This window comes from Sinohyriopsis cumingii, chromosome 3 (genome assembly GCF_028554795.1).
Source record: "Sinohyriopsis cumingii isolate HCF-2022 chromosome 3, ASM2855479v2, whole genome shotgun sequence".
Lineage (NCBI taxonomy): Eukaryota > Metazoa > Mollusca > Bivalvia > Unionida > Unionidae > Sinohyriopsis > Sinohyriopsis cumingii.
The window spans coordinates 124,482,470-124,554,558 of NC_142963.1; the positions used below are offsets into that span (position 1 = coordinate 124,482,470).

Genomic DNA, 72,089 nt, shown 5'->3' on the forward strand with positions numbered 1-72,089 from the left:
GCACAGGTGTCTTCACACCGTAGTGTTCATCTATTCAAACCATGGTGGTCACTTATTTTATGGTGGCAGGGTACAGTTTCATAAATTGTCCCCTGGCAAATTTCTTAACATAAGGCTATGGTGTGACTTTTTCAGCTATTATTGTTTGCTATTTAAAGATATGGATATATTTGTGAACAAGGTGTTTCGGGCTTGAGTTGTTATTGAAAATGATGTCAGGCATGTACACCTTCCATAGCTACTCTGCAGTATGTTGATAGTGAAATACCAGTAGTCGGCTAGGAAGAAGAGCTAGCCTAACATAGCAGTAAACGCGTGGGTTTGGGGGAAGTAGAATATCTCAAAAACAGCTTGGATCACAACTATTTTCAGTTGCATCAGCCTGTTTAGTACACACTGTTTGGCAGAACTGTCATCTAGGAAAAGGGCTCGCGTTTGCACTGTGAGCATCACATGGTGTCAAAAATTACCTTCGGACATGAACATTGTAGGTATAAATTTGGGGTTGGAGTGCATAAACTTCTTCTGCTATGAACTGCCATTGACTTCTCTGGTCAAGTGGATAATATTCGTATGCTTTGTTTTAATATAGGTATCTAAATAAATGGACCTTTTTTTACCTCAATTGTGTATTTGATTTTTTATGATTTAATAGGTCGCTGATTGCGGCATTAAATTTGTACATAAAAACTGGCCCCTGCCCCCTTATGGATGAGTAACAGTTAACTCTACAACTGCGCACTAAGGGAGTTAATTCTAAAACAAAATCTAGTGGCAGTTGATTAATCATTTATACAAATTTATAATTTCGTTGACGCAATCTAGGTACTCCTTAATTACATTGACGTAATCTAGGTACTCCTATCAGTCAGAATTAATTACGATGTATAGTTTCTGCTGTGACCATTTTAAATCATATCACTCATATGGTCAAAATACACGATGTAATGACCAACAAGGGCACATAAACCATAAACCATCCAAAGTGAACACGAAGTACCAAAAAATCCATCATCAGTAGAGCATTCTTTCACAACATTAAAACATGAAGTGATTAAGGGCTGTAAAGTCGGAGTGGGTATGTGATATTATCCCTTACCTCTATTGTGCTTTTGGTTATAGTTATCTTGGAAATGATCGACCACGGAATTATTGCCTTGATCGAGCAAACAATAAAATAAAATATGGAATTAATGGTTGGAATAACAGAGATTTGAGCAAAGATATAAAATAGAACAACACGAACCCCCGTATGTAAAATGTAACAATTCAATTAATTACATAAACAGAATGAAGTTGAACATGACATTTGGATTATACACTTTCTCTTACAAATAGAATTACAAAATTTACTCGAAATGCAATTAGCCGTTCTGTTATAATAATAATAATAATAATAATGAGGACTTTGTATAGCGCCTAATCTTTAGAAGCTCAAAGAGCTTTACAACATTAGACAACACCTACAAGATAAAAAACTTATAATGATATGATTACAAAAACAAACACCATGAAATTTGAAAACATAAAAAAAAACATGCTGAGAATATTTCAGGTAGGAAACATTATTAGGTCTTTAAGTTTGTTCTTGCTCTCGAAATAAGTGAGTTTTGAGAGCACTCTTGAATGTGATCACTGTGTCTTTGTGTCTAAGTTCAGTGGGCAATTCATTCCACGTTGCTGGGCCCTGGTATGCAAAAGAACGTTGTCCATATGACTTTGTTTTCATAGTGGGAATAATGAGTATACAACTGTCAGAATAGGAGCGTAAGTATCTTGTTGGTGTGTACACATGGGTGAGGTCAGATAGGTATGTTGGACTAGAGTCCGACAGTGAAACGTAGCACAGAGAACAAATGTAAGTGTTTGATTCTGGATCGAATGGATAGGCAGTGTAGGGTACAGAGCAGCGGGGAGGTGTGCTCTGATCGTGGTACTCTAAGTATGATCCGAGCAGCTGTGTTTTGAACTTTTTGAAGTTTCTGGAGCAGATATTGAGATGAACCAGACAGAATTGAGTTACAATAGTCCAGTCTTGAAAGTACTAATGAACACACAAGTGTTTTAGTGGCATCAACTGAAAGATATTTGCGAATTCAGCTGATGCGTCTCACTTCAAGATATGTAGCCTTGCATATGTTCATGACATGTTGGTGCAATGTGAGAGTACTGTCCAGAGTAACACCTAGGTTTCGTACTGATTGTGTGAATTTAATGTTGGTGTTGCTGATATTTATTGTTTGAGGTAAAGGATGTGAATGAGAAAGTCTTTGTTGTAATCAGAATGGCCTCAGTTTTGTCATCATTCATCTGCAGCTTGTTACATGTCATCCATGATTTCACATCAGAAATGCACCTCTCTACACCTTGGATGGTAGCATCAAATTCAGCTGGGTGGCTAGATTTGTATATTTGGGTGTCATCAGCGTACAATTGGTGAGACACTGCATGATGATATATGACACTTGAGAGCGACTGAGTGTACAGAATTAAGAGAACAGGTCCAAGAACAGACCCCTGCGGAACACTACAACATAGATCAACTGGGCTGGAGTGTATTCCATTTGCAGATACAATTTGTGTCCTGTTGACCAAGCAGAACTTGAACCACAGTAAGGCCGTATCATGAATGCCAAATACATGCTGGAGACGGTAAAGTAATATATCATGGTCTATTGTGTCAAATGCTGCAGAAAAATCAAGGAGGGTGAGGACTGTAATCTTTCCGCTATCCAACGCAGAGAGAATGTCATTAACTACTTTTAGAAGAGTAGTTTCAGTACTGTGGCAAGAGCGATATGCAGATTGTACGTCGCTAAAAAGACTGTTTGAATTTAGATGAGATACAAGCTGGGATAGAACAACCTTTTCTAAGATTTTTGATATGAATTGGAGATTAGAAACTGGGCGGTAGTTCTTTAAATCGTTATGGTCTAGTGTTGGTTTCTTCAGTAAAGGCTTTACAATGGCAGTTTTGAAAAATGATGGGAATTCCCCGGACTACTTTTCCCAATATCTAGCAGATGAACTGCTTGGATCATCTACCCTAACGATAAAGACTGCCTCGTTTTCGAATTTAACGCTCTCTAGTTACATTGTCAACGTTGATTGGAGTACAAGTGAGATAATAAAAGTTAGCACATCGATTCACACGATATTCCTACATCTACTTTGCATTCTTAAATGGTCACTGTAGATGGAATCGGTTCACAATTAATACTTCCAGTTCAGCACCCAAAAACGAATGTAGTTCTAGTCTATTTTTAGAACATTTTTTCCTCTCTCATTTTGGTGGTGATAGAAGAGTTTTATTTATGCATTTTTGGTAGGGATTTAAAGGCAACTGTTTATTCTTGCTAATATGAGCTCAGGGTGTTGTTGTCTGTGTGTATTTCGGCGACAGTGCACACTGAGTAATAAGGCCTTGGTGATGATCAGGAAGTGAAATTTGTGTGTGTTCTGTTTACATGCTGCTATGTTGACAGTCCAGTATCTAAAAAAAGAGCAGGTCAACCTTTGACAAGAACTTCACCGTGAAGTCATCTTTGAAGGTATTTTAGATTAACATATGATTTGTATTGATTGTCACACAGTGGAAAGGTCAGTACTGAGAAACAAATGTAGAGAACATATAGTAAAATTAATTGTGTCCTATGTCCAGATACCAGCCAGTGACCGCTTAAGCCAGAGAGAAAAAAAAATTGTGCGTGTCTGAAGGGGCAAATTTCTGGCGATCTAACAAGAATACATTAGCTGAGACCAGAGAACTATTAATTAGATTTATGGAGACCGGCGCGTATCATGTCGCAATGTCCTTTCCTAATTATGCAATTGTTTATACAGCAGCCAGACGGACTATTAGGGACACGGTAAACTTCATTTTCATGGTAAAGTTGTCACAATTGAGAAATCGCAGAAACTCTGTTACTCAAACTACCAGGTCAAGCTGACCCCGACTTTGGCGCCTCTGAAAAAGGCGGCAGAGATATTTGATCTGATTGGTTACGTTAAATAAGGGGCGTGTTTCCCACACAAAATTCTCATCGGAAATTTTAATCAGTCTAAGCTTTTCTGCGAGAGAAACCAGAGTAGGCTCCAGGGATTTGCAAGAAATTCCTCTTAAAAGAACTGTTGTCCAAAGGGGACTGTTGTCGAAAGAAACCGACGAATTAATTTGGCGATTAGAGGGAGGGGGACTGTTGTCGAAAGAAACCGACGAACTAATTTGGCGATTAGAGGGAGGAACGTTGAAAGCAAAGATAGTGTGACAATTCCATGTAATTTGTTGCTGTCATATATAATGCTCTGCTGAATTTGTTTTCTTGTATTTGCATGAATCTTTTTTCTACATTCGTATAATAATTTGCTTTATGAAGTATAACTGTGTTGAGTTTATGCATAGGAAGTCGTACATTATTCTTCTTTAGATAAGTTTGACGAATTGTTTGAATTTGTCGTCTTGTTTGCATAAGAAATAGGTTCTAAGAATTTAATGCGTTACATTAGTTAATATGATTACGAGAATCCGTGTGAATTCACCGAATTTAGAAGATTTCACGTATGATTAAGAGTAAGTGTGTATTGACTGAAATGATGTAGTAATTGATGTAATGTATCCCATTTATTCGCTGTGTAAATTGAGGCTGGCTCAGGACCCCAGGCCTCGTATGGTGCGTTAATGTGTAATGTCAAGGCGTAACGAATTAGCCATTTGACTAACTAGGGTCATTATAGGACATGTGGAGTCGATTGATAGCCTTAGCATCTGTCTAGCACTGATAGTAAAATCTGATAACGTGGGAGAATAATACAAAATCCCCTGTATCATAAATAACAGGAAATTTAGGTTGTCTCTATTTATGTTTATTTAAAAGGGAGAAAATAGCTCCTGAGACGTATAATCCTGTGACGCAATCCTGCGACGTATCAATTCTGAGACGTATACGGAGAAGTTTAGAGAGAAGTGCAGTGGGACGTACAATCCTGTGACGTAATCCTGTGACAAATTAATTTCTGAAACGTATTCTGAGAGTATCCTGAGACGGATGGTGGAAAGTATCATCCTGCGATCCAAGGGTCTGAACAGCTACAGTGGAAGCAGAACAAACTGAGGACGACCAGGTTATGCAATCGTACAAGACGTTGACTCCGATTGTTCACTCGATCCTGTGATGAACTAAATCTATCAGTAAATAGATCGGCTATTCTATTTAAATCTATTTGTGTTTCTTTGTAATTCGTTGAAAGTTTAATTTCTAAAAGCAGAGTATATTCCCGATGTAATGAATTCTCACGGTTTTGTTTTATGTAATTGATTAAATTGTTTGTTTACATGTACGGGGGGGGGGCTCGTGTTGGTTTTTTCTATATATCTACTCAGATCTCTCTCTATTCCACCTATAAGTTTCACCACTTATGTTTATATTTACTCGAACCGGGCAATAACATCGAGGGCGGTCAACCCCTAGATAACGAGAACCAAATTAAGCGGGACACCCACCAGAAAACAAAAACCCCTTACAGCGTGTGTATATATATATATATATATATATATATATATATATATATATATATATATATATATATATATATATATATATATATATATATATATATATATATATATTTATTTTAATGGTTGTGAATTACTAGTATGGATTTTGGTATTCATTTTTGTTTATTTCAGCATCCAAGCGTGAATCTTTTACCTTCGCAAGCTCAAAGTCTACTTCGGTAACAGACACTGCACCGAAATTTTCGTTTGTCAGCTAATTTAGGTTTGGAAAAAAAAACTCTCATCAATTCATACTTTCTCCATCATTTTCAGACATGATTATGATTGTTATGAGATTGAAAATCGCTACTGTAAAAGGTTTGCTACTATACTTAATCAACGGTTTGTATTGTTTTGTTTGTTTTCTTTCTTTCTTAAATGTGTCCTGGCGTCTTAGTAAGATTGCTTTTAAAACATTATAATATGGCCTTTTGTTAAACATCAATATTTTGCTTCGTAAAGTGAAATTACTTGCTTCTTTATTCAAAGTTTTTCAATGTACCCAATAAAGTTTTGAACAAAGGAAGTAGAATTATATCACATAAATACACCAATAAAATCAGGCCCAAATCAAAGTTACACGGTCGCTTTTGCGTGTGGCTGTTCGTTTTTTTATATATTAGAGAATCGAAATAATCCCGGTTTAGTTCGTAATATCAGAGAGCTTGATTATTTAAAATGACGTCAAACACTAATGATGTAGGACCAAACGACGAACACGGAACTCATTGTCTCATACGGTAGCACCCAATTTTTTTCTTCTTATACTAATATGAAAATTATCAGATAATGCAGATAATGCAAGAACTATTTTTTAGATCACAGATCTTGCTCTTCATAGACCCGTACATACAATTATATTATCATTCCTGGCTTTGCACATATAAATCATACTAAACCGCAAGTCAAGTTTTTCGAGTGTCATGCTATGGCATGCTTAATTGGATGTCAGTTCTATCATCCGTTCTGGAAGTGATGTGACGACTGTTTATTTTATGAAAAGGATTGTTTCACATATAGACAACAACCAAACTGCACGGTCTTTCATTAGGGAAGGTCCAGCTTATTTTTTGACATTATTGTTTAAAATTTTTACGACATTTACCTTCCTATGTATATTGCATTATGAAGGTGGATGACATTTAATGCATTTACATGATTTTTTTTTTTTTATGACACCGTATCTATGGGGTCCCTAAAACCATTGGTGATAAAAATTGATCCAAACCGGTGGTATAAGTAGGTTTTAGCTCTTACCGGTAATCGCAAGAAAATAGAAGTTGAATATAATGATCAAAACGTACAACGCAACACGAAAATGTCCATGAAATTTCACTTGAGGAACGCTGTGTTTCACACTTATAGAAATGTGTTGTACTTCATTAAAATGTGCGAGTAATAAGCGTGTCAAAGAGGACAAAATAAAAGTAAGACACTATTAGTATTTGACGAGAAAATGCATTTATTTTCCATACGATTTCAGCCGAATGCCCAGACTGCTGGGTCCTGTCTCGGGTTGTGTACATCTTCCGGAGGTAGCCCACTCGAACATTATCAGCTTGACACACTGATAATTATTAGGTTTTAAGTATTTCTTTGTTTTGTCCACTGAACCGAAGGTTCTACAAGCTCGTATAACACAAGGTATTTTTTTGTGTGTGGAGAACTACAACAGCAAAAAAACCTAGGCGTCATTGATGGGTGATCCCTATTTGCTTGGATTCCAGACCCCATAGTCACGAACAGCGCTAAACAATTTCGATGCTTGGTCAATTGCTCGATATACGAACATCGCAGGATTTATCTTTCTGTTTGTTGGTTTATATTTTCGTTTGCTTGTTTGACGGTACTAAACACACGTTATTGCATTTATTAATGCATCTAAATGGGAGCTAAGTGTTTTTCCTAACAACACACCAAGGCAGTCGACCCAGGCTGGCATGGACGGGTATAGAACCCGAGAACCTTGGATGACGAGTACGACCGTGGCTCCCCTATGCATCTTGATCCACCTGCCTGCTGTCTGTAATATTAAATCTTACTTAATTTTATGCTCAAACAGATCAAAATGATATTTAACACTGATCGATACAGTCTAAAAATGTACTCAAATTTGATAAATGAAATGCAACATGATTTGACTTTTTATTTTATGTCCCGTTTTACAGTCGTGGATAATTGACTTGAAATTAAAGATGATGACAGAAACAGAAGTACACATATACGCGTATTTTATAATTAATAAAAGAAAGCAATTATATATTTTTATGCATTTTGTCATTTTAAAGCGTGATATGTAGTGCTTCATAAAAAGGGTTTCGAATTATTTACATTGTTAATATGAAAACAAAAACAAAACTATATAAGGATCACTCTAAGGGACTGAAACTTGTCTTGCCGAAAAGAATTGGTAGATATGCACGAGATGTCCGTCTCTTCCCTCCTTTATTTCTTTTCAAATTACCGAGTACTGAAATTATTATTCCCACAAATCATCAAAGAGAAAAACAAGAATCATGACATTTGACCGTGCAATCAGTGTCAGAGGGTTGACTATTTATACTCTTATTGGAAAAGAACGATATACAAAGTCTGGTGAAATTATTTGTTTATTTATTTTCTTTAAAAGGCAGATTACAGTTTCATTCAGGACATATTATATATTGTTTGAATGTTTTTCAGCATAAACTCCATACCATTCTTACAAGATGAGTAACCACAAAAAGATTTTCAAGATGACCACAATAGTTGCCATGCTTTAGGTTGGGTCAGCATCTTTTTCACGTATGACCTGCTACATACTGGTATTGAGCTTTAGTAAAATGTCCATACGGATATAATCAACCTTTCAGAAGAAGTGGCCCGATTAAGATTTTAAAGATGGCCGACAATGCATTGATTTTGTAGGTTAGATCAGCATAGTAATCTAGAAAAATAACCCTGTGCAAAATATAAAACTGGAACCTCATTCAGGTCTTGAAAAGAAAGCCCTATGTCAGTATGACTGTTCTTTGTGGAGAAGTAGCGATAACACGGTTTTTTATATGGGCGCTATGGCGGCACGTTATGGATGTTCGAAGGTCACCAATTCATTTGAGATGACCAAGAATTTGGGTATACAATTTAATAGCAATCCTTCTAATAGATAACATTGAGTAGGGATACCAACCCTGTGTTATAAGACGGGCGCTAGAAGAACTAACATTTGGTCTGAAAAGATTCCAACTCTCCTCATGTTTGTCACTATTTCCGCACAGTTTTTATTGCAAAAAAAGTTCCATCAATGATGATAACTATGTTTAATAAAATATATATTAATTACTCGATTTTTATGGTATTTATTGTTATTTGTGCAGTTTAAATTCTCGTGTTTTATACAGTATTTGTTTCAGTTAATGAAGGCCTTCGTTGATATCTGCGACACCAGTCTGTAAAAGTTCAACTAACGGACAGGGACTTAAGAAAGACTCCATCTGAACTTCAATGACTGGTAAGTCTAGGTACTGTATATGTCAACGAGCGTAATGTGTATAAGTATGTGCCACATTTTTATCATTATGTGGAGATTAATACTTAGAAACAACGATGATTTGAAAGTGAACAGATATTTCATAAAAATATTCGTCCAAATATGCGTTTGATTTATTAGATCGTAAACAAACCATCGAATCTAAATGGTGTTTGCACTTACCCATATTGCGTCTGCCTTGTTTTCTTCTATTCTTTCCACGGATTCCAAATAACGTGAGGCGAAAAACAAAGTCTTGATTCAGACTTTCCATGATCATCCAGGCGACATATGTTATGTCACTCGATATGAATGTTTCACGCGATATGTGATTTATAGCTTGATTACCGACACACAGGACTAAGACACAATTCACTAACATGAATGACTTGTAGGACGTGCTCTAAAATGAAAGTGGGTAGACGGCTTCGTTACGTGCATGATATAGTTACTTAGTGACCTTTGCATAATAAGTGAGTCTGAAAATATGCAGCTTCTTTATTTCTTTCTTTTGTTTATTTGTTGTTGTTGTTTTTAACGGCACTTTTAACACATTCTTGACTGTACCATGCAGAAGAAATGGGAGCTAAATGCCTTACCCAGCCGATCTGGGCGAGCTTGTGCAGGTATTAAACCCACAGATAACTGAAAGAAATAAACTCTTTAATATTGAGACTGACCACGTTGTAGTGGGTTTTTATTGTGGAGGGAGGCACAAAAACGATATGCAATATAAAACCACAATTAAAGTTAGGTCCGGGATGACATATTAAAATTTACGGAAAACCATATGAACAAAATTGTTATCTAGAACATAGAAGAAAAACAAGATGTTACTTATTGAGAGTCCTCATAACTGGAACTCAGCGAAGGGCAGGCTAATATTTCAGATAACTGAAGATCGGTTTTAATAATAAAAAGAGAAAGCTCGATTAGATCGCAGAGCTTGACTTACCATATTGCTACAGGTGTCTGAGACAGATGGCGATATGCCAAAATAGAATATCAAGAAAACAAAATGCCAGCAGTTCTCATGATATTTTAGCTCGTTCTACTGCTTCTACGGCAATGAAATATACTACTACTACTACTACCACACTGCATTCCGTCATAGTTTAATCACCTCTTCTAAGTTGTATTTTCCTGTCCTTAGGGTCTGTAGTGAACTTAAAGCAAAACAGCCAGTTTCTTCTGCATTGATTATAGCGTAGCATTTACGGTTTTCAGTCTATTAAATTATTTTTGACGATCAAACATTTAAACATTGCAGCTGTATGAAATCATCATCCTCATCATCGTGGTCAACAACAACAACAATAACAAAAAGTAATAATAACAGCAACTTTGTATGATGCATCCATATACAAAATCACCTTATCAACATTCTGTTTCTCTTTGCAATAGACTTGCTATTGTTGTTGACACAATAACTTACATACATTTATTTTTCCCAACAATATGTAATGAAAAAGTCCATCGTTTCAGCTACATTCAAGCCCAGCGTTTCTTCGTTTTGTTCAATTTAGGTTGAGCCATGGGTGGATCACCATTTGAGATATCAATAGCATTAGTTTATAATAAAAAAATTATACCAGCGCTTTAATAGCCATGCTATTTTTAATATATATATATATATATATATATATATATATATATATATATATATATATATATATATATATATATATATATATATATATATATATATATATATATATAAATGAGAGAAAGAGCGAGAACGAGAGATGCAACGGCCCTGACCCCACTTAAAAATCTCCATATGGAGCTCCCCGACTACGTATTATTATTAAGGAATTTCAGACTTCGTATTATTATTTAAGGAGTTACCATTACCATTACGTACAACGAAGATGCTACTGAGTTATGTAATTTCCATGTGTCTGACATAACATTAGGCATTAATGAAATTTCTAAAGGTGTTACTATCACTTATATATTTTCCTCTATCATGAAAAAATATCCAGGACCGATAGCAACCGTTTCCTTTCTGACAAATACGAAAACACAGTGGATCTACTTATATAAAAATATTCCAATTTCAGGATAACATAGTGGAGGTACAATTAATTGCGTATAGTCAGTTTGATTTTGTGTCGCTCGGTAAAATATATATTATAAAGTTACAAAAAGGAATGTCACAAAATATATTTTTCTTATTTCACTTTCATTATCTTTATCGCTCGTATTTTTTTTTTTATCAGACGCCTATTGTTATTTTCTGTCAGCAAGCTTGAGACCACCAATACCTGGAAGTGCTTTGCCATCTCCGGTGTCTGACCTGCGTACGTATGCTTGCCAGTATAAGCCTGCATCTAAATTTCATAAACTTTCACATAGACATTAACCTTGCTGACCACAGTGCTTTAAGTGGACAAGACCGGACATCCTTGCATATCGGCGTATAAACTTGCTGACCCACAGTGCTTTAAGTAGACAAGACAGCTAAGACAGGATATCCCTGCATATCGGTGTATGAACTTGCTGACCACAGTGCTTTCAGTACACAAGACGGGTGATAACAGGACATATTGCATAACGTCATCTAAACTTGCTGACCACTGTGCTTTCAGTAGACAAAACAGACATCCTTGCATATCGGAGTATTAACTCAATGACCACAGTGTTTTAAGTAAACAAGACATGCAAAAGGCAGGACATTCTTGCATATCGACGTATAAATTTGCTAACCACAGTGCTTTAATTAGACAAAAGTGGACATCCTTGCATATCGGCATATAAACTTTAGAACCTATATTAATAGTCTCCTAAATTTTAAATTCAATACAATAAAAGAAATTGAGGTTAAATTCTGTAAAAGATGCAGAGGATATGTGATTTTGAAAATTCTAAATACAAAACTGTAACATTCGCAACAATAAAGCATCAAAAAAAATTTGAATTTCTGCTGAAGCAGGCGAGAAAGGCAAAACAGGAACTCCAAGCATACCTGTGTATAAACTTCAGACCTATGGTAATACTATCTTAATGTTGTAGCTGAAGCCAGACATTGATGAAGAAGGTATGATTTTTAAATACATTTTGGGATTTTTTTTATATATTTCAAAATCAACTCCTGCGGAGAAACGATTATTTGAGACAAACCCATCTCCGGGAAACACGAGTGAGCATGAAAATTTGAAGTTCTTTAATAATTCATTCAATGCTCTTAATAGCGTACTCAATTTAAAGTCACAATTTTACGATATGCACATGGAAAAACTTAAGTGTAGACGATATACATCTAAACGTCCATTTGTTTGTTTCAGTTGAGGATAAGAAGTTGCTTTGCATCAGACATATCCTGACGTTGTATTGATATGCTGACGACATCGGATATTTTCGTGACAGAACACTCAGACAGAAAGAAAAATGACTGACTCATACCGCGTAGAAAATTTAGCAACATAGATATGTAATATTAGTCGTGTAATAATGACAAGATTGCTACAATTACGGAGTTAACCTTTGACTGGATGGAATCCCCTAAATCACCGACATATCAATCAACATCGCTTATCATCTCCATATCACATCACTAACAATCAATATGTGGGTTATTTAATATCTCAGGCCAGGTAATTGCTTAAATTTAAGTACCGAAGATAACTGATTAAATTTAGGTACGGAAGGTAATTGATTAAATGCACGTACTGAAAGTGGCTTGCTTCCATAATCTCGACTAAATAGTGGACATTATTGCCTGTTTGACATGCGGTTGAAACTACACGATGTGATATGCCTTTCTTATTATTGCCATCATTAGGGGAAGATATAATGATTTGTTTACATCATATTAACAAGAAATGCACATTATATAATGACGTTTTAACCGCGTGTATTCAAAACGGACACTTAAGACCGTGTTGGCATTGCACTGGAAATTCCGTATATACTAAATTTGAATTAAAATAACTCGCAAACTGTTTGTCTGATTTTCTGCAAAATTTGTAATTTGTTTTATTTGGTTCAAATCAATATGTACTTTCAAAAAATATTGTAATTTTATTTTAACAATTGAAAATCCTTTCTTATCCAAATGAGTATGGGCGGAGTTTTTAGCAAGTTTTGGGCATATCAGTTGCAAAGCAGACATGTCGGAAACGTATTGAATTATGTGTGTGTGAGTGTGATTTGGATTTTTAACGTAGCTTTAACAATTATTCAGTCATATCGCTACGATGTCTGCAGTGTGACAGTTTATAGTGATGTCTAGCACTGGGGCATCAAGCCGCAGATATTAAGCATGATGTCCCACCCAGTCACATTATCCTGACACCAGGCAGACCAGTCCTAACACTAACCTCTTAATGCTGAGCGCCAAGCGAGGCAGCTGTTAGTACCGTTTTTGTAAATCTTTGGTATGACTCGGCCGGGGATCGAACCCACGACCTCCCCCATTCGAGGCGGGCGCTCTAATCACTAGGCCACCGGAGCGGTTATTGAATTATGGGTTCAATGTAAAAACAGCGAGTTTGGTGATTCTGTATGTCAGTTTTGTTTTCACTTTCCATGTATTTTTTTGTTTCTAATCACATTGGATGTAATGAAGTAAACATTTTGAAATGCCCCCAACTCCGGTATTAGGTATCTATAGTCATCTTTCTTGTTCCTGTAACTTTAACTTTATCTATGTATAATGATTCCTTCAGTACTGATGTGAATTTGAAACATACGATACACAATATCGTTCAAGAGGGATAATTGAAAACCAAGGTCATTATTATCCACCTATCAATGAGCCAGGAAAGGGGCCCTGGAGCAATTTAAAAAATCGACGATCTCCTCATTTATCGTTTCACTGCGTCGCAGGACTCCCCACTGGATGGGACCTTGGAGCAACAGCTACGCCTTTACTGTGTGTGTGTGTGTGTGCGTGTGTGTGTGTGTCCTCTGCGCTTAAAGACGGTTTTTACAGTGTCAACACTATAAAAATATAAAATATAAAAAAACTTTTTATTCCTTGTTTCATTTTCAAAAGGGAATGGTATATTCTATGGAACAGGGCGGTTTGAAGACAACAGGTCGTATTGCCACCCATCATCAAACCAGGAAGCTCTTTGGCATAGGAAATATATTTCGAACTGATGATTTAAAAAAAAATCTATTAGTGCCATATTTTCTTTCTGGGTGTACGCTCGCATATGTGTGTGTGTGCCTCTACTTTTCAACAGTTCTACAGAACCATATTAGTAAAAGTTGGCATGACATCAACATTTTTATACTTTCGCATGCAATGTATGTTCTCTAAAATTGATTAACGACACCATAACAACTTGATTTGATTTATTGTTTAATTTTTCACTAAAACGGGATCTTTTATTCCATTGCCACTATTATATCCGGTGTCAGCAGTGGCTGGCGGAATGTGTCTTACTGGAGGTAAGCACGCATGCGTGTGACTGTTCCCAGCAGACAGTCTGGACTGAAGTTCTCCGCGCACATTACCTGGAATTAGTACAGCATACACACTTTTATTAAATCATAAAGTCTTCATATAGGTTTTATAGAAACTGAAGTTATATATAATGGGCAGTGCTTATAACTAAACGATACCGATGTTAAACAAAAAAAAAAAAACAAAAAAAAAATGATTTGGCGTGTTAAGACAAACATTGCCCACTTAGCAGCTTTATCCAAAGGCAACGTACTTCTTTCCACCGACATCATTAGATCAGTCAGTTAAACGATCATTTTATCTATCTGATTTTTGTTTGAGAAAAAGAAAGAGATCTAGGGCTATTTATTCTCTTTAAAAATACATTAACCCCCGCCGACCTGTTTAATATGCGTCCAGTCTTTGATGTCCATGCGTTTCCAACACGATTGCAATATTTCATCCCGTTGCTGTGACGAGTTTTCTCAACATCTTCTGAGTCTGCGTCATTTTCTTGATAGTAATTTTTATACCACAATGCACGAATTTGACATTGGAAAATAAACCAAACGATTAATTATAACCAAAACATTTTTAAGTCGTAAAGTGTAGATAAATGAATCTTTTTTTTCTCATTTGACTTAGGACATAATTTTAAACTAATTTTTCTTTAAATTACAAAGCAGAAGCAATATCCAATCTCACCTGCTGCTGAGGCGTAGTGTTGTTCGTAAATATTCGGCGGGTGAGGCTCTTGCTGATGTTGACTTCCTGTACATTCCTCTCGTTGACATTGAACATCATTCAATCTCGAAGTTTTCTCAGTTCTCCTTATTCTTCCTGGTACTTCCGTGTTTCTGACAGCTTGCTGACATCGAAGCACTGTTTTACTCTCGTTAGTTTCAACACTTTCGCCATCTTGGGGCTTGACATGACAATCGGGTCTTTGGTTTCTGTAAAGTAGCTTGTCGAAGAAGTACTTCACTGCTGCCTTGATTTCAAGTCTCAGTAGGTACACAACCAAGACCAAGAAAAACGCAAGCAAAACATTTATTCCGGTCGAAACATAGAGTAACTGGCGGACTGGAAGAGATGTTTTGGATATATAAATATGATAATCAAGGTGAAAATGATAGTTAATGGAGAAACGCGCTTATAAGCCTTTATCGCTCAAGACGAAATAGCGGATCCCATAAATGAACATTTGTTACCATTCATTTTAGATTTGTCAAAATACATGGAATTAGAATTTCGAAAGATCTACCAATTAACTTTTCATACAACAAAAGCCAAAAGAAGGTTTATCCGCATACTTAACGTAAACCGAATATCCAACATTTTGTTACTAAATGTGTATGACATTAGTGATCAGGTTTGTAAATATATTACTAGTTTCCAGACCTGTAAAGAGCGGACTACCTGACATGAGTAGAGTAACATGGCAAGAAAATAGTTCATACTTTCAGAATATCACATTATCAGATATATAACGTATCAATCATTCAAAAAGACTGGTCGATTCATTAACATACCATCATCACACCTTTCAATAGTTAACGTTTCTCCAGATCTGGTAATCTCTGAAGAGAAAAAAGTTGGTAAAATGGTAATAATTTCAGATTTACGGGCTGAAAGGGAAGCGAACGTTAGGAAATACGCTTTAGTATCAGATTCATATTACGTCAACCAAACTGTATAACAATTATACTTTAAGAGAGGGTCAACTGACAATTGTTAACTATCATAATAACGAAGCCCAAAACAATGAATGGAATATATAATAACATATATGAGAAAAATGAAAAGAACAAAAATATCACAACCAACTTGTAAATTTATCAACTGTTATGGAAGTAAATTATACCGATTATCATAGCATCAATAACGATTGATAGGTTAACCTGCATACTTGGATGTATAATGTCCCAACAATTAATGACATTGTTTTGTTTTGTTGTTGCTGTTTTATGTGTTCTTTTCTAAATCACATTTCCAGGAAAATCCCAAAAGGGGTTTAAGGGTTTGTCCCTATAGTGCGGTGCTTTTTGTATTGCTTCTTCCAAAATGACCCCTCCGTTTGTCCTTTCATTAATTATCTGTTTGGTCATTATCACTTGAGATGTATTCTTCCTGTGGAATTTTTATTGATGTGACCAGAAAGAAACGGATTGAACTTTGGGATTAAGGCGAACCAATGTTGCCAAAACATTTGTGAGGTGGTTTAGACCAAACCTTATTTCTGAGGATAGGAGTCAAAACAAACGTGTGTTGCTTGAGACCAACACTTATTTCTTATAATAAGGATAGTGGACATTCATGAATTGTAATTGCTGGATCACTGAAGATAATTAATCGAACTATGCTAACAAGATGATCAATGATTATTCTGCAAGTGAACGCAAGGTTCTCGTTGAATAAAAGCGAAGCTTACCATCACAGTAGAGAGTGCAGTTAAACTGTTGCCTGGGTGTGTGACACGCGCTACTAACTACGTCACATGCAATGCAACGACGAATAACTCTGTCACAGAACTGGTAGCCCCAGCGGCACGGATTTTCGTGACAATTGAAGTAGATAGGCTCGTGCTCTTTCACTATAACGAGAAATACATTATCATCCGAAAAAGAAGAAGAAAGACACCCAAAATTATTTTATATAACATTTTATAATGAATGTTAAAGTTTGCCTTTGAGTTCTTCCTTTACTATGAGAAAAACAGCTGCTTTGTATATTACCATCTCATTTTCAAATGTCTTTTTATTACATTCTTCTCTCTCCCTTCTCGATCCATTCCAAGCCTTTACCCCCTTAGGAAAACGCCAAAAAAAAAAATAAAAAAAATTGCTATTAAAAAACACTTGTCATTTTGTAATTTCAACTAAATAAAATGCTTTATGAAATTATGTTAAACCTTTTTTTTTTCTTTTTTTTTTAAAGCTTAAAATTCCACTCGCCCAATGGAGTACTTCCGTTCTCAAACCTTCAGTTTAGAATGTGCTTGATTTATACGCGTTGTCTAGAAGTCTGGTTCCTTGATAGTAGTTAAGTGGGATACTATAGGGACAATGGGACTTAGCATTAAAAAGACCCCTGGGACAATATAGGGACAATGGAAATTTAACATGGAGAAAAATCGTGGGTCACTTTAGGGACAATGGGAATTTAACATAGAGTTTGGGACTGTCTAGGGACAATGGGAATTTAACATGGGAATAGAGTTTGGGTTTGTCTAGGGACAAGGGGAATTGAATATGGGATTTTTTTTTTAAAAAAGTTTTTTTTAAATTTAAATTTAAATTTAAATTTAGAAAAGGGGTAGGCAATGGAAAGGCTATCTCTTTTCGAGAAATATGGTTGGCCCTGAAAAGGGCCTTTAGGTTTTTTCTTCTTTTAACTTCTTAACTTTTTCCACCATCCTCTTATTTTGTCCATCATTCCTTTCTTCTTTTTCTTTTCTGTTTCTGGTATCCAGTCCGGGTGACCCATGGCTCGGAACTTGGCCTGTATTTTCATCCAGTTGTTATTCAGTTGGTCGAATTCTAATTTCTTCTTCTTATTCTGTTCTTCCTTTCTTTCTTTAGTCCACCTTTCCTTTATGTTTTCTACTTCTTGTGTCATCACTTGTTTCATTATTTCTTCTCCTTTTTTCAACCTGTTCAGTCCCCTCTTCATATATGACAACTCCGTCCAATACACTATATGTTCTAGGAAGCACCGGACTTGGATGACATAATCCAGTGCTTCCTTCAAACTCCCCACTCTTACATAAGGTGGGTCAATAAATCCTCTTGATTTGTTGACTTCATCTTCTATCATTCCTTCTATTATATGTCTGGCGGCCTTTATACGTTCGACTTGACTGGTTACCAAGTGTTCTTTATCTTCATACTCCCATTCCTTTTGTATCCTTTCTATAGCATATTCTGCATCTATTATCCAGAAATAGATATGCCTCAATTGATTAAATAAATCAGTCACTTGCGTCATCTTGTCTAGATTATTCTTTGTAGAATGGTTTGAACGACGAATACTGTGGGTTCTTATACGAAAAGCGCGGACGTGAAGGAAAACATCCCCCACTTTTTCATTTCCTATAATAAAACCCAAACTATACTCTCCACATACGCTAAGAAACAATAAACAAATCCATAATCTACTATCCACACAATCGTACGTGAGCGGGTACAAACACAAACACACAAACACAAACACATACGCTAAGAAACAATAAACAAATCCATAATCTACTATCCACACAATCGTACGTGAGCGGGTACAAACACAAACACACAAACACAAACACATACGCTAAGAAACAATAAACAAATCCATAATCTACTATCCACACAATCGTACGTGAGCGGGTACAAACACAAACACACAAACACAAACACACAAACACATACCCTCACACTATCTTAAAAAAGAGTTAGTGTTTATATTCACACTACTCCACCTACACATTGGCAAATTGATGGTTATTTCTTTTCTAGAGTATTGGGTAGCCCTGAAAAGGGCTGTTTTTTTGGAACTTCATGGACACCTGGTTAATGGTGGCACCTTCCAGGCCTGGCGCCACATACACATCTTATCCCCCAGTTACTTTTTACTTTTTGGGGGGAGAGAGCAGAGGCAGGATATGTCGCTTCAGAATCCCAATTTTCGCTCTCTGGGATTCTGAAATTTATTCTTCTTCTCTTTTTTTCCTTCTCCTCCTCCTCCTCTTCTTTGTTTCTTCTCTCCTCCTCTTTGTATCTTCTTTCCTTTTCTTCTTTATATCTTCTCTCCTCCTCTTCTTTTTTTCTTCTTTCCTCCTCCTTTCTTATCCTTCCCTCCTCCACAATGGCTTCCGCGGCCAGTTCATTCAACAGGCGCCTGGCATATTCCAGATGCACATGAAGTTCCAACAGTTTAGACAGTCTCGTGTTCATTTTTGGTGTTGATCAATCAACAAGGGTAGCTAGACTGCCCAGCGAGTTTCAATTTATAGTGAAAGCGCGGACGTGAAGGAAAACATCCCCCTAAAAAAACATAAAATTGATGTTACCTACATCATGACCAAAAACAACAACGCGCGGACCTAAAAGAAACACTCACTCACTTTTTTATGCTACCCATCACTATTTTAAAATTTTTTATAAATCACTTCATTAGACTATCCACATACGCAAAGCAATCCAATCTAACTCCAAATATACACTTCAAACACCAAAAAAAAACATGATTTTAATCTACTATTCATACCAACTTACTTAAAGGAGACTAGAAATCAAAATTTTCCTTCTACGTATGTAATTCTCTACAGATTTTAATTCGACTGTCATGTTTATAAATTAAATATCGTAAGCGGGTAGTGATTTTATTGCATGGAAGATACCACGATTCCGTAAATTACCGAGTTTTTCCGAGTTTTAATGAGACGACAGATCACGTGGTACCATGACGCAATACTAGCCAGTCTTCGAATACAAACATAAACATTGGCGAGCGAGGCAGACGGAAGGAGACCACATTTGGGTTGCACATTCAAAACTTGAATCTGCAGTCTGATATAATAGTTTATGTACTGTACTTGTCAGTGCTAAAAGAAATTTTTTAGGCACAGGCCCCGGGCTGGTGACTTAAATAAACTCAAGCCCTGACTGAAATTCCACAAGCCCGGACAGTTCATACCTGTCAACTCTCAAGCCGGGAGAAAAACCTCCCGATTTTGGGGGTATTTCCTCATCTACATCCCGATCTCGTAATATCTCTAAATTTTTCGCAGCGAAGTCCCGATTATTACATTATGTCTGTCAATTTTCATTTGTCAGAAGAAAAAACCCCAACCCCAAACCATTTATAAATAGATATAACGTATGTAATCCACAGTCTAAACTGCCACACTGCAGACATCGTAGTGATATGCCTGAAAAATTGTTAAAGCTACGTTAAAAATTCAAATCACACGCACACACGTCTAAATCCGGTACTGGACAAAATAATTAAAATCACACAACAGTTTTTTTCTTCTTTAGTAAATAGAACGTGAAAATTAAACATTATTCAAGTAAATTTCAGATGTTTTTAAACAACTACGACAGTACTATAGTATAAAAAAATTAAAAGAATAAAATTGTCACCAATTAGCTTAAATGAATGATCACTGTGAAATTTTCTCTGCAAACAAAATCGCATCTCCATTTCCGCCATAGAAACTCGGCCAGTTAACACCTGACATTCCTCTACCGTATATGTAAAGTTTAATTACCATGATTAAATTACAAGGAATAAAACAAAATATACCATGCAGTATATTGTTCAGCAAACAGTGTTACATGCATTAAGACTTAAACCTGAAGTCCATGGCATCGTAAGTAACAACAAAATAGGCATCGTTTATTTTGGCAATCAATTGCTGGTGCTTAAACATACACACACTGTCGAACATGGTTTCTTTGAAGTATGTCCGAAGGGCAGTCCTTTTCACAAGATCAATGCAAGGATAAGGAGTTATGTTCATTAGTCACACCGGCTTTATTGTTTGCGTACTTAAATCGAAACTTTAGCTATTTTGCAATTTAGCCAGAGCTGACCAGAATATGCAAAATGGGCTTGTCCTGGGGGAATAATGAGGCGTATCACATGGAGAAAAGGTACGTCCCATGGGCGCTCGCACATTGGGTTGGGTCAATAGTCCCCCCCCCCCCCCAGTTTCTATTGTCAGCCATTTAATGTGAAACTTTGACCTCTTTTCTTTTAATCGCTGCTATTTAAACTGCCCAAGGAATAGTTTTATATCAGTTCCAATCATTTCAGATTACCGTTTATACATACTACATGTATACAATGACTTTTTTTTTAAATTTGTAATTTTTATAAGATTACTGAAAATTGTGTTTTCTCGAAACACGACAGCAGGTTTAGAATATTATTTTTGGCAAAGCCTCCATTTGATTAAAATCAAATCTAAATTTCACCTTGGACAGTAGTGATTTGATTTAGATTGTGCCGTGTTAAGGCATGTATGTCAACATCTTGAAAATACATTTACTAATTTCACCAGCGCGATCAAAGTTTCCTCAGGCAAACAATTTTTGTTTCGACAAGCCTGACGGGCACCTCACTTTGAATACAGGATGGGCCGAAACTAAAACTAGAGGGGCCCAGGGTGTCGGGCTATCAGATTTATTTTTAGCACTGCTGGTGTAGATAAAAGATCTGTGAATTGATTGTTGCATTTTGTGGTCACTTACTCGGCCTTCTGCCTATTTTCGTAACTCGCACGTTTAACACTTTTATTATTCAACGTTATGTCTGGAACAGCGCCAACTTTTAGTCTAGGCCTAGCATTTGCGTATCTTTGAGCTGCCATTTTTTCAGGATCCCTCTCATAACAGTCCTTTGAGAAATGTAACGAGCACATAGTGCTGTATGGTGTTGCTTTGAAATCGACTCGTTTGTAATAATGTATCCATTCTTTCATTATGCCTTTATCTTTCGGAAAAGAAAAAAAAATGTTGTCCACAGGCTTTTCTTAATGTTCTATTACACCCGTAAGCAACGCAAAACGGTATTGTCTTTTACTCTGGCAACTCCCACTTGGGCTGCTGGAGTCGCTACTATGACGTCACATCCCGAAAGGAACCGAATAGGCACGGAAATTTTGCATACGAGGTCACGGAAATTCAGCTTCTAGAAGATAGGCCAGTATTTTAATATTGGCATTACGGTCGCAGATGATACTTCAGAATAAGGTTTTCTGCATTAGTACTTTTATTATTATTCTATATTTCCATTGGTTTCTGGTCTCCTTTAAGCACTTACTAACACACAAACACATACCCTCACATTTTTTAAAAAAGAGTTAGTGTTTATTTTCACACTACTCTACCTACACACATTGGCAAATCGATCGTTATTTCTTTTCTAGAGTATTGGGGTAGCCCTGAAAAGGGCTGTTTTTTTGTTTGCTATGGCATTCTTTTTTAGTTTCTAAGAATGCGATGTCCTCTGAGGATAGACTTTCTGGCGATAGGTCTGCTTCTTCGGAAAGAAAAGAAGAACTCTTTGGTGTCGATACGGCAATCGACAAAGCCTCTGCCAGGTTCAGGTTGCTGCTGCTGCTGCTCTTGTTGTTGTTGTTGTTGCTGCTGTCTCTGAAGTCTGTACTTCTCTGTCCATTCTTCTTTTTCCCTGTTCATTTCTTCTCTGAAGAGCTCTTCTATCAGGTCTTCAGTGATTTTTAACATTCTCACATTCTCTATTTCTTCTGGCTTCGGTATCAGACTGTGTCTGACCCTATGCAAATTCACGTAGGCTTCGTTGAGTTTAGCTAGTTTGGAGCACATCTTCTTAGGAGGATGAGTCGACAATGGATGGTTAGACTGGAAACAACCCGGTTCTTAAAGTTAAAGCGCGGACGTGAAGGAAAACATCCCCCACACGGTTTTTGAGTCGCAACGTTTAGTGAGTGTCATAAGAGGGATAGTAAGAAATGAAAGAGCATCAATCCAACATTCTTATAGCTAAACAAAAGACAAAGGCATTTTTTTTTCAAAACACAACATTTTTTATTCAAAAATCACTTAACACTAAACAACAACTCTAACATTTTTAACAATAATCCAACAATATAACATCAAACAATTTTTTCAAAACACAACATTTTTTTATTCAAAAATCACTTAACACTAAACAACAAGAACTCTAACATTTTTTAACAATAATCCAACACTAAAAGTTTCTCCACTAGGTAAAGAGGGATAACAGTCTTCCATGGTTTCTAGTAATCTAGGATGACTTCTCTCAAACTGTTGATTTCTATGGTATTATCGAATTCTGTATACAGGATGACGTTCACCGTTTCATCAGGGTCTCGGTCTTTAAACTGAATTTCCACACGAATCTGGCCGGATTTTATAGGGTGGAAATGTCCCTCGTCGCTGCCTTGGTCTGGAGTGAAATCGAAAGCCCACAAAGCGTAGCCTCCTGCATAATCCTCGTACGTAATACCGTGACTGGCATTGGTTCCTAACTGTCCGGTGGCTTCGTACAGGGACAAGTACGATCTCAAGTAATTCTTCTTGGTAAAGTCAGGTTCGAAAGGTCGGGTACACAAGGTCTTGCCATCGCGACTGACTTCGATTTTGGACACGCCAAAGTGTTGAAAGTAGAAAGGATTTTTTTCGGCAGCTCCGTTGAAGGCTGTATTCTCGACGATACCAACGATCAAACGTTTGGGTAACTGTCCTTGGAACAGATGATCTTCGATCATGGATCGCTGTCCCTTGGGAATGGTGAAGGTTTTCACTTCCACGCGTCGTATGGGATACTTGGCGGTAGTTCTACTCAACGTCTGACTGATGTCGTTTCCCACTTTAGGTAACACTTCCACACGGCGTACGTAGAGTCTGGCTTCTAGGATTTTGGTTTTGTAACCGTCACTATCAGCCATCAAATGGAAAGCGGCACTGCTACGATTCAGTCTCAGGCGGACATCCACCCCGTTCAGCAAATACTTTTCTTGCAACCACATGTCCAAATGCAAACGATCCATCAGTTCTAAACTTGTGTCGGCTCCCGTGATTCTCTTTCTTCGTTCTACAAATCCATCATTGTTGTCTTTCTTTTCATCAGTTTCCAATATTTCAAACTTGGTAGGTTCGTCAGCTTCCCATACCACACAGGCATTGAGATGAGTGTTCTTGGCATCTATTCCGTACGTCAAGAGATTTTCCAGGTAGGCACGATAAGGGTAAGTATCCATGCTGCTACTGACCAGTTTGTTATTCAAGTACAAGTCCACTCCACTGAACAAGGAATGCATGAAATTGTTGACGGGAGCTACTGCTTCATCGTCTATAGCACCTCCAGTCTTATCTAGAATTTTGACTTTCAGGTACAAGTAACTGATATTCAGATCGATGTAATCTTCGGGCTGTCCTTTGATTTCAAACTCGATGGGAGCGGAATCGGTCAGTGAGGAGACGGGGTGAAATTCCACCCACTGGGATTCTTGCATGGTCATCATGGTAGGGGGCATGGCAAACAGATCCAGTTCCGTCTTGGAACAAGCGCAAGATTCTCGGTGCATCATTTTTTTTGTCTCTTTTCTCAATAATCGAAAACGTCTAAGTCTCGAACGGTTCTTCTTTTCTTGGCCTTTCTCGCTTGAAGTCTGGTGAAAGGGTGTTTTCTTCGTCGTCTCTTTCTGCCTTGTCCTTGCTGAATGCCTGACTCGGTAGCGTGCAGGGCATTTATAGGTGTTTCTCGTTGGCCTAAAATGTCTTTGCCCGTTTGCAGCAAGACATTTTTGCCTGCCCTCATGAAGGCTTCTTTAGGGTTTTGTTTGTCGATGATGACATTTTGGAGAAATTCTTTGCCTTGCGTCAGTGCCGCATCTTTCAAGGCGTGCAATCCGCGTGTCAGCATCGGTTTCAACACTGGGGCCACCGAACGAAAGGCCGATTTTAGCATGTCTCCTAAACCGTGTCCTCGCTGTCGAGCAACCCCTCGGTACACTGGATACATGACTTACTTACGAGCCGTGAGAGAACCGTTTTCGAAAGTGGAGTTTCACCGTGACTTTTCCTTTGGTGAATGGAATATTTTGTCCCAGATCTCCTTTTATAGCAATGTTGACCGTGTCCAAATACGACTTACTGACAGGCAAATAGTGAGGATGGACAAATTCGCGGTGGACGTGGTAAGTGTTTCCACCTTCCTCGTCAGCGTTCGTGGCAGAATCCACTTTGAAAGGAATGACACGCAGTAACGGTACGGAGGTGTGTCCCACCACGTTGTACTCCACCACATCGGAATACACGAACATCAAATTCAGTCCTTGGTTCAGTTCTACCGAGGCACGAAATAACTTGCTAAAAGACTCGTTGTCGTAAACGATGGGTAATTCGTTTTTCTTGAGCATGGCCTTTCTCATGTCCATGTCTCCGCCCAACATGTCAAACAATTCAGGACAAAATAAAATGGACACGATTTTACTTCGTTCAAATTTCATCAAGAAGCGACGAGCTGCTTTGTGGTACTCCGTGGTGACATTTTTGTTGACATGCTCCAAAGCTTTCAGAAACACGACATTAAACCTGGAGGTTATGGTGCTGACCAAATGTTGACCACTAAAATAATAGCCTGGGGGAATGAACAAGTGATAGGTGGTGTACTTTTGTGTACGGGTTTTCTTGTCATATTTGACATTGCTATCCATCCACTGTTGCATTTGCTCGTCATGAACATCCACATCAAAAAAATTTTGATTGGGAAGGACATTGAGGACTTGGGTCGGGTGAATCATTTCTACTAAAGCCACTTCCCAATGGGCTTCGTGATCTAACTGGATGGCCTGAGGTAATTTGGCCGTGTAACAGCACAACGTGTTCTTGGGAAACACCTCCATGGAACTGTCACTGGGTAAAGTTAAGTAAAATTGGTTTTGGTGACTCATAATTCCAGAGTTCTGTGGCTGTCCGAGGGGTTACTGGACGTCAGAGGCGTGTCTCCGTCTAAAATGGGGTTCTGGTTGTGATTGAAGTGGTGACTGGCACTGGCACTGGACACAAGGTTCCCGGGGTTCCCGTTCGAGGTGAATTTCAGGGAGGGATTAGGAAGCAGGTAACCGATGCAACTGCTCAATAAAATGGTCCACAATTGTTTGTCTCCTTGTTGCAAACTCAAATTGGCGATGGCTGCCCCGATGACACAATACACCACGAAGATTTGGCAGAAAAAGACGATTTGCGTTTTAGGCACACGTTCTCCACACCACACCCACAAGGGTTGTTTTTGTAAATCTTGCACAGAAGAACTAGGGGAAGGAGGAGTGGTCGACGTAGCTGCGTCTGCTGTGTGAAAAGGCATGATGGTCACTTCTTTTTATAGTCGATGACTTGCGAAGCGTCGATCCAAGAATCAAAACTGGGCGGATATCCTTTCCAACGTACTTTGACTTCTTTGACACGTCGTTTGCCCACTTTACGGGTTCTGCGTTCGAGAATGCTTTCGATGTCGTACACGTCGTCTTCTTTTTTGGTCACACGTTGTAACTCGGGCAAATAAAACGTTCCTTTGAGCACTTCTCCGTTCATGTCTTCCAATTTATAGACGGCAGGATGACGGCCATGCACTCGTCCAGTGACGCGAAACAATTCGGTCGTCCAGTTAGGTAAGTAACCTTTGTCGAAAGTGCGTTTGGTTTTGCCAATGCGCACCCAATCTCCTACGGCCAACTCTCCACTTTTCTTGGGGACAGCCCTCGTCGGGGACGTGCCAAACAGGCGCTCAAACACCAACACTTCGTTCTCGGGAGTCACGTCTTGCGGGGCACGTCCGATGCTTCGATGGTAAGATTGGTTGTACGCTTGCACCAGGTGCGGTAAGATGTCGATGTACTTCAGAGTGTGGTGATGCGTAAAATATTTCCACATGCGTTCTTTCAAAGTGCGTTGAAAACGTTCCACGATGCTGGCTTTGGTTTCGGGATTCTCGGTGGTAAAAAAATGAATGTCACGTTTCTTTAATTCTTTTTGGAAAGCTTGGTTCAGAAATTCGGTACCTTTGTCCGTTTGCCATCGAAGAGTGTGACGAACGCTTTGTTTCAACACTCGTTGCAGGGCTCGCACTAACTCGCTGCTCGATTTGGAAGTCAAGGGCACGACCCAGGCAAATTTGGAAAAGACGTCGATGACACAAAACAAATATTTGTAGCCACGATTGTAGCTGGCCAAATGAGAGACATCGGCTAAATCGGCTTGCCATTGATGATCGATGCCTTCCACTCGGGTGCGACTTCTGGCAAACTTGCGTCGAATGGGTTTGTGTAAAGTGTAAGTAGCTTGTTCTTGTAACCATCGTTGCACTTGAGGTAAACGGAGACTTTTCAGTCGAGTTTTGGCAGCACGATACAATTTTTGAACTCCTGCGTAACCTGCAGGATGCGAGGGATTGTAGTAAATGCTGGCTAAGACTTTTTCCATTTTTTTTGTGTTGGTTGGTGTGTTAATAAGACACCCACTCTTGGAGGATGCTACTCTTTTTCTCTTGGGGTATTTTCTTGGATTGCAATGCTTTGCGTGTGCGGCCAGCAATAGGCGTCGAAGAGGAGAAGGATGTCTGAGCGGGGGATATCGGTTCTTGTTTCACTTCTGTCTTCACTTCTGTCTTCACTTTCTTTTTCTCTTGTGAGGAAGAAGGGGTGGCCATCATCTTTTTAATCCATCCAATTCTGGAGGTAGGTGGTGTTGTTAACTTGCGTACTTTTTCTGGTGGAGTTTGAAACCCTTCCTCTTCTTCTCCTTTTTCTGACTTGGTCACGGGTACTGGTGGTACTGGTACTGGTGATGGTGCTGGACTTTTCATCAAGGTCTTAAAATCTTTCAGAGTGGGTAGAGCTGTTTCGTCTAAAGCTTTCTGGTGAAAGAGTTGTAGTCGTTGCAAGAGTTGACCGTACTTTTGCGATTTTTCTGTTTCGGACAAATCTTGGCGATCCATCAAGGACTGCAATTCGTGTTGTAACTGGGACATCTCGCTCAAATGGGGATTGGGAGGTAAATGCGGGGTGCCTTGTTCTTGCCACCGATGGTATTCCATCCATCGTTTGTAAGGCACTAAAGCTAGTTTTCGTCCTTCCATGGGGTTGTCAGGGGTCGATTCTGAGATCTTGGGACTTCCGAAGGCCTTTTTATCTTGTTCCCACCAGTCCTCCCAACATGGTTCCCAAGACTCCTTTCAGTATGGGGCCTAACAAGAGAGGTAAAATACCTCCACGTTGCACTAACATCTTCTTTTTTTGACGAATGGGAATTTTCTTTCGAACCATTTGGCGAAGAACGTGACGATGTTTGCTTAAGCATTGTTTCTGGTGTTTGGACAAAGGGATCGTGCCTTTCAAAACGTTCAAACAACATTCGCACACGGTATCGATGACCTCTTTGGAGGCCGTTTGAATGAGTTTTTTTCGTAGGGGTGGAGAAGCTTTGGACAGGACAGATAACATGTCCCCATGTTTGGCTAAACGTGGTGGCAGTCCTTTCCTTTTCTTTCCTTGGGGTTTTCTGGAGGGTGACATCTTTGAGTCTTCAGGAGCACCGAAAAAACACTGATACCCGACTTGGTCACAGGCCTTTTTTATACTGGAACGCGTCGCCACTGATTGTCTTGACGTCGTATCAGTTTGAGGACAGGCATGACACGTCGTGCAGGGGTACGCAACGGACTAAATCGAGCCAGTTCTTGCTTGGACAAATCCAGTAAACTTTGTAACATGCCCGATCTTTCTTGAACTTTGATTTTGGGAGAAGGTACTTTGTGAGCAGCAGCCACTGCCACTAAATTGGAAGGTCCTGCCACTGGGGAAGTTCTTTTGGGGGTCATCAACGGAGAAGTTCTTGGTGTGATCAACGTCTCCAAGTACTCTTCAGTTCTGGGTGTCATTAACGGAGAAGTGGACAAACGTGAAGCTGCCGGAGACGCAGTCACCGCCGTGTCAGGTCGTGGTTTTCGAGTGTAAGGTTGCGTCCTGGCCGAAGTGCCTCTCTTGCGACTAGTTTTCTGTGGACTTTTCTTCTTCTGGGGGCTTCTTTTCTTTTTCCGGGGTGGTGTCTGGTCAGAGGAGGGTCCTGCCACTGGAGAAGTTCTCCTTGGGGACCTGGTCTTTTTCTTCTTGGGGCTTCGTTGGACTTTTGTCTTGGGTATAACTTTGGGGGCATTAGGATCCCATCTTAAGAGTGAGCGAATGATGACCCCTCCTAGAGTACCGCTCCCTCCAGGTTTCAAAATGATTTGTTTTTTGGTTTGAGTGTCGATGCGGGGATCGGCCAGTTGGACCAAAGCGACTTTGTTTCGATCGAAAAAGCGTTTGGTTTGATGAGGAATCTGAATGATTCCTTGGAGTAATTGACGTGCCGTCACCGTGAACCATCGTAAGACTTCTTTGAGACTAGCTTCTAAGACACGAGCTCGTGTTTGTGGATCTTTTTCTCGACTGATGCCATACAAGGCACGAATCAATTTGACGGGAAGATGCGACTGAAGTGACGTCATGTTCGCACTGAGAGTGAGACAGACGAAAAAGGGTCTGAGGTTTTTATAGATTTTTTATGGGGAGTGAAATGAAGTCGAGGACGGAGACGTGTACAGGACAGGCCCTCCGTCTTGGCACCAGTGGTGAAACAAGTGGGTACGAAATCGCAAATCCTCGGGAGTCGTAGGTTTCAAATCGACCAGTAAATAGGCGTGTGGAGTTTGAGTGGCATCGTCGTACGCCTGAGTCAGCCAAGGCGTTCCTAACTGTTTGGCTAAGACTTGCACTTGCGATTTATCTCGAGGGCTTTTAAACAAGACCACGTAATGCGCATTGAGACTGATGGTGCGATGGGCTTTACTTTGTTGAAACAAATTTTGGGTGATGTAAACGATACTGGCATTACGGTGATGCCCTTTGCGCGTGAACCACAGTTTAATTTCTTCTTCGTCTTCTCCTAACATGTCGTCGAAAATGACCAAATGGGTTAGACGGGAGTCAGAGACGATGCCGTCGTCTTCTTTAGGAATGCCTTCCACAAACACGATGGAATCGCCTTGACTTTCTCGCAAGAGGCTGTACGCCGATTGCCACTCTTTGTAACACCACACGATTTGTTGAGGGGGTCGATCGATCAAATGATGTTTATGTTCGATCAAACGTTTGACGAATTCGGTTTTGCCCGAACCGCTAGGTCCAGCAATGAGCATGTTAAAGGGATGGCGAAGATACAAAGCCTCCCAACTGGCACGATCTAAGTGTTCGTCGATCACTTTGACAGTAGAGGAAGAGGGAGCAGAGACAGCAGAGGTAGCCATGGTGTGAGAAATGTCACTTGTGACACGAAAAACAAACAAGACAAGAGTTTATATACTTTTTCAGAACACGTTTATTGAATGTTTTTTTCAAACATGAATACGAAAGACAAAAATGCATAAAAGCCAAAGGCTTAAGTACAAGAATAAAAGGCACATGATAACCATGAACGTGGAATAAACACAAGTGTCTGTACAACATGTTTTGGGTAAAGTTCTAACCAGTTCTATAGTAGGGGTAAGGTCACACAAGTGTCCTCCCGAAAGGGTCTTTCAGGCCTGTCCACGACAGTCCTGTCCTGGGTGACGGGTTCTTCTGGCACCGTCACTAACACAGGTTGAAAAGTAACTTTTTTCCTTGAATAACTCTCGTGCATACTGGGCCACCTCTTGTGTCCAAGCCTCAAAACCCTGGTCTCGGTGATGTCCAACATTTGACTCCTAACCAATCTGGTTTCTTCTTCGTCAACGACATGGTAAGTTACTTCAATGAACAATGAACTATCGATCTTGCCTAGGGTTCCTTTTCATATACAGACCAATACCGACGTGACCGTACGGTAAGGTGAAGTGATTGGGAAGTCGCACTCGCTTCTGGTATACAATTTGATAGACTTTTTCCAAGGGTCGACTGACGATGTGGTGAGTGGGTAAACGTACAATCTTGTTCGGTTGATAGGTGGTCACTTTAAAGTTTCCATCCTCTCCCGATTGCAAGGCTTCTTTCAATACCCCAAAGTTGACCACTCGACTGGTACGATGATTCAGAGTCAGTCCTTTCACTTTGCACGTCGTGTGCACTTCTCCTTGTTTGTCCCGGTATTCGTAGCCGTAATTTTTGGGACCACCACTGACGAAACTTAGAATCTTGTCGTCGGGATGCTCGTCTGTCCAGGCTCCTAAACGGTCTCCTTCGATGTCAGGGTGCTGTTGAATCGGGTGATGGATGTAAATGCAACTGTCCGTGTCAAAGTACAGGACGCGTTCTTCTAACAGTTCTAAAGCTTCGTACAATTTTAAGCGAGCATGAGCTGTCACGTAAGCCGCAATGATGACGTTTGCAAAAGGGTCGTCTTGTACAAAGTCCAGATCTTCTTCGTAATTGACCAAGATCAAATCCTCTCGAACGACGTCCACATGTTTCATGTATTTGGTTTTGTCGTGAATCATCTGGAAGTAGCGGGAAGGTTCTGTCAAATATTCCGTCTTGGGTAAACACGGTCGTTGTGCCATTTTACCCCACAAGCAATTTAACATCACTTTGGCAAACGATCGCCTGCCTTCGTTTTTTTCGATGTGGTCTAAGGAGATGCCTTCTTGTGCGTAGTATTTCTCTTTGAATTATATTTGGTCTTCGGGAGTGTGACACCAGGAAGGATAGCCGCTGGCTTCTTGTTTCAGTTTCAAAAAGGCATCCACGTAGTCGGCGAAAATGCCTTTCTGAGTAGGGTCACCCTTGTGGTACTGTTGTGTCTTGGGAAAGTGGCAAATTTCGTACACTTCTAACAGTTGGTATCCCATGTCCAGAGCTTTGAACAATTCCACGCTGACCCAGGTTCCCGTCAAGGCACGTTCTTCCTGGCTGTGATGGCAAGGTTGGTCCTGGTTGCACGTTTCGGCACAAGTACGGCACAAGGGAAACATCAGTTTGCCTTGACAATGGTGAGGTAAGACGGGATGGTATAGGTTCGTGGGAGGCAAAACTTTACACTTGATCAAGCCTTCGTATTGTCGAATGTTTTTCAGGTCGATGTGTTCCGTGAACAATTGCGGGTGCCCTACAGGAAAGCGACAATATTTGCACACGTAGGGATACAGCGAACACACGTCCAAGTATTTGATTTCTTCTCCTTTCTCTTCGTCGGCTTGGTACAGCAAACAGGTGGCATTGGTCCTTCCTCCGTACAAACTATCCCTCGGGTTCAGCGGGTCCATGAACTGGTAACTTTCCACGAGGCGTTTAAACTCGGGATCGGTTTTCAAACGGTGATCGTACTCGTGTTCCCACATTTCCACCACTTGGTATCCTTGCTGTTCTAACTTTAGGCGTCGCTGACAAGTGTCCTGGTACAAGTCTTCCATGGTTCGTTGCAAAAACTGATTTTTAGTGCCACGGTCAGGGTAACAGACGGGACATCCGTGAAATAAGCAACCGTTAAACTCGTACACGATCTTGGGGTTTTCTAAGTCCCAGCCATCTACCCAATACGTTCCGATGGTCTTTTCGCCTCCTCCGTTGCGGGCATGCTGAATCCATTTGTCTTCCTTGTCGCACAAATAATGTATCCAACGTAGGGCTTTGACCGAGTATTGACGCTTGACATAGTGGGTCGTTTGAGGACTGATGACAGCCACGGTGTTTTCAGGCATGAATCGTTGTCTGTACACTACGGAACACGCTTTGGCAATGGTGCAAGCTTCTTTCAAAGGATCGACCCCTCCGTGTTCCATGAACAGTTCTCGAAATTTTCCACAGCAACGCCGTAAAATGTCCACGTCGGAACGACAATACTTTAACATTTCTTCCTGAAAGTCGAAAGGGTCCGAGGCGTGAGCCTGGTACCAAGCGTAGAAAGCTTCTCGTTGTTCGGTACGCATGTTGTCGGGGTCGTAATAGTGAGCCTCAGGCAAATGGGGTAGAACAGCATGTTGATTGGCTTCCGTATTGAAAAAGTGTGGAAAGTACCCTTTAGCCATTTCTGTCATTCCAAACGTTTTAGGCATTCGGCTCAAAGGCATGGCCAAGTAACTCATCGAATCTTTAAACTGTACTTGTCCCACTTGCATGAAAATGATTTTGGCTCCGTTCAAAGTCACTTTAGGACGTTCGGTGCCATGTTCCGTATAGTACCTCAAAAGAAACTGTCCATCGTATCCGGAGAAATTGTGAGCCATCACCGTGGCATGACGATGACAATCTCCGTAACGTTCGATGTCCTCTTGGCTCCACGTCTTGTCGATGGGGGTCTAAGACCCATTGGGCAAAATCGGCTAACGTTTTTGGTCCCCGAAAGATTTTTTCACGCCCTCCAGGAATCTTGCTGCAGTGAGGGCAATGACTGAAGATAGGTTCTTGAATGCACTTCTCGCACGCTCGATGAGCCACGCAGAAATTAGGGATGTGAATGCCAGTCTCTTGCATGCATTCGAAATCGAAAAAGATGAAATTGCCTTTCTTCTTGTGACCGTCCTCTTTCTCTGGTGGGGGTTGGTATTTTTGCACGTAGCATTCGTGTTCCAAGTCCACGATGTGGTGACAAATGTGACATTTTTTCTTTCCTCGACATACGTGTGCCTTGGCATTGTTGGTAAGTATGCCTTGTCCACAGGTAGGGCACAATCTCAAGAGTTGACAAGCACATTTCTGCTGTGAACCTTGCGTCTTCAGATGTTGCTGGTAACAGGCAGGGCTGACAAACGTACGCAGACAAGTTGAACAAGGCACTGGTTCTTCGCTCAGACAGGGTGGAGAGGCCAAACATCCTGGGCATTTCAATCCACAATGCTTGTGTTGCTCTCGATTGTTATAACCATAATCACATTTCTCACAATAATAACCGTATCCCAGGAATCCAGTGATACTGGTAATGGTATCGAAATGGTCATCGTGATGATAGACATGAATGTATTTTCCGTCCTTAAAGTCTTGGCCTCGAAACAACAGAGACCCGCGTATTTCTTGAGGGTGCACTTTCAAGGTGTAGCGTGGAGCTAGGGCATCTTGCAATTTTTGCATCTCAGGAATGCCACAGGGTGTGTCTTTGGACAGGCCAGCTTGTTGCAACAGGAGTTCTGCTTCGTTTCGTTGTTTGGTTTGGTTCGATTTTCGAATGTTCTCCCAGGTTCTTTTCCATTCTACCGTGTCGTTCTTGTTGGCATAGGTTCGTCCCACCACGATGGCACGGGCTAAGCACATCTGGTCTTGAGGGTTGTTAATTCGGACAAGACTACGCTTAATGTTGCGAAGGTCGTCCACCAATAACATCTTTTTTTGTCCTGTCCCTTGAGGAAGAGAGACGTGAGCCATTTTTCAGTGTGGCTTTACCATCGGTGATGTCAAACTGGTCATTAGATTGTTGTACGTGTTGAATCTTGTCCATGACTTTGGAAGGGGTTAGTTCTGCAGGTCTGCTAAACTCGATCCAAACAGGGGATTTCAAACCGTCGTGATCTATGGATAGTGTCAAGCGATCGTCTTCTTTGGGTTGACATTGTCGCTTGAGTGAGGTGAGCAAAGAATCCCACATCTCGGTGATAAACCCTTCTGCTTTCTCCAAGGGTACGTCAGCCTTGAAATCTTTAAACTTCACCGTGTAGGTGTAAGCCGTGGTTCTAAATTTTCTAGAGGAGCGCTTTTCCGTCTCTCGAATGGAATAGTACTTTTCAGGGTTGACTAAGGGTGGTGAACTTGGTTTAGAGGGTTCGGATTCTGGTTCACTCATGTCCTCTTCAAAATCACTGGCATGAATTTGTGCCAAGATTTCAGCCCTGGTACGAGGCGATAGATCACGTTTCTGCCTCTTACTTTCTTCTTCTTCTTTCTTCTCGAATGAATGGGATCGTTTCATCTTGAGTGCAAAACGTCAAATGACTCAAGTTTAAACACCATAGACTAATTTATAGTCTTGGCAAACCAGCGTATATAAAAAGGGTGTGTGTCTTGTCCTTTCACTATTCATTTCACTCTCAAGCTGAGCACAACGATGGAAGAGACTACCCAGATGGAACGTTTCGTCAGAGCTTTGCGAGGGGTCATTAGAAAATTCTCTTCAGACCAGCCGACGGACTGCTCTCCTTCCTTTCGAGATAAAAGTCAAGATACTTGCTATATCTGTCAGAAGAAAGGGCATTGGTCTTCAGAGTGTACAGACCATCAAAAAAGAACAAAAACAGGGACTAAAAGAGACAAAAGTCAAGATACCTGTTATTATTGTAAAGAAAAAGGACATTGGTCTCCAGATTGCCCAAAAAAGAAACAAGAGGAGTCAGAAGAAAAGAAGGATTCTTCAAAAGAAGAGAGGGATTCTTCGGAAGAAGAGAGGGATTCTTCAGAGGAAGAAGAGGAAGAAATAAGACAATTCTATTTGAAAGAAGCAAAGAAACAGGAGAAGAAAAGAAGAAGGGAAGAAAATGAGGTAAAAACGGTGAAGAAATTCAAAAAACAGAGACTAAACAAGGAGAAAGAAGAAGTCAATGAACTTTTTATTAAAGTGTTCTGTGGTGAATTGTGAATTGGATTGTAAAAAAATGGATAAAAGAATACATGAATGATATAAGGTAAGTGTCTTTGAGTTTTGATTTTAAAATAAGAAGCTACACTCACGCACTCATACACAGACACGTACTATAAGGGTAAAATGGGTGGGGTTTATTTTTGAGTTATTGGCAAATTGAAATTCTATTTCTTTTCGAGAAATGTGGGTGGCCCTGAAAAGGGCCTTTTTATTTTGGTGTAGGAGTGAGTTTAACCAATCAACTTTAACTGCCTTAAGCCTTTGCCACGGCCAAGGCCTACTTCTGATGATTGGGTTGAAATCACTAAGGGTGGTACGACAGGCTTAGTCACAGGGTTGGCGTGTTTAGCTCGGGAAGGTCGTATTCTCTTCGGTCGTGATAAAGAAGTCTGATACATTTGTTTCAGACTTCTTAACTCCGCTAAAATGTCCAACAGTACCGTAGCCGTTTGATTTTCACCCTCTTGTTTCTTTGCTGCTACTTCTTCTTGCTGTTGTTGCTGTTGTTTTTTTCTTACCTCTTCTTGTTGCTGTTGCTGTTGCTGTAGGAGAAAAGCTTGTTCCGCTTCCTTTTGTCGTTGCATAAATTTCTCCAATTCTTCTTTCTGTCTCTGTCTAAAATTCTCCACTTGCGGTAATGAAGAAGGTAACGAAGGTTCTGGAACAAATTCTTGCGAGGTAAGAAAATCCACAAAATCCCAGTGTACCTCTTCTGAAAGTAAGTCCGGGTTCCCTTGGGCAGTCTCCCCTGCTGGTGCACCCCAATGGATCGTTTTCTGAGTTTCCGTCATGTTGAATCACTGTCGCATAGATTGACTGCACACAAGCGCTAACGAATCTATATAGATCACGTGACGTCACAGACTGCTCTCTTCGGATTGGATGCGAGCTGACTGAATTTTGTAACGCGTGTTCGGATTGGTGAATGAATTCAATCCGTTTCAATCCTTCCTGTACCTATAAATAAGCGCAGTTCACTGCATTGATTCACCTATTCTCGTCGCTTCAAGATGTGGACCACAGTTGAGTCATCCACCCTTGTGTCTTCCATGATGTTTAGGACGGACATGCTCATGTATGTCAGGTCCAAGTGGACTGTTGTTGATAGGACAGATACTAGTCAATGGATGAGGAGAGTTTACATAGAAAGACAAGGATGTCTCAAGAGGGTACTTGTGTATGGACCGGTAGTTAGAAGGAGTTTAAGAAGAAGAAGAAGAAGAAGATGTGACAGATGCCATCTATGTTAATATTAATATTAACATAAACCCAAAGGCCCTTTTCAGGGCCAGCCATATTTCTCGAAAAGAGATAGCCTTTCCATTGCCTACCCCTTTTCTAAATTTAAATTTAAATTTAAATTTAAAAAAAACTTTTTTAAAAAATAAATCCCATATTCAATTCCCCTTGTCCCTAGACAAACCCAAACTCTATTCCCATGTTAAATTCCCATTGTCCCTAGACAGTCCCAAACTCTATGTTAAATTCCCATTGTCCCTAAAGTGACCCACGATTTTTCTCCATGTTAAATTTCCATTGTCCCTATATTGTCCCAGGGGTCTTTTTAATGCTAAGTCCCATTGTCCCTATAGTATCCCACTTAACTACTCTTGATTCATAAATAAATTTCGGGACGCTTAGACTAAAATAAGTCATATCGGTCAAGTCGTGCAATACGAACGCTGTGATGGTTTGTGATCTACACATGATATTATTTAGAAAAAAGATACATGTATATGCAGTGGCTTATTCAGGAGTATTTCCATACGTAATTCACAGCTTAATTATATGCTATATACGAACTGATCGCTACCGTAAAGCCGTTTTGATCACTATGTCATCTAAACTTAGAACATCGTCTTCGTGCATTAGTTTCCAAGCACGTTGAATGGGCTCCACCTTGCTTCTCTAATCACAGATTCGAAATGCAATCATACACAGGGACAAAACACCGAGAGCGTGTATGCGCTTATAGAAATAATGGCAAAATAATTTAACTGGGTAAGTCGCAGTTACCAAAGTGGCATCTGACCACCATTTTCAGCACAGTAAATTGGCGTTATGTTTCTAACAAATATCCGACTGTAAGGGATAAGGCTAAAAAATTGCTTTTCATGAGGTTTTTTGTTAAAGAGAAGAGTTTTAGCCACCAAAAAGCTTGAAAAATATCTTCGATTTTTAGGAAGAAAACATTAATTATGTTCTTTATATTACATGTAGTTATAAAAAATTTTTTTATCTTGGGGTAAAGAAAACAAAGATATCCTGGCTCGAAACGTAAATGCCAGATCTACTCCCCCCAAAGAAAAAAGTGGCCTTCATCGGTAAACACAACCATGGTGCCAAAAAATAAAATCCTACAATAATTTCATTTTTGACCAGATTTCACATTAAAAAATACTTGAAACCAGCGAACACAAATCATTTAATTTCGTAACCATTGTTTACCTGAAACGTAAGCACAAATACCGTAATGTCATTCTTATGTGCCTTATTTTCCGTAAATGTCAACCGCTGAAAATGTATACGCATTCGAACTCAGCTCAAAAGTTTCCACAATCATTAAAATGATCAGGGACTTGTTGCTGTTTTGGGGTTTAACGTCATTTCTCAGCACAAGATAGGCCATACATGGTGGGCAGTATAACTGGTGCAGGAAGATCCAGGGAAATTCCCGGTAAGAACACTGACCCACGGGAAGCTACAGTCAAACTTTCTTACATACTAGACTGGCCGAGCTTGAGACTCGAACCCACGTGGACAAAGGTAAGGTGGCAGTGATCGATGAAGGCGTGCTCTTTAGATCACTAGGTCACCATAGGCCCCGCTAGGGACTTGTATAGCTAAATTAATCACAGCTAACATCGAGCTAGATTGGCTGAAATAGATTGGAGAACGTATTCGACTCCACGATGACAGCGAAATTGGAGAAAATGTTCTGTTTAAATGTTACATGACCTTTAATGGCTCGGAATGGGCAAGAATTACACAATTAGAGTTTGTAGTAACAAGAGCTCAAGATATATACTATCTTCTTTGGCACAAGTCAACTTTCTTTTTAAAGCAATATCATATTAATACTAGAAGGAATCTATGACGAACCACGCACATTCATGGCAAATATTCACCCACTGTGTAACTCTGGTAGTAATGGGCTATGAAGTAAAGAGCCCGGAGGTTTGATGGCTGTTGAAGATAGAACACAGCAATCTGATTTTGGACAAACACGCCTTCACCTCAAGACGCATCCAAACTGCGAATTTGGAAACTACAGGTGCGTTGAAATAAGAGTTACAGACCTGACAAAAATGACGAACTTAAGCACAGACACGTCAATTGGGAGTACATAATGTCTTCTATTCGTGCATCAGTCTTTAGAAATCAGAAAACGTTAGAATGTATCCCCAATTTCAAAAAGAAAAAAGAAAAAAGATATGCACAGAAAATACTCCATCATTGTTGTTTGCCTTTTTTTATTTATAAAAAAAAAGAAAACGATATGTCAATCAACAACCGCCTAGAACTGACAAATAAAAATGTTATGGACAACTTTATCCAAAATATAGTATAGGACGGATAGCGGCTTCTCCTACTCTCTATTGTGTTGCCTCGTTCTAACGCAGTCGTACTACACCGTTACTAAATCAGTGTCTCATATAATAACAATAACTGAAAAATGAAACTAATTAACTTACCTCCCATACCTTAAACCCGTGCTTCCCGTTTACCTTCGAGAAACTGTTTATTCTAAATGACGATATACCGAATAAGATTTTACATGGAAATTAATTTTCCAAGGGAATTCCCGGTATGACGTAACTTACTACCTACGTCATTTCAGCTCGGGGCAAAGGTTACGTTGAATATGACCAAGCACCATTCAGTTAGTTACTCCTTACTTGACACATTCGGAACTGTCTCTATCTTTAAAGAGGAAAAGCAGTGAAAAATGTCATGAATTTAACTCATTTTACATGGCAACGTTTGTAGTATCTGATGTGAAATAAACATCACTAGGTGTAAATCAATATAAGGTCTCTATGTGTATATTTAAATTTACTTATAAAGTTCCTACTGATATTTAATTGTGTCAAAACTTTGTGTAACATGTTTTCGAGACTGCTTGCAGAAAAGTGGTTTGCCCCCACGGTCAAAAAACTATTTTGTACTGTTGGCAGCCTAGTAAGAAGTAGAGTTTCAAATTGTTTAACTAAATGGCATCATTTTGGTTATTTTGTATACTGTGTACACACTTAGAAAATTTGGTACACACGACAGCTTTGAGTTTGACATGCATACCTCTTGTTGAGTGTAATCTCAGAGTGTTTACCCTGACAGAGGAACGCATTCTTGTCAAGACAGTTTCCCTACTATGAGATTTTTTTTTATGTGCACTTACTGAATAGGCTTTATAATGTCCATCTAAGAGAATTTTTGACTTTTTAAGGAAGTGAAATTTATATTAAAAAATTTGACCATGTTTTTAAGGATTTTATGTTTAACCATTATCTTATATTTGTTATACCTTGTTGACAGAATTGTAACATCTTAGTATTTTACCTTGTTGTATTTCTTGTTTACACTTATATAAATGGTTTAATCTTTCTAAAGTTTTCCTGCAATGCTTTATATATATTTTTTTAAACTTTACATTTGAGTAGCACCATAGCACCATTATTGTGCTGAGGTGTCATGTCACACACACACACACACACACACACACACACACACACACACACATCTCCACTTCAGCTTATTACCTTTTAATTTTTTAAAATATCTGCATTTTTCCAACATTTTGTAGCGTCCACTTTAAGTGTGTACACATCAAATATTACATTTGCTACCTGGATTTATTTTAGAGCTGATACAGTTACCAGATTTTGCTATTCAAATGTTAATTCAATGTATATGGACAGAATGTGAATATTAGTTTTATTGATATTAATAAGACTTTCATAACTACCTTTTCTGTCTTCTTTGGTTTTTACCAACACTTCAGACCCTGCCAGCTTACATTGAAAACACTGTAAATCAGTAATCCATATTTAATTAAATGATATTCTGTGGGTGCAATTCTTTCATTGATACTATTCAGATCAATACAGGTATTATTTTTCCTCTTTTTTCTTCAAACTCGCTATGAGCAAAAACATTCAAATAGTAGAAGGTGGACTACAAGTGAAAAGAGGACTGTAACTCACAATTACATTTACAGTTTAATATGGGGACTGTCACAACAAATTCTTTAGGCAGTGATATATTCACAATCAAAATAACATGAATTGATTCACATTGTAATTTGACTAGAGTGCAAAAATGTGATGACAGTCCATGCACATTTTATGACTCGATTGGTTTTGTAAGCTGGCTTCTGAAATCACACTCATTAATCATATTTATGGTAATCATGTGCAGAAAATGCCAGAATAAAATTAGGATATTTTTTTTTGAATAACTTGGTTGACTTTAATATTATCTGTATTGTATTCCATGTATTTTATCAACTAGCCAGACACCACATTTAATTTTGAACTGAGCCTGATTAACAATGAATAGAATGCTGATAATATAAGAAATGTTACTACTGTATATACTGCTGTGTGTGTGTGTGATTTGGACTTTTAATGCTGCTTTAACAGTTTTTCAGTCATATCGCTATGATGTCTGCAGTGTGACAGTTTATATTGATGTCTAGCACTGGAACACGATGCTGCAGACATGTAGCATGATGTCCCACCCAGTAACATTATCCTGACACCAGGCCGACCAGTCCTAACAATAACCTCTTAATGCTGAGCGCCTAGCAAGGCAGCTGTTAGTACCAGTTTTGTAAGTCTCTGGTATGACTCAACCGGGGATCGAACCCATGACCTCCTGCATACCAGGCAGATGCTCTAACCACTAGGCCACCAGAGCGGTCAAAATGATGATGATGAAATACACATATAAATTCCAGTAAATGTCTTTGTCCAAGAATTAACAGAGCACTTTAGTATTTCCAGGGAAAACAATGACTTGAAATTCAATAATTTGAAGAAAATAATTTTTTTGCCCCAAACTGGACACAACATAAAACAACTTGACGTCTCAAGTGTTACGGCATGACTGATAGAATTCTTATCATAACATCATTTATAATGACTAACTAAAATGCAAAACAGATTCCAGGATGGGGGTCAAGAGTTCATTCTTCGGAAAAAATAGAAGTTTGTTCATGAATTAACACGTGCCTCACATCACATAGTCCAGGTCTGATCGCAACTGAACTTAATGATTCTCACTTTGAGAAAGAATTTAAAATTTTTTATTTAAAAAGTTGTTTACCAAAACTGTCACTGATTTTAAGGTCAGCAACTAGATACATTGTTTCAGTTATTAGGTATTTACATCAATGAAATGAATAAAATAAAAAATCAGTCAAGTCAAACAGAACTGAACAAAATTCGGAAAAAAATCAAGTCCAGTAAACAATATTTACATTACAATAACATGTAATGGAATACAAAATATTTTAAAACTGACAGACAATTAAATATGCACAACGATACTGACCTAAAATAATCTTTCATGAAATTAAATAAAAACAACAAACTACTAATTTGATCCAGTATTTCCTCTTATCTCAAAGATATCAGTGAAATGGAAAGGAAAATTAGAAGGCTTTTTGAAAGTACAAATAGTTTTCATGTTTCTCAAAACTTTACCTCCTAAGGTAAGAGAAAATATTAATTTATTTATAAAGTCATGGCAAGAACTCAGATAATGAAAAGCCAAACGATCAACATAAAATTTGGTCCACACAGCACGTGCATTTGGTGAAGAGGACTGGACCAATTCTTTTGTGCTGGCTAAACTATGTACAAAATATGCTATTTTTGGATTAGTTTTTATTTGATATTTATTTTTTGGAAATATTTGAACAAACCAGTTATTAAAATATTTTAAGGAGATAAAATATATTATTAACATGTATTATAATAATGTCCAGTTACTGAATATTTTTTCAAAGTATTTGTGTAATGGATCTAAACTTTTGACCAAAAGTTTAAATGTTTATTAAAGATATATTTTAAAGGAATTAATGATGTTGATATGCTTATAAATTTTCTTATTATTCTTGCCAAACTATGTAAAATCCACTTGTTCAGAAAAAACCAAGCCTTACTTATTAGAAGAAGTTTGTTTTACCGTATAATGTCTGGAAGAGCAAGGGGCCAAAATGAAAGATGATATCATTTGAAAATCCTAAAGTTGGTTCACACTTCCATTGCTTTTTACAAAAGGGGGGAAGAGTACATTCAAGAAAACAATTTAGCAACATATTGTGGTACCGCTCCAGTGGCCTAGTGGTTAGAGCATCTGCCTTGGATGCAGAAGGTCGTGGGTTCGATCCCCGGCCGAGTCATACCAAAGACTTACAAAAATGGTACTAACAGCTGCCTTGCTTGGCACTCAGCATTAAGAGGTTAGTGTTAGGACTGGTCAACCTGGTGTCAGGATAATGTGACTGGGTGGGACATCATGCTACATGTCTGCGGCATGATGCCCCAGTGTTAGACATCACTATAAACTGCCACAGTGCAGACATCGTATCGATATGACTGAAATTTTCTTAAAGCTACATCAAAAATGCAAATCACACACATTTTGGTTGGTGTGTGACAGTGCATGTCTTGAAGGTAATCCCCTGTATACATGTACTATGTCTGGTCGTGAAGCAAGGAAATAATTAAACTGCTGGCAGCTGATTTTTAAATAAAGAATACAGACAAAATAGTCTGATGAGTAATTAAAATATCATATATATATATGCAATTAAATAAATATGGGTTGTCCAGTTTGCAATGCCTTCAATCACATACATGTACATATAATGAGTTGTTAATTTTGGATTGTTGTTGTTGTTTGATTGTTTCATGGTTTGAAGTGTTTTAGTTTTTTGTAGGGTGCATTTTGATTTGTGATAAAGTGCCCATTATAGACAATACATTGAGGAACCTTTATCACATCAGGTGAAGTATTCAACATCTTGTTGTGAAATATGTAATTTTATTTACATTTTGAAAACTATTTTATAACCAGATAATTTAGTAATATCCTATTTTCTCATTCTAACACTTATCCATTGAAATAGTTTGTTCAGAGGATTGTATTTGTATTTTGTGTGTAATGTCTTCTCGTATATAGAAAAAATATGCAAGATGGACGGTGATGTTGAGTCAGTATTTTTTTCTTGTATTACAAGCCCAAAAATGATGATTGTGGAAAAAGGTGATTTCCAGGTTCTTGGCGCTTTATGCATAACAATTGGTAAAACTAATCATTCGTTTCGTTCAGTCCCATGTCAAGAGATCAACATGAACATGAGATCACAATATATATGAATATTTATGATTTTAAATGAATTGTGTTTTCTCTGTATTTATTCTTTTGTCAGTCTAGTTTTCTTGCTATGTTTCAACTACATCATTTTCTGTCTTTTCAGATATGATCTTTACCCGTCTGTCTTTCTGTCTGTCTATGTTGTCTATTACCATTTTAGATAGTGAATATTTTTGATAGATTTGCAGATTGTCCAATCGGTGTTAGTTCAGGTTGTTACTTTATTAATAATTATAGTTATTATAAATAAGCATTAAAAATCAAACGTCCTATTATAAATCCAATCTTGGAAAAAGTGCTTATGTAGAATTTTTAAATTTCAGAGTTTGTTATTTTTCAGTATGTGAATCAATGGTCTCCTAATACAAATAATTAAATTATCAGCTGTGTTTTTTGTTCATCCACCCACAAAGGATTTAAGCAGTGATGCCACATACAGATTCAATTACAATCAAGACTGTACTCTCACTGAGAGTAATGGGCAGGTTATCTCCCATACATTTATCGGTACGGTTTAAGAGTGTTAGTTTGAAAGTGCGTGTCCTTTGCACATATCCAGAGGTGGCAGGGTACAGTTTCATAAATTGGCCCCTGGCAGATTTCTTAACTTAAGGTTATGGTGTGACTTTTTCAGCTATTATTATTTACTAATTAAAGATATGGATATATTTAAGAACTAGATGTTGCGGGCTGGTGTTGTTCTTGAAATTGATGTCGGGAATGTACACCTTCCATAGCTACTCTGCGTTATGTTGATAGTGAAATACCAATAGTCAGCTAGGAAGAAGAGCTAGCCTCCCATAGCAGTAAACACATGGGTTTGGTGGAAGTAGAATATCTCAAAAACAGCTTGGATGACAACTATTTTCAGTTGCATCAGCCAGTTGAGTACATACCGGTACTGTTTTGCAGAACTGTCATCAAGGAAAAGGGCTTGTGTTTGCACTGTGAGCATCACATGGTGTCAAAAATGACCTTCAGACATGAAAATTGTAGGTATAAATTTGGGTTTGGAGTGCATAAACTTCTTCTGCTATAAACTGCCATTGACTTCTCTGGTCAAGTGGATAATATTTTTATGCTTTGTTTTAATATAGGTATCTAACAATATGGACCATTTTGACCTCACTTGTGTATTTGATTTTTTATGATTTTGTATACTAGGTTGCTGATTGCGGCATTAAATTTGTACATAAAAACTGGCCCTTGCCCCTAGAGGAGAATAACTGTGAAATGTCATACCAGAGAAGATGGATTGTAGCTATTTTTGGCTGGTGATTCGTTTTTGCTTAACACAGGTTTGCACAAATGATGGCAGTACTGACCCAAACAGAAATGTGCCATTCTTTTAACTTCTTATCTTCGTCATATCTATACTGAAGTCATTAGAACAATACATGTATTGCCATTTTAAATTATTTTTTATATGCTGGTGATTTTTTTTCTCTCAGAAGTAAGTGGATTATGAAAACATTGACAATTTTCAACAAATTCAATTTGTTTAATCTTTAAAGAAATACATTTTCCGAAACGATGAATTTCTGTTGTTGTTGTTTTGGGTTTAAAGCCATTACTCCGCGCAAGATAGGCTATATATGATGGCAAGTATAACTTGTGGAGGAAGAACCTGCGAAAACCCCAGTAACAACACAAACCTGTCGGAAGCTAATGGCAAGCTTCTCACATTACCCACAATGGCCGAGCCTGAGACTTGAACCCATATGGACAGTGTTATGATGGCAGTGATCGGTGACGGCGTGCACTTTAGCACTTTATACCATTTGGCTACCCGAGACCCAGTTTCTTTGTGTGTGTGTGTGTGTGTGTGTGTGTGTGTGTAGGGGTGTCATGATATTGTACTGTAGATGGGAAGATGTGACGGGCAAGCGCATTTCCTGGCAACTGGTGGTCCCTGCAGTATTTTGGGATGATGTTATCGCGAACTTGCATGATGCCATTACTGTTGGTCACCTTGGAGTGAACAAGACTCTTTCTAGAATACAGAAGCGATTCTACTGGCCGGGTGTAGGAGGAAATGTTAAAGACTGGTGCCGTAGTTGTGGCCAGTGTTCCGCACGAAAGAGGCCATATAAAGTTAACCGGGCCCCCATGAAAATTTATAATGTTGGTGCACCAATGGAACGAATCGCCATAGACATTTTGGGACCTTTCCCTGTGTCAAATCATGGAAACAAGTATGTCGTTGTGATAGGGGACTATTTCACGAAACGGATAGAAGCATTCGCAATGCCAGACCAGGAGGCAGAGACTGGCAAAAATTCTAGTGGATCAGTTCATCGCTCGGTTCGGTGTACCAATGTAAATTCATACAGATCAAGGAAGGAATTTTGAGGCGAACTTGTTCAAGATGTGTAACCTTTTAGGGGTAGACAAAACGCAGGCTACTGCTCTGCACCCCCAGTCAGATGGAATGGTAGAAAGTTTCAATCAGACTATCAAGAACATTCTGGCTACCCTAGTGTCCAAAGATCAGAAAAACTGGGATGATATTCTGCCACTGGCACTCATGGCATACCGTAGTGCCGCTCATGACTCAACGAAATTCTCACCAAACGAAATGATGCTTGGTAGAGAAGTGAGGTTACCTATTGATTTGATGTATGGAACTCTAAAGGAAAAGTCTTTGGAGTCCAGGAATTCTACAGAATTTGATTCAAAATTAAGGACATACTTGGATTATGCCATTGCGTTAGCTAGGGAACACATAAAACATGCAAGCAAAAAGCAGAAATGGTACTACGACTACCGGACCCACATTAAAACGTATAAGACAGGAGGCGCTGTGTGGCTGCATGACCCAAAATGGAAAATTGGGATTAGCCCGAAATTACAATCAAATTGGGATGGACCCTATCTTATTGTAAAATGTATCAGTGACCTGGTATATCGCATTCAAAAATCTCCAACTCACAAACCGCGTGTGGTTCATTATAACTAATACCATTTTATGGCGACAGTACAAACTGGTTGAAGGACATTGTGAACATGGAGAAGGAAATTCCTAACAGTGGATCTAGTGATGAAAGTAATTTCGACATGTCTGACAGTGAAACTGGCATTCCGGATGCTATGGAGTACGGGCGCGGCAAGCGGGTGCGACGCCCACCGCAGAGATTTGACCCTAGAGTGTAGAATGATCTAAGACATGATCAGGCTCAATAAAATGACTGTGTTCCGTGACTGTCTAATGACTTAAATTAGTAGAAATGTGCAAATGACTAAATTGCCTAAGAAATACTTGTGAACTATTTCGTTTGGCATAAGTGTTTAGTGTGTAAATAGGATTTAGCTGACTTAATTAGAAGAAAAAATAGAAAGAAAAAAACCCTAAAGTTTTATATCTCATATTTAATTTTATATTTTGTGAACTCGTATAGCAGGCTGCTTCATAACTAATGTTGTAAAAGTACTGGTACGATGATTTAACTCCGACCAAAACAACCAGTTCATTGTCATCTATATGAAGAAATTGAATTGACTCAGAGGGTAACATGTGGGACACGTTTTCAAAGAGGGGAGCAGTGTGATGAAATTGGATACCTGGGAGTGTAATGCTACAATGATAGGGGCAGTGATGTTTTCCTATAGCACTGGTTGAAATGATTAGAGCTGTTAATTATAACGGAACTGTCTGCCTGAGGGCAGTGATCCTAGGGAGTGAGAACCCTTATCTGCTTTCTTGTGTCAAGTATCAGGTTTTAACTAGACTGAATTATGGACTGGGAAAGTAGTTTTAATAAGATTCACAAACTTAGAAGAAGAGAGGTTTCGTAGCTTTCAGTATAGAGATTTCATGCCATTTCGGGCGCTCACCAGACTTTTCCATACAGCTGATTGTGTAACCGATATCCTTATCCTCTTGCTGAGCCTTCCTCAATTCTCTTGTCGAAATTCCTACAATCTACGAGGACTCTTCCTTGTGTCCGTCTTCCTTACTACCGCCCAGAACATCACAGCGAGGATGTTTACTGGAATTTTGTGATGTACTCCCATCTTTAATTTCAACATTTTCGCAATGTGAACAGTCTACACAAGGCCTACGCGACAGGCTGTCAGCGTTTTGGTGTTTCTTACCCCCACGGTATACGATTTCGAAATCACAGGTCCCAAGAGTTTCTAACCAACGTGCGAGTTGGCCTTCCATGTCCTTGAACTGAGTCAGCCATCTTAATGAGCTATGATCAGTACGAATGACGAATTTCCTACCGTACAGATAACAGTAAAATGCTTGATAGCACTGACAACTGCAAGGCGTTCTTTACGCGTGACGCAAATACTTCCTCTCTGTTTTACCCAATGTACGGCTACAGTAGGCTATAACCTTTTCCTGACCATCTTGATTCTGGGAGAGCACTGCGCCAATTGACAGGTTACTTGCGTCAGTATCCAAAATGATGTTAGAACCAGACGGGTCGGGATAAGCCAGAAGAGGGCTCGAAGACAACTTGGATTTCAGAATTCGGAATGCCACCTCACATGCCTCATTCCATTCAAGTCGACGATTTTTTTCTGTAAGTATCGTTAAAGGCCTTGCAATCTCAGCAAATCCTGGAATAAATTTTCTGTAGTACGAACACAAACCCACGAAGCTCCTCACCTCCTTGACGTTAATAGGAGTAGGCCAGTCCTGTACGGCTTTGATTTTGTCAGTATCTGTTTGGACGCCATCATGAGACACGATATGCCCCAGATACGAAACACTGCTTTGGAACAGATGACACTTTACTGGACTCAGTTTCAACCCAGAAGCTAATAGGCTTTCGAAAATGCCTCGCACGCTTTGTAACGTCGTTTCGAAATCTGCGCCGAATACAATAACGTCATTCAAATAGACCAGGCATATCTTCCACGAAAGCCCTTCTAGGACTCGGCCCATTAAACGTTCAAAAGTAGCAAGCGAATTACAAAGGCCAAAGGGCATGACCTTGAACTGATAGAGACCATAGTTTGTGACGAATGCAGTCTTACATCTATCTTTGGGATCCATGGCTACCTGCCAATACCCACTTTGTAAGTCTAGAGTACAAAACCATTTCGACCCTCGAAGAGCATCCAGTTTATCGTTGATCCTGGAAACGGGGAAAAAGTCCTTTATTGTCACTTCATTTAGTTTTCTATAGTCGACACAAAACCTCGTCGATCCATCTTTCTTTCGAACAAGAACAATGGGCGATGCCCACGGACCATCGGATTTCTCAATCACATCTTGTTTCAACATTTTCAATGACACACTGGTGTCTCTGGAGAAAGTCAAAACCAAGAATTCCATCGATAGCTTTGTCGATTTCCGCCACCCACACCGCATGCTTAACTTTTATATCATTTATCATGATATCCATTTTTCCCACACCTCTTGTTTGGATACACTTTCCATCAGCCATTTTCATTTTTTGACCGGCCGGTTCCAAATATGGCTTTTGTAGGTCAGACATGTGTTCATAGATGGGACCGTTAATTATGGTAACACTTGCACCCGTATCGATGAGGAAATTCACTTTACGCCCTTGCACTGTGCCTTGTATGTACATTCCCGATCCATTGCTTGAAATTCGAGTGCTACGGGGTTGGTTCCTGCCCTGCTGACCCGGCCTGTTCTTATATGCTTTTAATTTCGAACAGTCCTTCTTTAAATGTTCCTCACTGCCACAAATCCAGCACTTCTTCGAATTCTGCTGATTGATTGGTCTTTCCACGCGCTTTCTCTTTAACGAATCCAGCTCTACCTTCATTTCTCTGATTTCACTGGATAATTCTTTGATGCATACCTGGAGGTCAACTATGCCGGATACTGAACATTCTACTTCATCAAGACCAATATTTCGAACTTGAGTTATCGTGCGACGATCCCGTTGTTTATCTGCGCTTTGAATAGCCTCCAATTCAACTGCTAACTTTGTGACTTCTTCTAAGGTTTTAGGATGGCTTTGCTGAATAGGAAGCCTCATGTCTGAGTCTGTCAGTGCATCAATAAAATGATCCCGGCTCAGCGTTTCTATAAGTTCAGTTGGAGCCTTTGGGTAGGCTCTCCTGCTTAAGCGCTTTACCATCTGAGCTTGTTCTGGCAAAGTTTGATCTCGCCTCCGTGTGAGATTTCTAAGTTGCACCCTGAACAATTCTGTTTGATTATCCGATCCAAACTGCCTGCTTAGCGCGTTTAACAATTTCCGATACATTCTTCTCTCCGAAGATTCTAAATCCGCTAGTACTGCCTGTGCACTTCCTCGTAAATTTGATGCTTGAAACATTGCTTTTTGGTCTTCAGTCCATTTGTTAATTTCAGCAACAAGTTCAAAGTGAACTCGAAAGTCTTCCCACGGTTGCGAACCATCGTAGGTCGCTGGCCTCACTAATGGCTTTTGAAAATTCCTGTTCCCACTGGTGTTTGCAACATTTCCTAGACTTGTAAGGTTTCCCTGCATTTGGCTCTCTAGTGCCTCACATTCCGTTCCAGCTACTTTATTTCCTCCACCTGCGACCTACTTTGCACATTAAAGGTAGGAGTTGAGGTTTGTAATGTTGTACCCAAACCTGTGTCTGGATTTCTCCGATGTCCAAAAATAATTGTTGGAGTATCAAGCCCTCCATCTGTCAATTTTTATTTTTTACACAATGAATAAGAATTGTCTGAATCTGCATAAATCCAAAACGTAATCCTCACTGATATCACCGTGATTTAAATCCTGGAGTCAACTTTAAGAGAATCACGCTCCAAAAGATATACACTAGCTGCAATAGATTTCGTTGCCGACATACTAAAACAAAACCCACAACAGATATATCCTATTAGTAAAATTTCATCCTTTGGATTTATCACAATTGCACACAACACCACAGACAAAATAATCCGCTAAGAGTGAAAGTATCCCACCGCTGCCACCAAAAATTGTAACGTGATGGGTTCAGAAATAAATCCTTAAAATAATTCTGCTATTAACATGTTTATTTACAATATATACTATGTACACTCCTTTAGCCTTGTGTTGCATTACACAAGAAAACCCCTACTTTCCTGTAGAGTTACCATCCCCTAGAACAGAGAGAGAGAGAGAGAAAATCTAATTAATCCTTTCACACTGTAAGCTACGAAACCTCTCTTCTTCCAAGTTTGTGAATCTTATTAAAGCTACTTTCCCAGTCCATAATTCAGTCTAGTTAAAACCTGATACTTGACACAAGAAAGCAGATAAGGGTTCTCACTCCCTAGGATCACTGCCCTCAGGCAGACAGTTCCGTTATAATTAACAGCTCTAATTATTTCAACCAGTGCTATAGGAAAACATCACTGCCCCTATCATTGTAGCATCGCACTCCCAGGTATCCAATTTCATCACAATATTTACACAGTTCGTCCCTTGTGCACATGCGTATGTAGGAAATTGCTGTCCGTTGTCCATTAATTTAGAAAGACTTTAATTGAATAATTTCCATAACATTGTTTTGAAAGATATTGTTAAATATAAAACTCAAAACACACCCATGGAAGCAAAATTTTACCCCTCTTGACCCTGATTGTTATGTAGAAAGAAGCAAACTATGCTTGTCGGTAATTTTTATACATTTTAATTTTAGCAAGAGGTTAAGAGCATGAAAAGTGTGTGTGTGTGTGTGTGTATGTGTGATTTAGATTTTTAAGGTAGCTATAACAATTTTCCAGTCACATCGCTACAATGTCTGCAGTGTGGCAGTTCAAAGTGATGTCTAGCACTGGGGCATCATGCTGCAGACATGTATCATGATCTCCCACCCAGTCACATTATCCTGACACGAGGCCGACCAGTCCTAACACTAACCTCTTAATGCTGATCGCATAGTGAGGCAGCTGTTAGTACCATTTTTTAGAAGTCTTTAGTATGACTCGGCTGGGATTCAAACCCATGACCTCTCGCATCCGGGGCAGACGCTCTAACCACTAGGCCACTGGAGCGGTTGCATGAAAAGTAAACAGAACACATTTTTTAAACAGAACACATTATTTGACTACAGTGGATAACACATTGTTTGACAAAATTAAGGTCACGAGTTCAGAATGAAAGCTTATATAAAAACAAAAACAATATAATAAATAACGAAACAAATTACTCGCTCAGTCAGTGGAATACTCGATCATCGATTCAATTACAATTTAATTTTAAATTCATGTATATCCCCACCCTATCATTTCTTTTAGCTGGGTGGGATGATGCTGGTACTGTGATGGAGGTCTCAAATGTTGCGTATAAGTTTGTTGTTTGTTGATAATACTGTTTAATTGGAGAGATGGGGTGTGCGGCAAGAATTTTTAATTGTATATTAAATTGTGCAAAAACTATAGCGGATCTCACTAATGAAAGGATTACAGAAATATTGAATAACTGAGTAGCACACTGTTTTGACATTTTTCAACCTTTGGTATAATCATGCAAGTCACATTAACTGCACGCAGATACATGATGAATGCATCAAAATGATATCGAGGAACAATACACATTTGTACTATAACTATTTACCTCTCAGACATTTTGGAATAATACTGTATTAGCACTCTAGTTCCTAAGAAGCCTGGTACTGATCACACAATAACAAAGACATGCATCTCTTGAGCTAGCAATATAGTCTAAGCAGACACTTATCAAGTATTGCTTAACAATGTAAAAGTTATATAGCGTTGAATTTTCACGTTTTATAGGAAATTCTTTTAATTTGCTCCGCTCTTTTGGCAAACTTTGTTCCGGACACCCGAGCAGGCTATGCAGCAATTCACACTAAAATGGCTATCGAAACGTTAACGGTCCGCTAGAATGTATGTTATAAAATATAGTTGATGGACCGATGCCACCCTCGTTGCATGGGTCAGTTCAATGATTACTGTCCAGTCCTTCCTTCAAATATTAGTTACTATACCCTACTGATTACTTGCTAAAGTCAGTATACCCTTAATGAGTACATACAAGTCGGATGGGGCGGTTTCCTTTTACAGTAATGTAGATGATATCAGTGGATTTCATTTAATATATAATTACATCATGTTCTCATGTGTCTCGTGGGTCGGTGGTTCTTTCCGGGTTCTTCTTCCGCCATTAATACTGGCCGCCATGCATAGCCTATCGTGTGCTGAAAAATGGCTTTAAATCCCACAACAACAACATGTTCTCATGTGTAAATTTCTTCACCATATATTTTCAGATTTTCAAGGAATCATAAACGAGGATGAACAAAAATTGGCAAGCTGCAGTATGACCCATGCCTGGCAATCATTTGCTGACGTTGCTGGAGTTAAAGACAAAGCGAGCTTTCTCTCCCTCTGGACTTGATATGGGTGTTAGGGTCACAAAGGTCGATTCTAGAGAAGCCACATTCAAAGACAGCTCGCAACGCACTCTGTCTTTAGCTGAAAGGAAAGGAAATTAAATCTAAATCAGGATGAAGAGGCTAAGATCGAAATAACATGCTGTAGGTGTTCTCGGTAATGGTGAATATAACGACTATAGAGTTATAATGATAACGACTTTGACGATTTTGGTGATGCTGATGCTAATGATGATGGTTATTGGTGCTGGCGGTGTATGTATGTATGTCTTATGCTATTGGAAATTATAAAGTAGATTTCTTGAAAGAAAATGTGTATCAGAATAGTGGACGCGTCAGGATAAAAATTACTAGCATATCTTCTGGCACTGTTTAAAGAAAATATTAAACATTGATTGAATGGGAAATCGTAATTCTATCATACAAAACTTGTAAATGCATAACTTTTGTTGTGCCATGCTATTTACAAACAAGTGCACAGACAGAAATTGGTCCACATATAGATACACAACTCAAATGACTAGTACAAACTTCAATATAACGATTCGCCCATTGTCGCGAGCCACAGGCAACGTGTCTTGCGAAGCTGTGTTTCGCCAGACACATCCGTTTTCATCCAATTTACAAATAGAAACAGGTAAGAGAAACGAGAGAAATGACGGATAAAGAGATCCGTGTATCCTTGTCACTGTTTTTACCACCAAACGGCGAGGTATCTTTCATCTGTTCCTGGACTGTCCTGTGATCTGATAGAAGACCTTGATCAATGGCCGCCTCTCGATGCAGGGATTGAGTTTCGTCGTCTACGGAGGCACTTTGATTATTCCTCTGTATGAATATTAGTCTGAAAATCCTAAGTATGTTCTTCCGGAAAGAATAGAACAGCAGTCCAACACACAATGTTGTAACAATTATTAGCACTATTGCAACAGTCTGCCAAATTTCTATGTTTCTAGCTGTAATGAACAAACATGAACCTGAATCAATTAAATTTATCACATGACATATTTAATATAAAGTTTTTATTAATCATTTTACTTTCTATATATCACTTATTTCCCTTCAGATTATAATTTTTGATATTTTTAAATTATTCGAAGCATATTACAAGAAACTACCTTTAGCTATACACCAGTCTTCCATCCAGGCACAAACACATTGAGTTTGAAATTAGAGCCCATGCCATGTCTCGGTAGAACAATTCCATTGTTTTTTGTATTCTATTACCAACTCAAATGACCCCCACCCACCCTCGCAAGGGGCAAAAAATGATATACCTAATGTAAAAGGTTACCACATATGCAGCTTTTTTAAAGCATGGAAAATTTCCTTCCAAGTAGAATATCAAAATATCCCCAGTTGCTAAAGTGTAAGGAAAATAATATACAGATTCTAAAAAATGAACATCACATGTACCGTTTGAAATGAAGCTTAAGAAGAAAGTAACCATATAATTTTGTACATCGTTAAAAAGTCGGCAGTAGACAGTAATATCCAAACATATACGAATAAATACAAGCACACAGTTTAATAAAAATGTTACCATAACGACAATCACACAGTTTAATGACAATGTACCAGGAAGGTATCCTTTTCATTAGTTACCTAGCCATCCAGTTGCTTTTTCTCAAAAGGAACACTAAACTTTTGTAACTGAAAACCCGCATCTCAATTTCTTGTGACACATAGCAAAGGGGAAACATCGAGGGAGATGCCGTTTATTTGCATAGACCTATCCAACAATATACTATTACATTTAATTCCTTGGAACTATTGGTGATATCTTCAACCTATACCCGATATCTACCTTTCGCTAAATTGGTTTAAATGCTGGCAGGATAGTAGAAGAGACAGAACGGGTATTACAACGGTAAGATATTACTTTGTAAATACCATTATGTAAGTTTTGGATCTGATGATGATGGAAGCAACTATACCTTACTTATTTGACCCAGGTGATACTCTTCGCATCACAAATGATAACACTGCCAAACTCGACATGGTAATATAACGCATTTGATCAAAAGCGTAACCATTCAGTCGAACACAGCTTAGCAAGTACCGTCGATTGATTCATTGAGATACTAAGAAGCACAAAATCGTTAAATATTGATGAGCTAAAATAATCAGATTGGAGGCAGTCAGGGCCGTCACAAGTTTGCGATAACACTGTAAACACAGCAAAATGGAGCCCTGGACTCTAGCCCATATCGCCTGTCCTTACAACGGCCCCAGAGGCAGTAATCGAGAGCTAGCCGGGGGGGCGGGAGCGAAGTGGAATAAAGGAGATCAGGATGAAGAGATCTTAGGCCATGCTCGAGGATCATAAGGCAAGCTGGAATCATTCAAAATGGATCAGAAAAAGTAACTGAGATCGAGTGCCAGAAAGAGAGAGCGAGTGGAAGATGCCGATCTGGAGAGATCATAAGGTGAGCTAGAGAGATCGCGATGGGAGTTAGAGAGATCATAGGGTGAACTGGAGAGATCATAGTGAGCTGTGTTAGGTCATAGGGTGATCTAGAAGGGTGGGAACTTAGGGCGAGCTGGAAAGATCACATGATGAGCTTGAGAGATCATAGGTGATATGGAAAGAATAAATTGAAAAATACATTGGGTGAGCTGGAGTAGATCATAGGGTCAGTTGGAGAAATCATAGGGCAAGCTGAATGCCCTATATCTATTTACTACAGACTGACTGGATCAAAATCAGGCTGGCGCTACTTTTCGCCTCATAAGTGTATTACGTTAATATTAATATAACTAATGACTCACTGCAAAAAATAATACACTATCAAGTGTCCTTTATTTATCGAACTTAAATCACTGGAACATGTAGACCAGGATATACAGTTAGTGCAGTAGCAAAATGACACACTACCTAAACACTCTACTGATATGTACTCAGTCACGTGAGCCATCAGTGATGTGTTATATTCATGACCTCTCCTCAGCCTAATAACAGAATCTGGTATGCTAGAACACTGAAATTTTCTACTACTGTATATTTTTCTTCGTCTGGTGCGTGTTAGAATTGTTTGATGATAACAAAGTAAGTGGATATGCTGTAGAACAATTAATACAGATATTTTTTTTTTGTTTTATTGGGTTTTTTTAAAGACAAAAATACAAACAGAAAATTGCAGATAACACAGGAACAACAGGTTAGAAAAAAAGATGGCAGAACATAGAAAGGAAATAAATGGCCAATATTGACCAACAAACACCATAATTATAGTTTTCTTTCTGTTAGTTTTAATGGCCCAGTTAAATCATTATTTGTATATCATGCCAGGGTAATGGGAACTAAGTGACTTTCACAGCGACATAGCGAGACAGCCGACCCGGACTGGCCGGAGTGGATATTATACTCACGACGTTTAGACTGCGAATACGTGCTCTACGAATTGAACTATCGCTGCTCCCTCAGATAAAGATAATCATGCTTTTAACATGTGTGCAGAGCGCAAGCACACGCACTGTAATCTTCGATCTCACTGATTTAAGCGAATGATTGTGCTCTGCCCTAGTATCTTCGTGCGATCACCAGTGCATTCGGAGTGTAGTAAACACCAAGTGTCGTATGCTAGCATGCTGGTGCACAGGTAATTACATTTTACAGTGTTAGTAAGCAAAGTCCTTAGTCTTGGAGTAAAGCAGTGGATTTGAAAACGATCGTTTTTAGGTTTGGCTCTTCTTGAGGAAAATAATCATGCTAATATAAATTGAGAACCACATATTTGTATAAAGATGACCACTCCATACAAAATAAGGTAAAATGCACTTTGCAATAACATGAATGGGAATCGAATGAAAAGGAAAAGACGACCTATAGATAATGTAACCTCCAGATCATCAATGGGTATACGAACAGGTTATTCACAATTTACCTATTTTCCAATGGATTTGTTAAGTGTTACAATTTTCTTCAAAAGTGATGTTCAGATTTGTGCAAATAAGAAAAGAACCGAAATTCTCAGATCAAATTTTTTTATACATGCGTCAACGGGCAAACAAAAATGTGTACAAATGATAATCTATTGTGCGCAAATAAAAACAGCAGTCGAACCAAGAGAAACAAATGATTATTTTTGGTAATTCTGAATCACTGAGCGGAAAATGGATACAAATGTACTGACGCACGAATACAGTGATATATGAGTATTTAGATTAGATTGATACAATGATATGGTCTAAATAAAAACAAAGAAGCTCTTATTCACTGTTTAATTATTTTCAATGTTATCCGCAACATTAAAACTATTTATTTTTGTCTTAATAAACAGCAGGTTCTACACAGATCCGCTCTTGACAGCTAAAATGTTGTGTGTGATATGGTTGTGATGGTTGAGGATTCCAAAGAATCCACTAATTTAATCATGTTCTTTGACTGAAATTGCGCGTAATACCAAATAGTTGTCATCGATTCTAGACATACAATAACCAATATATTTAAGCTGAGCTTCCTAGATAGCTGTCTTTAACCATCCTTAAAGCTATGCAGCTGTTAGAAATGAGTGTCATAGTGTTTTCACTAATATGCATGCTCTTTTTCCTACTTTACTTCTTTCGTCCTCTTACTTTTTAAATCACTTATCAGTTATTCTGATTTTCCTTTTCTATGTATTTCTCATCCTCACATATCCGGACACAATTACTCCATTTCACTCTTTCCAGTTTCCATCCCCCACTTGCCCTCGATTATTCCATTTCGTATATTCTGGTCACCATATTACTCGACACTGTATGGCTGGGATTGTTCTGATGTGCCGTTAACCCTATACTTCATACATACATACATACATACATACATACATACATACATACATACATGCTATTCAATACCCTCCCACCCCAACGTTCATACATGCTATTCAATACCCTCCCACCCCAACGTTCATAAATTATTGTCACTACTCACCACCTTGACATGTAAGTCCAGCTACACCATGACCTGGATAGAAGGTGTCTGCAACGAAAGAAAATATATAATGTGGACATACACACATACATACATACACACGCACATACACACATACACATACATGCATATATATACACACACACACACCTACCTACCTACCTACCTACCTACATACATACATACATACATACATACAGTATATCATTATGGATACGTGGATACGAGTGGCACTAAAGGGTGCTATGAAAATTTAACAAAAGCTTGGAACTATCGACTTAAGGGCTAAATTTAACATTGGGATTATGGTGGAAAGAAGAATTCATTGTGACAGATGTCACTATAGGAGACTTCTTAAGAACTATATTAGTATACCAAAGTTTTGACAAACCCACATCTGAGATGGCACATATTCACTCAACCTAATTACTGACAATGACTTAGTATAAAGGAATTAAGGAGTTGCTAACTCATACGCATACTTACAACGCAACACACCAATCAATACACATGCAAAGATAGTGGGGTAGCTCATGCACTCATACTTACAACACAACACACCAATCAATACACATGCAAAGATAGTGGGGTAGCTCATGCACTCATACTTACAACACAACACACCAATCAATACACATGCAAAGATAGTGGAGTAGCTCATGCACTCATACTTACAACACAACACACCAACACACATGCAAAGATAGTGAAGTAGCTCATACACTCATACTTACAACACAACACACCAATCAATACACATGCAAAGATAGTGGAGTAGCTCATGCACTCATACTTACAACACAACACACCAACACACATGCAAAGATAGTGAAGTAGCTCATACACTCATACTTACAACACAACACACCAATCAATACACATGCAAAGATAGTGGGGTAGCTCATGCACTCATACTTACAACACAACACACCAATCAATACACATGCAAAGATAGTGGGGTAGCTCATGCACTCATACTTACAACACAACACACCAATCAATACACATGCAAAGATAGTGGAGTAGCTCATGCACTCATACTTACAACACAACACACCAACACACATGCAAAGATAGTGAAGTAGCTCATACACTCATACTTACAACACAACACACCAATCAATACACATGCAAAGATAGTGGGGTAGCTCATGCACTCATACTTACAACACAACACACCAATCAATACACATGCAAAGATAGTGAAGTAGCTCATACACTCATACTTACAACACAACACACCAATCAATACACATGCAAAGATAGTGAAGTAGCTCATACACTCATACTTACAACACAACACACCAATCAATACACATGCAAAGATAGTGGAGTAGCTCATGCACTCATACTTACAACACAACACACCAACACACATGCAAAGATAGTGAAGTAGCTCATGCACTCATATTTGCAACACAACACACCAACAACACATGCAAAGATAGTAAAGTAACTCATATTCTCATACTTGCAACAAAACACACCATTACATATACAAAGGAAGTGGGTAAACTCGTGTACTCATTCTTACAACACAATATAACACACGATTAAACATACAAAGGAAGTGGGGTAGATCTTATAGTTACAACACAACACTAAATCAAACATACAAAGGAAGTTGGATAGCGCAAATGCTTATACTTACAACACAAATATATGTAGCTCCAGGGCCAGTGCAAAGGTATTTTGTAACCAAGGTGAACCTTCCACCTTGCGCTACATCCCTCCCATCGGAGCATCGCTTATTATAAACTATCAGTCAGCAACCAGCTTGAAGCTGCAAGCAGCTTCTGCTGTCATACAGTAGGGCAACGTGATCCGCCAAGCTGAAAATATAGGGTAAGCGCCCGCCCGCCCGGCAGCAGAGCTGGAGCAGGTTATTGATGTAATGTACGAGAGAACGACAAGTTAAAGTTAAAACACAAGCTCAGTAATGCTCTCTTTTCATTGATTCATTCGTTCTCCATTAATAATGTAAAAAAGTATTCGAGCACCGATTTTTGGCGCCCCCTCCCCCACAAATTATTGGCGCCTTAGGCGGCCGCCTAGTTCGCCTTGTGGCTAAACCCGCCCTGATAGCTCCTGAATTGCCCTTCATCCATCAACCGGGGGCTCCGAGTGGCCGAGTGGTCTAAAGTGCTCTCCGTTACGGATCACTGCCATCTCACCTCTGTCTGCGGGGGTTCGAGTCTAGGATTCGGCCAATGTGGGTGTGTGAGAAAGCTTGCCAGTAGCTTCTTGTGGGTCGGTGGTTCTTCCTGGGGTTTTCCAGGGTTCTACCTCCACCATTAATAATGGCCACCATGCATAGCCTATCGTGTGCTGAAAAATGGCGTTAAACTCCACAACAACAACAACAAAATCATCCATCAACGATGAAGCCATCAGTCGTCTCCCCCAAATACCCATCAATGAAGCACTGGATGCCCCCCCCCCCCCATCCTTGCTCGAGACACAGAAAGCGATACATCTGCTCTCCAGTGGCAAAGCCCCTGGTTTACACTCCATCTCAGCTGAGGTCTACAAGGAAGGGGGCAAAGCCCTGATAGAAAGGCTCCACCGAACTGTTTTTACTGATGTGTCAGCAAGAGACGATTCCCCCAGGAATTCAAAGACGCTTCCTTAATCCACCTGTGTAAGCGCAAAGGGAACCACCAGGACTGCGACAACTACAGGGGTATCTCCTTGCTCTCAAACGCAGCGTTGACAAGTTTTCCAGTTCCTGCACAAGCTTCGGTCTCACCATCAGTACCAAGAAGACTAAAGTCTTGAATTAGCCGGCCCCTGGAAAGCCCTATGTTGAGCCCAACCTCATCGACAACGGCCAAAAACTCAACGTAGTGAACCGCTTCACCTACCTTGACAGCATACTGTGACAGAGCGTCTCAATTGACGATGAGGTGAACCTCCGCATTGCCAGAGCCATGCCAACGTCTGGAGTAGAAGAGGCATCAGCATCCAGTCCAAACTAAAGGTCTACAGGACAGTTGTGCTCCCCACATTACTATACGCACGCGAAACGTGGACGGTGTACCAACACCAGGAAGCTGAACCACTTTCACACAACAAGTCTCAGGAAAATCCTCAACATCAAGTGGCAGGACAAGGGACCAGACACTGAGGTACTCGCACAAGCAGGTCAACCCAGCATCCACACCATCCTGATGCAGTCCCAGCTACGCTGGGCGGGACAAACTGATGTACGCATACCAGACCACCGGATGCCTAAGATACTCTTTTATGGCGAGCTACAGAAAGGACAGCGATCCCATGAAATTCAAAAGAAACACTTCAAAGACAATCTGAAAACTGCGTTGAAATCTTTCAACATAAACCATGATTCCTGGGAGCAAACTGCAAGCGATTGAATCACTTGGTGTTTCTCCGTGAACAAAGGCTCAAAGTTATGCGAATCTAGCTGAACAGCAGCTGCAGAGCTGAAGAGGCAAGCCAGAAAAGCGCATGCAATTAACCGACAGTTATTGGTCAAGAAAACACTAAGTAACTGTCTAGTTTCCAAACAACGACATGGTGGAATATTTCGCTGTGTATAGATTAAAGACAATATTACTGACATGAGAAGAAAGTCTTCTTTGACCCATTTCAATGACGTGAGATATCAATGATCAGATTCCAAAGTTCTTGGAGAATATAATGTTTACCTTCTTCGTCAATGAAATCTTAATTCAGCCTTGCCTGTTTATTGACATGCTTTGCACACCATTTCCAGATAAACTATAGAAAAGGAGATACATATATAATTCCACAAAGTAGTTGAAGTCGGTGTCAAGACGAAACCGACATGGAACATTGAAACTTCCGTCTAACTAACCAATACTTTTAACCTTGCAATATCATCAATGTTGAATGTATCTATTGCAATGTAAAGTTCTCAGAGAAGTTTTAGGTACTTTACATGAATTGGAACTACTGCTCTAATCCTCACTCTTCATTATTTGTGAATTCTCTCTCTCTCTCTCTCTCTCTCTCTCTCTCTCTCTCTCTCACACACACACACTCAATTTATCTCTGGTTTGTTGTCTATCACATCCAAGTCCGAAATCTAGGAATCGTTTCTATCATGTCTGCGCATCCCGCATATAAAACACTAAGTTCGCCGGTGTTTGCCTTTCATCGTGTATAAATGAAGATAAGAATTGTGATAAACTATCCTGATTCATCTGCAGAGGGTGGAACATTTCCCGAGTCAGGAAAGATTTTGGACTGCCCAAAACGGCTGCTCAGTCGCTCAGGGCGCTGCCGAACTCCACTGCTGCTCCTGTCAGTGAAGAATAACCATATGGCCTGAGCCTCCTGTGTACTGCTTTGCGGCTACGGCTTCCAGTGTACCCACACCTGTCGTTTCGTCGCTCGTCGGTCGCCACAGGACTTTGGGGAGAATGATGACCAAGTGACTTACGCCATGACTTGGTTTAAAGTGAGGAAGAGTTGGGCGTCGTCTACCTCACTCTCTCGTCAAGACAATCTGGATCCAGTTGCAAGACAAGGTCAAGACGGAGATGGCATCGGATGCAGTGGATGACCAGAACTACCTACGTGCCTCGTCATGCTCTATGAGCTCGATTACGCATTGCTGAGAATCGCCTTCCTGTCCGTTGAACTAGCTATCGGTTTCCTCCTCGCAGTCCGCCGAATCCAGTCTTCACACGCTTTGGTAGGCAAGTCCTAACTCACCGAGGTTTTAAGACCTGTCGGCTACCCTCACCTGGTTTATCCCGCCATTCGAATCGGTTTGCCGGGGTGTGGCTGCTGCTCATTTTACAGCTTCTTGGAACCACAAGTGGACGAGCTACCCCTGAAGAGGCCAGACTGATCCCCTATCAGAGGTGCTACCAATCCACTACACCCCCGTACACCCCTAGTTAAAGGATGTATGTCTCGGAGGTACATGCATTTTCCCCAGGACGCTAAACTCAAACTCCTTCCCATGACAAAAAGACAGCAACTCGTTTTGGGGCCACCCGATATTCTAAAATATTGAATACTGGTAATGTATTGCCATCTTTCATATGTTTGTGTTTGTCTCTGTCTGCTTTTGTGTATTTATGTTTGTGTGTATACCAAAAATAGACTTTACATTCTCTCTGTTTATGGTGTGTGTGTGTGTGTATGAATGTATGAGAACCAATGATTTCCGCTCCCCTTTGTACACGTGATAGTATGTTGGATTTTGAGTATAATTATATGAGCCACTGTCCTCCCTTTGTACGTTTAATGGTATGTTGTATTTAAGTAAAATTATATTTGCTACCGTCCTCTCTTTGTACGTGTAATGGCTGTTTGATTTAAGTATAATTATATGAGCTAATGTCCTCAGTTTGAGCATGTGATGGATGTTTGATAGTAAGTATAAGAAAATGAGCATCCTCGCCTACCTGGATAACTAAGCCGTTGCCTGTAATCAGTTGCGGTTTTTATTGGTCAAATTAAATGCCGGTCTGTTACATGGTACGTGTTTTTCCAACCCAAACCCGTCTGTCGGCTTTAGTAGCTGACTCCCATAGAGTCATCCATAATTTTCAATTCCTCTTTCTCCATAACTCTGCCACGTTACATTTTCCTTTCCACCAATAGTGCCCTACGAATGTTCAATTTCTCGTCTCCTCCAATAGTGCCACGTTTGTGTTAAACTTCCAGAGTTCCCATAGTGCCATTATTAATGCTAATTTGCTTTTTCCCAATAGTGCCATATCCATGATGTTAAATTTCCATTCAAACCATAGTGCCATGCGACCGTCATGCGGTCCTATCACACACACACAAACACACACACACACACACAGAGATAGTCATTTGTTGCACCTTATTTGAAGCCTCAAGGATATATTTTCACCTTACTTCCTTCCAACTAAAGGAGGAATGCATATATAACACACGTGACGTGACCTTTTTTTCACATAATTTTGTGAACATGTGGAACATGCATAGGTTAAATACAATTTCTTTGGTTTTTTTTTTTTTTACTAATTAGCTGCTTCGTTCAGGTGTTAATAAATAAAAGGAAAATATCGACAATTCAAACAAAAGAAGTTGTGGTGCTGCACTCGTAATTTTAATCTAACAGTTATACTGCGTATATATATATGTGTGTGTGTATGTCGGTCTCTATATACATCTATATCTTTTTATGTATGGACGTTTGTTTAAAGGCCTATATATGTAGGACTTAAGGTAGGTAAGAAGGTCGATAAGAAGATAGGTACGTATATGCGCGCTGCACATAAGATATGTGGTTAGCTAATAGAACATTGATTTCAGCTGACTTCTGTATATAATGGAAAACAGTTTATTTTAAAATTATGTTTGTTACGTTTTATTATTCTAACTTGATCACTCATTACAAAGTGACTTGTCTAGGGTAATTTCAAATGCGGCCTATGCAGAGATCATTTTGAAGAAAAGATTCGATTTATTAGCGGTTGAATTTGTTTTAATGAAAACTCTGATGCATTTAATTCTGAATAATTATGAAAATTTTCATGCTAAGAACTGCATTTATTTTAGTCTCACAAGGACAAGTTTTCTTTGTTTTTCTCATTGTTGCGTAAATTTTGACCGTTTCTGAATTGGCATTAATTTTTGGAAAATCACAGAATTGTTCTCTATGGTAAGTCATACCTAGACACAGCAGAGAGCAGTTTGCTTCCTGCCCTGGCTTAAAGCAGACGCGCAGTCTGTCATGGCATTCGGAGCATCTTCGGATCACCTCGTCACAGTACTGGTAACCCCATCTACAGACGTCCTCGTGACAGCGGTACAACTCTCCGACTTGAATAAAATTTATAGCATCGGTTATCATTATAGTGTGCTAATATCACGTGAAGTTCTTGTTCCTTACCAGAAGAAGAAAACGAGGGGACGAAGGACGACGACAATGGTGATGGCTAGATTATTATTGTTATTACTTGCAACAGTGGGAGTAGTATTTTGGCTTATTGGAGGATTGAAAAACACGATGTATGTAATATCCCTCATGTCCTACGTATGTCTTATCATTGGAGTCTGACGTTTTACCAATAAAATACGACGAAAATCTTTGACAACACGAAATAGATAAATATACACAAGGAGTGCAAGCGAGATTCCCCCCCCCCCCCGATTCGACTTTCGTATCGTATCTTTTACGCGCTTCAGAATCACCAGAAGACTGAAGACTCTACATATATCCACTCAACAGACGCTAACGTGCATACGCACAACTCTCAGACGACCATCACATGAATCTCTTGCGGAAAATCAGCCTCTCTTTTCAGCTCTGTCCGTCAAAAGTTTTTGTAAATGGCTGCATCAAGCGGAAGTAGCCGATTGAACCAGATTTTACCCTTCAGTAAGTCAAGTGTTAGGCTCTAATGCTCGTATTTTTTGCTATCCAAATTTTACCAAAATATTCCTATTCTGGAAATTTTTATAAACATCTTATATGATACATTTTGAAATAAAAAGCAAGGTAAACACTTTATTTTATGATATTACTTTCAAGGGTTATTCAGGCACGTTAGTTACTGTTAAGTGGATATTTGTAGATTTTTCAGTCTTCTTTCAGTATAGACACACGAGATGACAGTCGAACTGAGTGGAGTTTTGGGGTCTCGCTTGCACTCCTTGTGTATATTTATAGTACAGATGCGGTTATTTCTTTTTGTCACAAATTTTCGTCTTATTTTATTGCTAAAACATCAGACTCCCTTGGTCCGATCTAAATCTATTCAAATTAAAAATCAGAAGAGCGCGTTTATGGCGACATAGTGAGACACATTTTCATACACAATAGTCAGTGCACGTCAATAAATAGTCATATACACAGCTTACCAAAAATTATGCCTCTAATACATTTGCCACATTAGCATGAATTATGTAGCGAATCTTATAAAGGCGCGGAAAGTGAATTTTTCTGTTAGAGGATAGGACATAACACAACTGAAGAAGATTTGAAGAAAAAAAAATAGTACAATATTACCTTCTGACTTTGGCATAATGATAGCCATGCTTTGGCCTCCTTCGTTTTTGTGTGTATACACCACAGTGACAGAACACAGGAATAAACATTGGAAATCACAAGGGGAAATTTGTTGAAATTATATAGGGGTAATTCACACGGGAAAAACCCGTCGTTGATATACGTGTCTTCTTATGTATCTTATCACATTTATATGATAAAGACGTGTTTATCCACTTAAAGTACTTACTTGGTTTTTCGTCTTCTATTATTATTATTATTATTATTATTATTATTATTAAATTTGTTATTAGAAGATTGCCTCTTGTTCTGCGCGTCTTTTGTTTTGATTTATTTTATGTTATTTTTTTTTATTTTACAAATTATTGTTATCGTATCCTATCGTATCAGGGCGAGATGGGTTCACCATCATGTTATAAGTTTGAAATGAGTAGGATGACGCTATTAATAATACCAGACGGGTACACTAACATGGATCTGTTTTCGTCATACACACATATTTATTATGTTAAATTTACTACCTGCTCATGTGCAGATAGACACCTTGATTAGGAACAAACACATTCAACGGTAGACTTCAATGCAAGCTATAGACACATTGTTTAGGAACACACATATTCAAGAGTAGACTCCAAAGCAAGCTATAGACGCCTTGTTTAGGAAGTGATCGAAATTCTCCACCAACCCCACCTCCCGCCTTCAGCCATTTATCTCAGTTCAATGTGTATAATTGTGTCATTCGTTACAAAACCTTAAGCAAACGTGGACACGCGAGAATTCCCCGAGGGTCGGTGGTTCTTGTCTTCCTCCACCAAATATACTGACCACCATGTATAGCCAATCATGTGCTGAACAAATGGCGTTAAGCTCATAACAACACCAACAACAACAATAACAAAACCTTTCCATTGGATAATGTAATACAGGCTTACAAAAAATATTCAAACAAAAGACAAAGGTATTGAAAAAGACTCGGACTACCTATCCCTGTTTTAGTTAGGCAAGGTGTTGTTTTGCTACCACCAAAAGGAGGAATGTATTTTCCTGTTTGCATTGCAATCACTTCAGGATAATTTTTATACATGTTGAAATTATTAATTGCTTTGCATATAAATACAGAATTAGATCAAATCGGAAAAGAATAAAGTAAGGGTGTGTTTGTTCCAAGTTTTCTTACACTTTTTCTTTTCGTTCCATTGCAATATACGTTTATATGTACATTATCTACTAATGACGTTACAACGAAACACCTAACTTGCATAATAAGGTTAGCAGTTCACAATGCATGTAAACATCTATGTAATTCTGGGCGAGTCCATGTGACATAAACTTGAATCATATTTATCTACCGTATATACTTGAGTCAAAGTGCAAACAACAAAGAGCCAGCATAACGAACCTGCAGATCAGGGTGTATGTGTTTTTTGTTCTACTGATTACTCCTAACAAACTGCACTGCCCCAGATCTAGCTGCGCATTATGCGACGGCAGATCTGGGTCTGCGCAGTTTGCGTTTGGTATCAACTTATAAGTGAGTACATACGGTATGCACACTGTGTAAAACCGTATTATGCTTGTCGTTCTGTATTGTTTTATCTTGAAATTCCAGGCCACGTATACAAGGATGTATGACCAGACCAGCAAAATAAGTGGCTAAATTAAGTCCATTTTGTAACATCCTGATTCATTCCTGTTCCACAGAGGTTTACCAAATCCAAATGTGACAGGTATTTAAAGAAAATCTAATTTTAGGTTGGAAACAAAAGCTTTAATTTTCACAGCATGTATTGCTGGCTTTCCTTGCACAACTGTTACTTGTAGAAACATTGCATTTCCTTTAGGGGCTCGATACTGATGATTCGCGTATATTGTTAAAAGAAAAAGGACAAGAAATACTGCGTTGTTGAAAGCAGGGGGAGGGGTTTAATTCGTCAAATTAAAATAGTCCAACAAAATTTTACCATAAATCATCTAATAAAAGTCTAATATGCAATAAATGTACGGACTCCAATCTCATCTAAACTTTGCAGAATTAAAACACACACACACACACAGAGGCATCAGCTACCTACAGGACTTAGCAAACATTGATAAAACAGCATGGACATCTTATCAAAGAATCTAAATGTGCGCATAACTGGGCATATAAAATGTAATCTCTTCATATCCAGCATTCTTGATACTATTATTTAACGAGTTTACCCCTACCCCTGAAATCTAACTACAGACGTAGACAGAAAGTGATTAAAATTACTGAAGCTATCGGATTTTTTATTTGTTAAATTATATAATCTTTAACTTTGTTTGATTATAGGCCTACCTGTCATAATTCATATTTCTATGTGGAATGATTGTTTTACTGTAGGCGACCATGTTAACACGCTTAAAGACGGAAAGGAGACAATACATATCTAACTACAGCATCTTCAAGGAGAGGCAAAAATAAAACGATGATGTTTCTTAGAATTATCAGGCAAGCGAAGCAAATATTATTTTAGCAAAGACTGGACAAGCTGAATATCATTCTCATAACACATCAACATTTAAATCGATCTGTTTGATCACCTCAACGTTCAAATTGATCTGTCTGATAACCTTAACATTTAAAAATCGATCTGTTTGATCACCTCAACGTTCAAATTTACCTGTCTGATCACGTCGACATTTAAGTAGATCTGTCTGATCCATCTGTCAATATAAGTGGCTCCGTTGTCTTTGTGACATGTGCATTTTACTGAGGTTGAGCTGTTCGAACTGCAAATTGACTTATTTAGATGCTTCAGATTAACCTATACTAGCTGAATGGGTTATCGCATGACTGATATTCTTAAAACTACACATGAATCGTATGACAGGCAATTCCATTAAACAGTTATCATTTTGGTTGGAGTACTATTTAACAGCCGTACACAACGTAAAAATAAACATGCAAACTTTCAAAAATGCAATTTCAGCTTTTAGAAAATTTGTCATGTTTCCGTAGCTATTTAATGACCTTTGGTAACTTAAAAAAAAGTAAGTTGCCTGTTTCTGAGCATAATTATAAATTTCCTCAGATGTACACATCTCGCTTTACTTCACAATTTCTTCAGTTATACGTTCTTCTAAAGGTCAGTCTAGATAGTGTATTTGGGTTATATAAGGGTTGGAATCACACGGCTATTACTTACATTTTCTGAATTTAATGTAATGGTCTTCGTGATTCAAATAGTTATGTTGTCATTGGCTGGGTAGGTTAAAGTTTGCTTACTTCGGTTTTCATGATCTTTAGTGATGACATGAAAATTACGCATATGATTGTCTTTGCACACTGTCCGGATCTGAATGGGCTACCGATCTTTTGACACTAGCCGGCTTTGATGGGTAGGGCTACTAGTCTTTTAACACTGTCTATATCGGAAGGGTTGATCTATCAGTCTTTTCACACAGGCTAGGTCGCAAGAGTTGGGCTTCCGGATTTTTCATAATGTCTATGTCAGAAGGGTTGCACTTCCAGTCTTTTCACACTCTCTAGGTCGGATGGGTTGGGCTACCGGGCTTTTCACACTGTCTAGGTCGGAAGGGTTGAGCTACCAGTGTTTTCACACTGTCTAGGTCGGAAAGATCGGACTACCAGTTTTTATATACTGTGTAGGTCGGAAGAGTTGGGCTACCGCTACCAGTCTTTTCACACTGTCTAGGTCGGAAGGGTTGGGCTGCCAGTCTTTTCACACTGTCTAGGTCGGAAGGGTTGGGCTACCAGTCTTTTCACACTGTCCAGGTCGGAAGGGTTGGCTACCAGTCTTTTCACACTCTCTAGGTCGGAAGGTTTGGGCTGCCAGTCTTTTCACACTGTCCTGATCTAAGAGTCTTACTACTTGTTAACGATGAAGAGCCAGACAGTGATAAATAGGGGATACTTGCTTACATCAAGCGAATAAATGATATATTTCACTGAATTAGTGGCGTAGCAAGAAATTCTGCTTCATGATGTAAATTTTACACCCCCACCCCACCCCCAGCCTGGTGGTTGCTAGGGTTAGGGTTGTTGCTACGTCAGTTCACTGAGCTGGTGAAAATCCTCGAGTGTTTTAACGCACAGGATGAAATGTACCCGTTATTTAATCGGAACGAGGAATGTTTATCTTGTATATTATGCCCAAACGTATCGAGTAGTAAAGTGTATTACAGAATGAAGTTGCAGACTTCTTAAGGTAAAGTGATATGTTTTTACACTGAAGCAATAAATAAATACATTGTGGGATTCAAACCCGATACTCATGTGTGATCACATCGTTGACAAATGGCGAATTGCATTCTTTGGTCATAATTCTATCGATGTCTCTTGAAAGACAAAAATTAAAGGATAATTTACTCCAATGAAATAGTGAAATGATTTTTTTTCGGAAAATCTACAAAATTCACGTATAGTAAATGTTAATTTCTTGAAAACTGCATTGATACTGTGCACTTTGAAGGAAAATGCAAAAATATCTATGGTTGATATTTTTAGCAGTTAATAATGGACAGATAAATGCATATCACTGTATAGTATTTTTTTTTAAAAAAAAACTTTAATTAAATCTGTACACTTGCACACAAAATACCACAAAAATGCAACAAAAGAAAAACAATCAAGAAAAGAAAAATAAAACATCAGTTCAGTAAACCGTATCATTGAAGAAAAAAATGTACATCAAGTCCTAGTTTACAAGAATGCTCTATTATTTGGCCTGCTATGATTTCTATCTATCTGCTAATTTCTTACTGCAGCATGAAAATATTATTTTCCTAATCAACATAACAGAAATTTCACCATTACTAAACACAACTACCAACTATAGGTCTCATTAACTTGTATCAGTATTCCTGCATAGTAAAATGAAGAAAATGATTACTTTCGTGCTTTTGAACGACACATGTGTTTTCTTCTGAAAACTATATTGCTTCATTCATCCACCCACCACCTTCCAACCAAAAATGAATGAATTGATCGAATAATTCCAATTCTAGAACTCTAAAAATATAAATCACTCTACAAATTAATGAATTAGCTTGACTTGGGAGTATTATTTCGACAAAAATAATTTGAAGAAACAAATTCACTATTCAGACTATGAAGACAGATAAGAGTAAACAATTTATGATATTTATGCGCGTATAAAATTACAGCCAAATGCAAGCAAATTACCAATGGAGGTAAATCTGTTAGAGTGTTACTTATGTTAATACTAGTTACTTCCCTTAAAAGGTGAATATAGTTGCTTTTAACAAGCACCATGGGATGCCAGACGCACAACAGATAGAAGCTGGTGCCATATCGGACGTGTACGCAGATCTGCGTGACATGATAGTAACACGAGTAGAAAAACGGTCGAACAAAATTCATAATTTACGGTGTATGAAGTCCGAGTGAAGATAAAGAGCTGCTGTATAAATCTAAAAGCGGCCTCCCCTGGGGTGGTAAATGGTTCGGCTTGGTAAGCATATTGCAAGACATTATAAGGAATTTCCAAAGTCAAATGTTAAAGACACATACATATACAAAATACGTAAATATATCTTCAACTACTTACAGTCAAATAAATCAAATAAATCAAAATGAACACTTCGATATTTGATGCGCCAATACCAAACAATACATAACACGTAAAAGAAATCATGCCACGTTAAAATATATAGTTCACACATAATCATAACCCCAATAAACTTGGTGATTCAATTCAAAGAAATGTTATTGATTTCGTTTTTAATTTGGTAATAATCAGAATTTGATAGGTTATATTTTATGGGCATGGAACCTTATTTAATGAAGATCATCATTCGAACAAATGACGTAACGTAGCCAGGTGTCTTTCCAATAGGTGGAGTCTCAGAAAAATCCATTCGAACATTTGCTTACCCTCTGTATTTATCGTTATTCACAATAAGCTATGCTGATCTGTCGAGCGATAATAAACTGTCAAAACTACAATAACACATATATAAATGAAAA

General features: G+C 38.9%; 2 protein-coding genes across 5 annotated transcripts; both read right to left on the bottom strand.

Moving 5' to 3' along the window:
* Positions 1-14,360: 14,360 nt before the first annotated feature.
* Positions 14,361-48,084, bottom strand: LOC149803773 (uncharacterized). 2 transcript variants are annotated; one of them, XM_089953556.1, is made up of 5 exons: positions 47,742-48,084; positions 16,889-17,050; positions 15,990-16,037; positions 15,163-15,540; positions 14,361-14,528 (listed from the first exon to the last, which is right to left on the bottom strand). In XM_089953556.1, the coding sequence occupies exons 1-5, from the start codon at positions 47,752-47,754 to the stop codon at positions 14,374-14,376; spliced, it is 756 nt and encodes a 251-aa protein (XP_089809682.1). In that variant the 5' UTR covers positions 47,755-48,084; the 3' UTR covers positions 14,361-14,373. The 2 variants fall into 2 exon arrangements, with proteins under 2 accessions (XP_089809682.1, XP_089809683.1); XM_089953557.1 differs by lacking the exon at positions 47,742-48,084 and adding an exon at positions 39,218-39,348.
* A 4,210-nt stretch (positions 48,085-52,294) lies between these two features.
* LOC149803774 (uncharacterized) lies at positions 52,295-68,896 on the bottom strand. Of its 3 annotated transcripts, none has more exons than XM_089953558.1 (5): positions 68,761-68,896; positions 64,777-64,926; positions 58,132-58,179; positions 53,912-54,169; positions 52,295-53,295 (listed from the first exon to the last, which is right to left on the bottom strand). In XM_089953558.1, the coding sequence occupies exons 1-5, from the start codon at positions 68,801-68,803 to the stop codon at positions 53,159-53,161; spliced, it is 636 nt and encodes a 211-aa protein (XP_089809684.1). In that variant the 5' UTR covers positions 68,804-68,896; the 3' UTR covers positions 52,295-53,158. The 3 variants fall into 3 exon arrangements, with proteins under 3 accessions (XP_089809684.1, XP_089809685.1, XP_089809686.1); XM_089953559.1 differs by lacking the exon at positions 68,761-68,896 and adding an exon at positions 66,116-66,477; XM_089953560.1 differs by lacking the exons at positions 64,777-64,926; positions 68,761-68,896 and adding an exon at positions 59,783-60,529.
* Positions 68,897-72,089: the final 3,193 nt, after the last annotated feature.

Excerpts from the sequence above, each read along its gene's own strand:
- LOC149803774 (XM_089953558.1), bottom strand. The coding sequence starts at position 68,803 with ATGGATCAGACAGATCTACTTAAATGTCGACGTGATCAGACAG. Across the intron at positions 58,180-64,776 it reads CTGCTCTCTGCTGTGTCTAG|ACACCTTCTATCCAGGTCAT; the intron begins GTATGACTTACC and ends CTTTCGTTGCAG. Across the intron at positions 53,296-53,911 it reads AGATACCTCGCCGTTTGGTG|CTAAAGACAGAGTGCGTTGC; the intron begins GTAAAAACAGTG and ends CTTTCCTTTCAG.
- LOC149803773 (XM_089953556.1), bottom strand. Across the intron at positions 16,038-16,888 it reads CTGCACTCTCTACTGTGATG|AGATTACCAGATCTGGAGAA; the intron begins GTAAGCTTCGCT and ends TTTTCTCTTCAG. Across the intron at positions 15,541-15,989 it reads TATTGAAAGGTGTGATGATG|TCCGCCAGTTACTCTATGTT; the intron begins GTATGTTAATGA and ends CATCTCTTCCAG.